This window comes from Micromys minutus (genome assembly GCF_963924665.1).
Source record: "Micromys minutus genome assembly, chromosome: 14".
Lineage (NCBI taxonomy): Eukaryota > Metazoa > Chordata > Mammalia > Rodentia > Muridae > Micromys > Micromys minutus.
In genome coordinates, this window is record NC_137983.1 from 32,752,499 (window position 1) to 32,824,587 (window position 72,089).

Genomic DNA, 72,089 nt, shown 5'->3' on the forward strand with positions numbered 1-72,089 from the left:
AGTTGAGAGAGCCACGAGATTCAGTTTTGTCTTCTGAGTTTCCTAGAATTATAACTTAAAAGCTATTCCAGAAAGTTTCACCTCCAGAAACCAAAATAAGAAGTCTTCTTAATCTTTAAAGGTAGAGTAAGTCTTAAAATTCCAAACTCTCACTTGCCTGTTGAGACTTGTGGTTTTCATAGATTCGGCAAGTCACATTACCTCACTCTGAAGGTCAAAGGGTCCACTTACTCCACCATTGCCTGTGAGTGTCTCCTTGAAGACTCCTAATTGGTCTCTCTCAAACAACTTAAGAATGTCAGATTTCTAAAATTCTATCACCATGGTCATTTTTAGTCATGTCCTGGGCTCTTCCAGCAGTTGAGTGTTAAGCAGTAGATTGTAAATGTCTCTACTAAGTGGGAAAACCTGTGATAGATGTTAGAACACTAAAACTAAAGCGATGAAGAGGAGAACAACACAACCAGGGACCAGTGAGGGAATGAATGCTGAGACAGACATAGCAAAGTGCAAAATCAATTCCCTGTAGCCAGTGTCTACTTGGCATGCAAAATCTGTGTAAAGGAATAATGGGAAAGTTTATGTCTAATGCAAATAGAGGCCAGGACTACACTAAAAGTTTGTAGACAAATAGGATTTTTAAACCAGTCAGGACTATAACATCATTGGCGAGAGCTACTTTTAGATTGTAACCAACACATAAACTTCTATGAATGCTCCAAGTAATGAAAAGAATTATCATGTGCTGTGAATTGCATCGGGCCGCATCAGTTTTTCATCAGTTTCAAAATATAATGAGCAAAATAATTTTAATTCTTTACATTTCACTGTGGTCTGCACAATATTAGTGCATTAAATAATATTGGTTATGGAGAGATTAAGAGTAATGTTATTATTTTCATTCTTTGTTATTTCTCTTTTAAATGGCAGTTATAATTTCATTGCAACAATAATTCAGATAAAATTTTAATATTTTATGTCTTAGTTTTATGTGTAATACAGGAAATCTTCTTAAAAATAAGAAAGTACGTTCTGGCCCAGAGAGAGAGAGAGAGAGAGCCAGGTCACCGCCATCAAGAATCGGGGCCTCTATGCAGATGGGTGAGCACAAGTACTCTCCCAACTGAGCCCACAGTGAGCCTGTCACACTCCACCACCAGATATCGTGAAAGGGATATCTGTGAACTATCAGGAGTGCAGGTAGCTTAGTGTTCTCTAGGAAAGGGTACATTCTGGTCCTAGAGAGAGAACCAGATAAGCGCCATCAGGACTCAGGGTCTGCCAGAACAGTGCTAAGAGGAAAACTCATAGCACTGAGCTCCTTCAAAAAGAAACTGGAGAGAGCATACACTAACAACTGAAAGCTCTAGAACAAAAGGAAGCAGATACACCCAAAAGGAGTAGACAGCAAGAAAGAATAAAACGCAGAACTGAAACCAACCAAATAGAAATTAAAAAAAAAAAATACAAGGAATCAAAAAAAAAAAAAAAAAAACCAAAAGCTGGTTCTTTGAAAAAATCAACAATGTTGATATAAACCCTTAACCAGACTAACCTGAGGGCACAGAGAGAGTATTAAAATTGACAAAATCAGAAATGAAAGGGGAAACATAACAATAGAAACTGAGGAAATTTAACATATCATCAGATCCAACAGAAAAAGTCTATAATCAATAAAACTAGAAAATCTAGAGGGAATGGACAATTTTATAGACAGATACCAGGTACAAAATTTAAATCAGGATCAGATAAACCATCTGAACAGTCTCACAACCCCTAAAGAAATAGATTGTAAACTTATACAACCACTCTGAAAATAAGTCTGGCAGTTCCTCAGAAAATTGGACATACTACCCCCTGGACATATCCAGCTGTACCACTCCAGGGCATATAACCAAAAGTAGCTCCAATATCTAACAAAGACACATGCTCAACAATGTTCATAGCAGCCTTATTTATAATAGCCAAGAGCTGGAAATTACCCAGATGTTCTTCAATAGAGAAATTGATACAGAAATAGTGGTACATATACACAATGAAGTACTACTCAGCTATTAAAAAAACAAGTTCATGAATTTCTTAGTCAAATGGATGGAACTTGAAGCTATCATCCCGAGTGATGTAACCCAGTCACAAAAGACCACTCAAGGTATGAACTCATTTATAAGTGGAATCTAGCCCACCCCACTCCCTCCTTCCAAAAACACAGCTTGGAATACCCAAGAAACCATCCACAAAACTTATAAATTTTACAAAGAAGGAAGACTAGAATGTGAATGCCTCAGTCCTTCTTAGAAGGGAGAACAAATCAGGGGAGGAAATACAAGATCAAATAGAGGAGCAGGTATTGAAGAAAAGATCTACAGAGACTGCCTCACCTAAAGAACAACCCCATATCCAGCCACCAAACCCTAGCACTATTGCTGATGCCAAGAAGTATTTACTGGCAGGAACCAGATATGGATGTCTCCTCAGAAGCTCTCCCAGAGTCATATAGATACAGATGAGGATACTTGCATCTAAACATTAGACTGAACACAGGGACCCCAATGAAAGAGCTAGAGAAAGAACTGAAAGAGCTAAAAGGTTTACACCATCATGGGAAGAAGAACATCAACATCAGCCAAGGCACTGAGGTGGAGAGGGTTATTGGAAGATGAAGCACCTTTATGGAAGCAAGTTGAGGGAGAGGAGGGAGGGGGTGGTAGGGAAGGGTATAACATTTGAAATGTAAATACAGAGATTATCCAATAAAATTGAAAAAAATCCACTAATTATTTCATAAAAGAAATAAAATCAGGCTTCCAACGTGACCCAGTTATTAAGACCTTGCAGTATTTTTACAGAAGTTCCAAGTTTGGTTGCCATTACCCATATTGAAGATCTCACTGTTCCCTATATTTCATGCTCCAGGAAACCCAACTCCTTCTTCTGGTGTCCACGGGCATCTGTACTTCCATGTACTTATCAGCAAACAAATACAAATCTATGTGTAGTTAGAATTTTGGTTCCTTTTAACAACACAGAAATGTTATTGGAATATATTTTTGTTCCAATCTCAGGTGTGAGACATGGGGCTGCTTTAGATTGTCCACAGCTGCTGACTATGTTTTGCCCTGTACCCTGGTAGGGGTGTGATTTTACCAGCTGCTGTTAGTTTCTGCAAGGGTATGGCATTTGGAATTCTGAGACTCTTTAAGTATATATAAATACTAGAGGCCTCAGAGGGGCTCCACTGCCCCTTTTCCTCCTGCTGCTGACTACTGGCTACTGGTTGCTGATTGCTGGTTTCTGTTTCTTCTGTTTATCAAGTGTTTGTGAGAAGAGACATAAAGAACTTGGCTATCGTGACAGCAAAGATCAAACTTGCCCCAAGGAACTTGATGTCCCAATCATCAGGATATAGTCTAATGATAGTGACTCTCCATTTCCCCTCCAGTTTTCTTTCACTCTTTCCTAGTGTTGGGAGATTGGAAGGATAAAATAGGAGTAGGAAGGATGGTAGAAAAAGCATCCTATAAAGTAATCGAAAATCTGGTTACATCTGTACACACAAGTAAAAATAACAAACTTTTATAAAAGAAACTTATTTGTGGCATGCTGGTACAAACCTGCAGTTCAGCACTAAGGAAGGAGAAATAAGCAGGTCAAAAGTTAAGGCTAGCCTGGGCTACATAGAAAATAATACTGTGTCCGAAGAATGTTTGGATAAATACAGTAATGCTATGTGAGATACTTGGCTGAATCCCTCAGCTAGGTAAGAAACTTAATTAAATTACAAAATAGATCTATGAGTCAGATATTGATAGAGTAGTCACAAACATGGGCAAAACAAGTTTTAGAGAGTACCCTGTTTACCCTCTGCTACATCCTGCTGGAACATGGCAAAATCTATACCATGTCAGATACTCAGTATTTCTGGACAACAAATAGTTCTTTATTATCAAACTGGCGACAGATCATGTACATATGATCTTCCTTAGTTTTCTTTCTTTTCTTTCCTTACCCAGTATGTTCATGTTTGAAGAATGAACCATTCTACCTCTTCTGGAAGAATTGAGGAAACTACAAGGCCCATTTATCATCCTTACATTTTTTTTTCTAAAACTGCTTGTGATGCTCCGTAATATCCCCAGATGGAAGTCATTAAGTCTTAATCTGTATGCATATGTGACATCTTGCTTCTCAAAATCTTTTTGACTTTCCTCCTTCCATTACAGAAACTAATTGATAGATATGTGAAATAACTAATTAAAAATGAGTGTAAAGCAGTTTTATCAAATATAAAACACGGTATAAAATGCTAACAAAACTATAAAAGTAAATAGAAAATTCTGTCAGTTGCAAAATTAATTTTAGAGAAGAAGTGAATATAATTTATCCTTCACATCGTTCAAATAAATGGCTTGTGTTAAAGTGTTTTACTTCCATCCTATCAAAATTAAAATAATAGTTGTCCTTCCTTCGCAATGCTAAACAGATCTTGATTTCAAAGATGGTCATTCTAGTTACACATTAAAAATTTTAAACTATAAAATAACGTGATTGTGATTAGATAAACTTAAAGTAAGGGCTTGGAAAGGTGTATGAGAACAGAAGTCTCTATCCTATCGTCCTAAATGACTGATGGCTGGGGACAGAATTTTGAAAAGTCAGGAGAACAAAATAATCTGTCCCAGGAAATGCATATAAAATGAGGTTACCAACTGTATCCAACTGTAAAAAGTCTAAGGAATTAGTCTCCAAGGAAGGTAAGTGTCCATAATTGGGGCAGCTGAGAGGTAACTACAAACCAAAGTTTCCAGAAAATGCCACACATATGCTAAATATTCTCAAAGGCTGACTGACTAATTATAACCTTGTTAGTGTGGTAAGTCGAGATGTTTGCTGCTCCTCGGGAGCCAGCATTATCTTGGGATATCTACAGTAGCCTTTCAAGGGTAATTTCTTCTTTTGATTATTGGGTAAAACTTTCCACATGCAATACACCTACCTGTAGAGGAGTGGTTCTGATGCTTCGGTTTAATCAGAAATCGGTGTTTACAGAAACTGAAGATCCTTGTCCTCAATTGGTTTTTGATCTGTCAATAAGGATGCCAGCAGCCTATGACTGAACAGAAAGAAAGAGGTGGGACTTCCAGGTTCCCTTTGGCTAGGAAAAAGGGCAGGAAGAGGAGAATTGAGACTAGGGTGTGGGGGAGGGAACACAGTAGCGGCAGGAGATAAAGCCAACCAGCCATAGGAATTTTCAGGTAAGTTGCCACAGGCCACTTCCCCATCGGGCCTGGGGAGGTAGGGGAAAGTTACACCAACCAACCCAAAACCTAAGAATGTCATCAGATAACACCATCAACATAAAGCTGATGTTCCCCTACTTGGCTGAAACTTGGTGTTCTCACCAATTCATTTGCTCAATTCTTTAATTCATGACTTTTTGCTTTGTAATTGCTTCTATATTTATCATGTTATTTAGGGCTGAATCCATATTTCTTAGTAATAATCACTCAGAATAAGCCTTTTTCTTCCTTTTGAGCTGGGGGCTTAAGTTCTTATGAGATTCATTTTTAGATAAAGGAGAACAAGAAATTTAGTACTTTGTTGCTTACTTGTCTTATGAGGATAGAGCGCTAATGGCAACCTCTAAATGTATTAGTGAATCAAATTGGATAATTTGTTGAACTTTAAAATCTTGTCTTTGATTTATTATATATTTGAGTTGGCTGTTACATATTTTTACTTCTTTGCTTGTATTTTTCTAAGAAATGTGTTTTGAAAATATATATCTGCACTATTTACTTTTCTATTGCCGTGATAAAACACCCTGATCAGTGCAATTTAACAACAACAACAAAAAAAGGGGGGGGGGATTTATTTGAGCTAATGGTTAAAGTTCATGATGGAGAAGAAGACTAGCAGGGAACTGGCATGGCAGCTTAAGCTAGAACCTGAGAGTTTACATATTGAACCCCAGTTATGAAATAGAGAGAAAGCTCACAATTGGCACAAGTCATTAAACTTTCAAAGCCTATCTCTACTGGCATACTTCCTCCAACAAGGCCATACCTCCTAAGGCTTTTGAAATTGTTCTACCACATGTGCCCTGAAGATCTTAACACTAGAGACTATGAGAAATATAACATTCCAATCACCACAAGGCTACAGATAATATTTTATTATTCTCTCTATCAAACATATGCTTATGGAATTCTTTGTCAAATACAGAGCATTTTATTCATAATTACCAAATAATTTAAATGCAACTTTGATAAGTTGAACAGAATGTTGTCTACTGTATATAGGCAGAAGTGAGTAGTCCAAGAGTTATAATTTAACAAATGCAGGACTCCAAAATAAGGAAAGTATATATGTGCTACAGCATGGGGCACCCAAAGGAGCTTCAGTATCATAAATAATTCAGAAGAAAATATTTTCTGAGAGACTCTGAAGTACATGACAAATTAAAATGGCAACCCTTTTATCCTAGCTTCTTTGTTCTATATCTGATTTCTATTTGAAGAATATAAAATTTAACTTTAAAGTAGTAACAATGTTATCATGTTAAACAAACAGTATTGAACCAACATTGCTTGGGAAGAAGAATATTTTTGCATTATCTTTGAGTCTACTGGTCCCTGGCTTTCCCTGAGAAGGTACTGTGTTTTTCTATTGAATGTCTCTAATTACAATAAGTGTGTTGCAATATCTTAGTCATGCCTGAGATTCAATGGGCTATAGAAGGTGATAAAGAATAAAATTAAAGCATCTGAGTAATTCATGGCCAGTAATGTTACCTCAGTCTCCTCTGTCACCAAGAAAAGGTGAAGCATGGTTGGAGGCATCTTGTATAAACTATCACTGAGCTTCACAATCTGGCACTGGCATTAGGAAGCTGCCACTGGCTTCTGCTTAGAATATCAGTATTGAAAGCTCAAAAGACAAGCTTCTTAAAAATGTAAAAGTGGTTTCATGTTTCTTTGTATAATTTCTATGACCAGGTCCTCTAGACCCAGATAAAATCTGAGATTATAATATAGATATCTGAAATTGCTTCAGCAATTTTTTGTTTTATATGTAAAATCATTCTAAATATAAGGGCAGTCTAAGTAGTATTGAATAATTTTACTCAAATTTCTTTCTTTGAGATAAAATTGGGACCTGATATATAAAGATGTAAGTAAATCAAAGGTAAAATTCAGGACTGTCTTTACTTCCCTGCATTTTTTAAGCATTGTGATTTTGTCATTTACATACTCATTTGCTTTAGATCAGCACTAAAGATTGAGCAAACTTAAACTTAGGGTTATGTGTGGAATCCATCAGAGGATGATTACTTAATAAAAGTCCTTGGTTTTCCATTGTCTTTATTCCTTCAAAGAAGATAGAAGTTTGGAGACTAAAAAGAATATTTCAATATGAAAAATACCAGTTTTCCACTTACCAGTACATGAGAAATTTCATTTGAATATTTTGAGTTCAGACACAAAGACCAAGAAGATGTTGCCAAACTTCCTTTAAAGATTAGATATCCTACCCTCTAAACACTTTGTTCACACCACTGCTCTGATTTGGGAATGGGTTTTGCTGCATCTGGTCTTCTGGTGGAACAGTGACCATCTACTTTGCACTACCATCGCTGACCCATAAGGCATTGGGAGCTTTTCTGCCTTTCAGATTGATTCAAAGAAATATGAAACAAATGAAGGCTCCTCTTGATCTGAGGGATTCTGGGCTCATGTTGTTTATATTTCACAGTGGTGTGCTTTAAAAGAAAATTTTTTATGCATCCCAACTTTTGTAGCACTCCAAATCTGAACTCACAGCAGCCATAAAATGTTTCAACTCAGTCCCACTGCATTTTATTCCTAGAGTCTGCATAGAACTATAAGAGCATGTCATACATCTCATGGGTTAGTATCTTTCTTTTCTACAGGAACTGGACAATAAACTTGGCATGACACCAAAACGTAGAAATGTAGGAGCAGTTTTAGCCATGTGAAGAGAGAAAAATGTTGGTCTTACTTTTCTCTAGCTGACATGCTCTGTAAATTGAGAAATTTCAAATGTTAACCTGATGGGACAAATGAAGTCCCAAGTAGCAACCAAAAGATTAGTTTTACTGTAAAGGTGTTAGTGAATGTCTTTATCATACAAATAGTGCCAGGACATCATCCATTCATAGATATCTAAGTAGAATGAAACTACAAGGAGCAATCTTTAGGGAGCTTAGGCACATACTATACCCTAACAATGGCAGGGCTTATGTAAATCTGTTCTGTAGTTCAGAAGCCTGAAGTGCATTCCCTGAACCTACATGCATTCCAGCTTGTAAATAACCTCATCAATCTCTTCTTAGGGGGAGTTTTACCTACTTATAATAAGTCACTGTTTCTTTTTTCAATATTTACCGAGACTTAGTTTTTACTTCAAAAATTAATCACATCAAGTTTATATCCACATCTATGAGCAAGCATAGCCATATATCAACATGAACTAAATATCAAAACCCAGAGTTCCAAATAATGTCTTTCTTGAGAGAGGTCTTATTTAAAACAAGCATTGAATTAATCCTGGAAAATAGTGTTGGCAGATGTATAAGATTTTAATAGTTGAAGTTTAAAAACAAAAAATTTAAAGCTTAAATAAAACTATGCAAACAAAAAGAAAGGGTCAATGCTGAACCCAATCACAAACCTGACCACTATGTCCTTGAACTGTATTTTACAATTACGGAAGAGAAAGAACCAACTCTGGGATGGAAGAACATAACACGCCATTGAACATAACACTTAGGAATCCATCTTAGAAAACAATAAAGTAAATGGTTGGACATTCTTTCTTGAAATGTCACTCAGCACTCTGATGAATCTCAGACATGTGCTGAGTAGCAGAATATCTTGGACAGTTGCATTATGAATGTGTCCCTGTGTATGACTTTCTAAATATGACTAAACTATAGAGATGAGAAGTCACTCTCCAGGGATTCAAATGTAAGTAGAGTGGAACTATATAGAGGTAGCATAGCATAGCTCTGGACATAATCTTGGTTATGATGGGGCTTACATCAATCTAGATGGTAGGACCTCTTATCCATCATTTTTTCTTCAATGTTTTCTATTTGCCTTGATCAACCATGATATGGAAACAGAAAATGGAAAATTGACGATGTGGTTTTTAAAATATACACCTAACTATTTTAATGTAGGCTTTAAAAATTTCTGTATGAGTATAAAATTAACATAAAGGTGAGAATTAAGGCAGTATCTTTGAAAAGGAAAAAATGGATATTTACTTAATACTAACAATGAATTTATCTGATTAATTTATAGTTCAGCAAAACAAAGAGAGGAAATAATCAAAAAGCAGCCAAAACAAAATTTTGTATAGGCTGACATATGCTTTGTGGTACTAATAACACAGAAAACAGTGAGCTTGGGAGTTTAATTTTGAGGGGTAAAGGAAAACAATGATTCATCTTGGGCATTGTCTCTGCAAAATAAATTAATGATAATAATAATAATAATAATAATAATAATAATAATAATAATAATAATAATAATAATGTGGCACTAATCATGAGCCATTGAAAATATAGATGTGGGGTGGAAAAGAATATTTTTAAAAAGAAAATAATAAGTTGTCTAAGGATTTCTATTACTATGAAGAGACACCATTTACAAGGCAACTCTAATCAAGAAAAACATTTAATTGGGGTTGGTTTACACTTTTAGGAGTTTAATCCATTATCATTGTTGTGGGAAGCATGGGAGCATGCAGGCAAATGTGGTACTGGAAGAACCTAAAGTTCTACATCTTGATGGGACAGCAGGAGTCTTTCTTTTGTCCTGAGCAAAGCCTGAGCATAGGAGACCTCAAAGCCCATCTGCACAGTGAGCTTTCTCCAACAAGGTCACACCACCACCAATAAGGCCACACCTTCTAATAGTGCCCCTCCCTATACCCAAGTACTGAAACACATCAATCTTTGGGGGCCAAACTTATTCAAACCACCACATCAAGTTAAACATGGATCTTTCTTTACTCCACCAGTATAAAGTTATTGATTGTACCTTTAGCCTTGGAGAAAGCCTCCAATCAGGATCCATAAATGAAAAATACTCATAAGTGAATTCATGAATTCATAGGCAGAGAAAAATAAAACTATTCCTGAAGCTGCTCACTGTGAAATCAACATCCAAGCCCAAGTTCCTCTCCAGTCTCTCAGAAAACTTATTCAGCATCAAGTATTTACTGAATACTAGATACACAAGGTAAAAATAACAAACCTATGTATATCTATGTGCATCTTAAGTTATATATCCATATTTGAGAATCCCTTTAATCAGTGTACACTGCACAGCCACAGTGTAGAAGATGGCTCTAATGATGTACATGACTATTTATTCCTGGGAGACAAGGAGACAAGCCTGACTTTTCTATGAAACTCTAGGTGTCAGAATGGAACAAATTATCCAGGTTTTCCAGCTACTTGTTCGTTCTTGCCCTGAACAGAGGTGATAAACTGAAGCATTTGAGGGAAGCTATGAAGGAAGGCGAGTGTAGTGTCTGGTAGATTGGATTTTAGTCAGATGAAACTGGAGACTCCTCACTGTAATGGAATATGTTTTCTTGGTGAATGTCCCCTAAACTTCACCAACATTTCATTAGCCGTGATATAAATAATCTCCAAAGAAACCCCTCTATCCTTGCAACAGGATCCTTTAGCAGAAACCTGCATCTTATTTCCCTGTCTCTCTACTGCTGCACTGCAGTGTAATGAGTCCTGTTGGCTTAGAAGTCGGGAGAAATTACTCACTGAGACTCATTCACCTCCAGGAATAGGTGCCTGGAAGAAACTACTCACCATTTTGGGAGGCTGTGCTTTTCATACTAATGCACTTGTGTGTAGAAACCCTGAGAAAGGATTGAAGAAACCCCTTCTCATGGGGCCATGAATTAAGTTAAGGCTTCAGACTTTGGGGATGAGAAATAACTTTGATCTGTAGGTGGCGATCCATCCAACGAATCTGAGCACTGGCAGAAGCTAAGCAGCAACATTTTCTTTGGAGTTCCTGAGTGGGCTACAATATGTCACACTGTTAAACAAGGTACACTGTAAAGCTATTGGAAACTATTTCAGATAGACCTGGCTGTCTTGTAACAAAAGCTCAATGAACCTAGGAGGGCAGTGGTATCCCCGGTGCTTGGCTCCTTCAAGAGCTGTGGAGTGAGCTCCTGGTCCTGGCTGAGCTTCTATGGCAACATCAGAAAGAGCTGTTTTCCTGGCACCATTGCTCTGGACACACCCAGCACAGTGTCATTCGGAGACTCCTCCTTCATTCATGCCATCTAGTTCAAATACGCCCACTTTTCTCTATTGCATTCATTTTTTTTTTCTATTCAAAGTTCTTAATGAGTACTCTGCTCTTTACCCTGAATTTCTCTGATTAAAAAAAAAAAAGAAATTTGCTAATGATAGGGGAAATTTCTGGAAAGGGATATATTTAATAGTTCACTGTTAAAAAGTTGTCTAAGAAACAAAAAATTAAGCCCTAATAAGTAATAGAATCCCAGAACTATGGGGATGCCCTAGTTTCTGATGTGTCTGCTCCTTTTTCCCTAAGTATAGCATTTTGGAAGACCACAGTATTTTCATATTTCCGACAGCAGATTTTCTTTTAAAGATATCTGTGTAGAGAACATTATTTTAAAAAATCTAAAGAGAGGGCAGAAAGGAAACCATGTGAGAGGCCACCATCTGAGATGAATCATCCCCCTGGCTGAATCTACGTCCTGTGATAAGGACCAACAAAATTACTTGCTGTTTTTCTCATTTTCAGCATATCTTAAGAACATCAAACTAGTGACCTTCCTTCCTGTATTCCTTGTTTGTGTTGTAACAGTGATTCACGAATCAGCCTGGTTATCGTTGGGATCAGTCTGTTTTCTACAGAGTCATTGCCTATTTCCAGAAGCAGTTCCTCCATGTACTCTAGTCAGTCAGTGATGATATCACAGCATCAGAAAATTGCTGCCCTTCGTGGCACAGGAGCACTGCAGGATGCTTTGCAGTCATGGGAAATGCACATGGACACTGCATCTCCAGCTGCTCTAAGCTTTGGATGTAAATTAATGAACCTTAACCTATCACAGTAGACAGGAACCTGAGTTACCTAAAGGCAAAATAAGAACAAGCACCATGCATTTGTGCTCATGCACACATCTCAAAAACAGCTCGTTTCTCACCTATCTTCCTTGTGTTTCACAGAGCAAAGAAGGGATTTTTTTTCTTTCCCCATCAGTGTTTGGGAGAAAAGTGCTAGAGATTGCTGAGTAAGACAGTTAAGTGTTATATGCCTCATTTCAGTTTAGCTCCTTGCATTTCTTGGCACAGCATCAAGGGCATTAATGTGAGGATAACAGCTAATACACATAAGCACAGACAGAATATGGAAAGCTTTGACTTTGTTGAAATTAACAGGAATGCATCTCATTCTGTGACTCAGGCTCAGCCGGTCACACCTGAGATTTTATTCTAATAGATCAAGAGTTCTACTAACTTTTTGCATTTGATATCTTATAGTAATTTCATTACATATTCAAAATGAAGGGGTCCCAGATGCCAGGGACCCAAGAAGTTTCCAGGACCAACAGAGAGGATGATAGCTGAAACACCCAACAAAACAAGGAGAGAACCTATAGAGACCTTATACAGAAGTTATACACAGCCCCAAATTGAGAGATGGGCATCCACCCATCCCAAAATAATAATCCAGAATTGCTCTTGTCAAAAAAAAAAATGAAGGGACAAAGGGTAGAGCAGAGACTGAAGGAAAGACCATCCAGAAACTGCCCCATCTAGGGATTAATGCCATATACAGACACTAAACCCAGACACTACTACTGATGCCAAGAATCACTTGTTGACAGGATCTTGGTGTAGCTGTCCTCTGAGAGGATGTGCCAGAGCCTGACCAATATAGATGTAAATACAGACAGCCAAACATCAGACTAAGCACAGGAATCCAAATGAAGGAGAAAGGGGAAGGACTGAAAGAGCTAAAAGGGTTTGCAACCCCACAGGAAAAACAATATCAATCAACCAGACACACCCAGAGCTCCCAAGGACTAAATCACCAACCAAAGAGCACACATGGAGGGACTCATGGCTCCAGCTGCATATGTAGCAGAGGATGACCTTATCAGGCATCAATGGGAGGGGAGGCTCTATGTCCTGTGTAGGCTCAATGACCCAGCATAGGGGAATCCTAGGGCAGTGAGGTGAGAGGGGGTGGGTGGGTTCAGGAGCTCCATCATAGAAGTAGGACAGATGGAGAAGGAGATAGGGGATTTAACTAGGAACGAGGATAACATTTGAAATGCAAATAAATAAAATAACCAATAAAAACATGAAAACTTAAAGAATAGATGTGCTTATGTCATGGGAAAGAATTCAAAAGTAGGGAATAACATAAGGAAGACAGAAATAATGAACTGATTCTATTTACTCAATAATCCTCTTTTTTTTCCTTCCCAACAGTCAAATATCCTGAGTTGACTTGTTTCTGATTAGTGATACATTCTGTCCTCACCTTTCCTAGTTCCTTACTTCCTCCAGTTTAATTCTATGGCATATGATCACTCCTGGAGAATAAGTTCTATTTTCTCATTACTTGAAGAGAGGGGGAGAGAGGTAAGGTGGCAAGAGTGATATAGATTAAAATAAATGTATACATGCTCTCTCCCTAGATACTGACTACTTCTGTGGGAAAATAACACCCTTTAGTTTATATGAATTTACAAGTTTCAAGCGCATAATTCTACATACCAATACCATTTTATATTTTTATATAAATATCCAAAGTGTATCTATTAAATGTTGTGTGCTAGTTTTCTTCTCTGTAGTTGTGATAAAATCTGATGGAAACCACTTTAAGAATTAAAGAGCTTAATGTGGTTTACCAGTCACAATATTTCACTGATGAAAAGCTGGGCCAGGAGCTCAAAGCAGAAACTTGGAGGAGGAACTGAGCCTGAGACCATGAAGAAACATTGCTTATTTTCTTGACTTCCATATTCAGGTACTTTCTCATAGCATGCAGAAGCACCTACAGAGATGGCACCACCACAGTCTGCTCGACCATCCCATGTGAATCATTAATCAAAAGAGAAAAAAAAATGATATGCCCACAGGCCAATTTTTTTACCTTATGAATAATTTTATTAAATCATAAGCTTATAATGTATAATGAACCTACAAAGATATATAAATTTGCTAAACAACCAATAATAAAACCAGTAGTCAAACTCCCCAAAATTGAATAAAGTATTTACACATACATTCTAAATGGGTCCTATTAACAGGTAATATTATTTTCAATAATGGTTAAAAATATATTATTTTCCAGCTCAAAAGTGTGATCAAGAAGATAGGTATATGGAGATGTATTATAGTAGTAGGATAACAGCCTACCATGTGCAAATCTCATCTTCGGTCCCCAGTACTCCATAAAATCAAGAATAGTAGTGTACACCTGTAATCCCAGCAACCAGGAGGGAAAGGCAAGAGGATCAGAGATTCAAAAAGTCATCCTCACTATGCTAAAATAGGAATATCTCAAGCTCTAGACAAGTCTGAGCTGTATAGGAAATTTAGGACTAGCCTGGGCTACAGAGCAATATCATGCCACCCCCAAAAAAACTATAACAAGAAACTTAAAAGAAATTAAAAGGAGATAAATTAAAATATTTATATATAGTCCCACAGGCCAATTTAATGGAGGTGATAATTCTATTGAAGTTCCTTTTTCCCAGCAGACTCTAGTTTGTGTCAAGATGACCAAGGCTAAACAGCACAGATGATATCCTAACTTTTCCAAGTGTCTCCCAATCCCTTCCAAATCTCTTCTACAAGTCAGCTAATGATGGAACCTATGTTCAAGGAGAAAACAGAATTTTCTGATAAGAACTTCGGTGGCTCTGATAAAAGCCTACTATCCTCCCTACCCTCATTCTCTTTGTGCTGAACTTCACCTTGATCTTGACATACACTGTACTCTTCTATCCTACATCCTTGACAAACTGTGTGTGTTTATGTGCTCTTCCTCTTTTGTCTCTGTCTTTATGTTTCTCTCTTTTTATGTCTCTGTCTCTCTGTCTCTATCTCTTTTATTCTTTATGTGTGTGTGTGTGTGTGTGTGTGTGTGTGTGTGTGTGTGTGTGTGTGTGTGTCTGTGTTTGTGTATAAGCCAGAACTCTACATTGGACGTCTTTCCTTGTCACACTGTAGCTTATTTTGATGTTTGAAAAAGGATTTCTCTCTCAACCTGGAGTACGCCAACTGGGTAGGCTGGTTTGCCAGTGATCTCAGAATCCTCTTGTGCCTCTGTCCTTCTTGGATGAGGTTTAAAGGTTACACTGTCAGATCTGACTTGTAAAGTGGGTGCTGAGGAATGGAATTCAGACAACCAGGCTTGAGTAGCAAGCACCTTACATCTCTGTAGCTTCATCAGTAATTGATTTTGAATGGAGTCGCTCCCTATGGCACAAAAGGGACAGATGAAAGAGGAGTGGCTACAAGTATAAAAAGGGGCTGGGGGTAGAGGAGTACTTAGTGCAAGAACTACAAAGTACTTAGGAGAACCAAAGGAAGTTTTTATTTACATGATGGAAATTTAGTGTTTATTGGTGCCTAAAAGCCTCTGGATGAACAAGCAAAAAGAATTGATTTCCTTTGGGAAAAAAATACAATACCATAAAGATATTCCAGTCATTCCTCTGTATATATTAAATGTAACATCACATGTCATTATTTGTTAGAATTGGTAGGAACTTTTAATTTACATGTTAATTAAGCAATCCATTTATAAAATAACCAATCAATAATCAGGAATAAAAGAGACACATAAAAAATAAATGTTTCCCACAAAACTTAATCTCATAGTGAAAAGTTAAATATTAGTCATTATTATAATATTTTTCCCAAAACATACTTTAGGAAAATAATACCTTAAAAGGTTGTAACAATATCTCTGTAAACCCAAATGACCAAAGAATTTATGAAATTGTGTGAGCAGTAGTTTCCCATGATAATAAGAATCACTCTTTGTACATCAGGGTCCCGAAGAACTACAAAAGAATCCACATTGTGGCAGGAGGAATTCCCTATTTGTAACACAAAAACAAAAATTTTATGTAATACCATTCTCATTCCTCTTATATGTCTGCTTGTTACCTTGTGAAAGTTTCAAAAGTTCTCCGTAACCAATCAGCCCCATATGGCTTACATCCAAACTGTTAGGAATAAGATGAATAGAGTGGAGGGGACATGCTGCATGGGGGTGCGGCAAGGCATGGGGGCAAAGGGAATGCCTTTGGGGATCCATGTTGGGAATCCCTTCCCCCTGAGGGACCATCCCCATGACAGTGTAGTACACAATAGAGTTTACTCAGGTCATGGGATAGGGAGTTAAGGGGGTGTTAGAAGTGGAGAGAAGAGGGGGAGTAGAGAAGCAGAGGCCAGCCATGAGCACGTGGACTGATGGGAGAAAGGGATTGGGGAGAGGATGGGGCAATGGGTGAAGAGCAAGCATGGGAAGGCAAGAGGGCAAGAGAGCAAGGGGGGAGGAAGGGGGAAGTAGCCCCCTTTTATAGTGTCAGGTAACTGGGGCAGAACATACCTGGCATTTGCCAGGTAACTGTGGGTGGGGTCTACCTGGGTGTTGCCAGGTAACTGTGGGGTGGGGTTTACAGAATCCCAACACAAACTCTTCTCATCACATTCCCTACCCTTCCAGAACATTTTTGCCAGTCACCACCCTCCATTTGACAGCTGTAAAGCAATATTGTGCAGCAGTATCCTCTGAGATTGAAACGTTCCATGCTGCTGGGAAGCTTCTTAAGCAGAAAGTAAGGAAATAGCTTCAGGAAGTCCCTGAAACCAATTAGATTCTCTACCCCTTCTTCCTCAATGTGAAAGAAAGCCATGCTGCAAAGAAGACTCTAATATGAGCCAAGCTCAAAAGGACACTGACATCAGACAGTCTGGAAGGCCAGACTGCCTGGAAGAGGTTTAGATCAGAATCACCTGTAAAGAACACTTTCTACCCTGTTGGGCAACATGAAGTCTGTGCCTTGTATTCAAGATTTCTCATTCCTGTGCACTGTTATACATATTGAATGGACTTCAATGATACAGCTGCCTTTGAGTAATTTCTTTTCCTCTAAATAATCACTCACACATATTCCTGTAAGTAACTTCAATGAAACTCATTGGTTTTCCAATTTGGACTTTAGTAGTATCTGTCATGGGCTCTCTATCTTCATAAGTACACGTGTATGTAGCATCTCCCAAGGAAAAGTTTTGCTACACAAGTGAAAGAACCTCAGGGTTAGCACAAGATACCCCAAGACCAAGTTCTCAATACAAATGAGATTTTCCTGCCGTAGAGGAACCGAGGGCAGGAAATAATTGACAAAGACAGGAGATAGAGGACAAGGTAGAAAGGAAGGGAAAGGGAGCAAGGGGAGGGATCAGAAACATCTGTCTGAGAGGGCCAAAGACTGCGTCCAGATAGAAGAGAAACAGATATGATCCATAAGCAAATGGTGTTTCTACAGGAAAGGGGGGACCTGTGTTAGGATGAGGTATTTAGTTTTAATCGGACATTGTTAATTAGATAATCCAAGGGAGACTTTTGGTTTTACAATTTCAATACTTCAACAGCTGAGCCTTGGGTGTTGGCCTCAACAGGAGGAAATGGACAAATAAAGAAAGGGACATGGTACTAGCATTAGGAATGTAAAGTAAATTTTCCAAGACAGAGAATTGAGAGAAGGGTAAAACATTTGGCGTGTTCGGGCTGTTAAAACGCTTCTGTGTTCCTCAGAAGAAAGTATTAACCATGGGCCTTTAGTCAATGATGACCCTTAGGGAGGGTCAGTCTGGAGCTAAGTCAGCTCCTGGGACACCTAGAAGAGTTAACAAGGTCAGAACAGAGCTGGTTTCTGAAATTTTCCAAGGTCTCATCCACTATGATAGAACTAACATAGCAACCAATCAAAATTGAACTGTCATTGTATTGTCTATACCAATAATATTAGAAGTTCTCTAAACCTTCTGGAAGATTCCCCAAGTTCTGTATAAAAATAGGGGCCTGTGAGCCCCTTTGGTCATTGCCATTTTGATTAATGGTTGACTCCTGCATGCTGGTAATTTCTGCAGAATGGGACCTCTTTGCCTTTGCATAGAACATAAGTCTGGGACCTTCCTTCAGGTGATTCTTGGGCCCTAACAGCTTGAGCTTCTGAGAACTTGGAGTTAAAATCACCTACCTCCAGTGACACACTTCCTCCAACAAGGCCACACCTCCTAATAATGCCACTCCCTACAAGCCAAGCATTCGAACACATGAGTTTATGGTGGCCAAACCTATTCACACCACCACACTTATCATTAGTCAATTATTTTTTCTGTCCTTCTTCCCAGGTTCTAGTCACTGGTTCTCTAAGTATTATGGCTCTGGGGGAAAAAAAATCTTCTCCAGTAAAAATGTTACAGGTTGAAGGGGAAGGTTTCCCCAGTGGAAGTATTATAGATGTGCTGCAAGGCTGAGGGATGGGTGAGGGACTCCCCTTGTAAGCATTAAATATCTAAAGGGAAAGGTGTCCTTACAGCTGGGAGCCAAAGAATATCACAGTCATCCTGGATAACAAACCACACATGAGATTTATAAGGAAACACACTGGAGACTGGTGTCCTTAGCCATATCAAGAAGCAGCAGAAAACCGAGATTGACTTCCATCGGATTTTTCCTGGGAGGAATTAGTAAGTGTAGAGATTTTCAGGGTAGGATTCCAAACCCAACCCAGAGATTTGTGGATTTGAATAGGTTTTTAAACCCAGAAGTAGGCTCAGTCCTTTTACCCTACAGAATTTTTTCAAGGATCTTCTGTGGGATAGGCTGGCCCAGATTTTTGGCTATGATAGAGTTGCTAAGACACCAAGATGGATGATGGCCTGTGCGAGTTCTAGCCCCTTTGGGGACATGCAGACTGAACTTTCTGTTTTTCTCAGTCTTCAGGGCCCTTATCTCAACAGAGCAAGTTGACCATAGTGTGTTTCAGTCCTCACAGCTAGAGGCCTGCTCATAAACTTAGCCCAGATTAGATCCTTTGTCTACTACTGTTTCTTCTTCTTTGATATTCTCCAACCACTCTCCCATCCAAATTAAACCAGTAAAAACACTAAATTTCATTGTGAGTTTTTGTGTGTATGTGGGGGGGGAGTTTTGTTGAATCTAGCCCAGCTGTTGATACTTTAAACAAAGCTTTATCTTTGGTCCTCAAAACAGGAGGACCTGTTTCTGCTGCTTTTGCTCTCTCATTAAGCCTTACCTCCTACCCTGTTCCTTTTTCTCATATAACAAGATTTTCTCCCTTGATGATTGCCTTCCATTGCTTTGACCATGAATAACTATAGGATAGATATGGGATGCACATTAAAAGTGCCAAGGGCTTCTGAATATACCAAGACTAAGCTTTCCCATGTCATAACAACTAAGAGGAAAGATCTGGGGGTTGTGTCTGTTTCATGCATCAGCATGTTAAGGGGATAGTGATGGAGGGAGGAGGCTACCCTTACATTTTAAATTTTATTCTTAACATCCATGCTTACTCATAGCTTTTTGAATACTATCAGGCATCAGAAGCAGGAAACCTGCTGTAACATGGCAGATTTCTACAGTATGTATACTTCAAACCCATCTGCACCAGATACCCTTCCTCCCAAACTTTCATACTTTATAGCCAATACACTGACAATGTTAACTCTCCCAACATGTATTTGGTGTTTCCATATCTCCCCGACTACTGGGTAACAGTAGTCTATCTTGTTCTAAATATCAGAACGGTTCTTCTCCTGTTCTTGATTTATGTCTCCTTGGCCTTCACCCAGATACTCTTCTGAAACTTTAGGTCAGGTCATGTCATTCCCTTTTTTGGACCTCTCAGTGGGGCACCAAATATACAGAATAAAATATAAACTTCTTTTCATGTCTATCCTTTCCTGAATCCCTAAACTCATTTTATGCCACTTTATGCCCAGCTCATATTTCAGCTACCCAGCAGTAAACAGTTTTCTGGCAAATGTTGTTGTGCTGCTGGAAATCCTAATGAGACTTGAGTGAGAAAATTACAAGAAAGAAGTAAAGTGATTATGACCTTGAAGAGGAAAGAAATGCTAAGGCCTAGAATAGATAGGAAAGAATCACACCTGCAGACACAGGGGCACGTCAATTACAAGGTAAAGGAGTCTGGAAAAAGACATATAGACACAGCCACAGCTAGCTGTACTGATGCCACACTGCCCAAATGATTGCATTTGCTTCCTGATTCTTTAGCAAAAGCAGCAGTGAGAGACAATATCTGTGATACACAAGGGGGACATACATCTATGGATCTTGAGCTACTCAGGGAAGATGTTTCGAATCAAATCCTAAAATCTATCAAGACTGTTCTCACCAATGAAAGAGAGGTCTAGCTTTTCCTAAGTAAGACTAAGTAAATCTTTTCTTACCCTGAAGATCTAAACCTTTGCTTGTTAGGGGTGTTCATTATTCCAGCAACACAGAAGCTGAAAAAGAAAATCCATTCAGTGTATTTCTCTCCTGAATCCTAGATTTTATGTTCTCTTCCAGTGATGGTGATAATTCTTTTTGCCAGGTAAATTAACTTCTGTCCATGGATTCTAAAGATGGGGTTCGGAGACCAACTTGCACACTCAAAATCAGTGAGTTTTAAAACACAATTGTAGCTAGCTCCCACAACCCAATTATTTCATGCTATTGAACTGTGGAAGGCCAATGAGTCCTAAAAATACTCCCAGAAAACCCACAGTACATCTGATGTGAAGAAACAATCAAAGTACCATATTTCACTCCAAAGTCTCTTATTCTTTGTGCTTTAAGTAGATGTGTCTGTGTTTATTACCATCTATTGCAATAAGAAATTTCTTTGTTGAAGGTTGAGAAGTGCATTAATCTCTGGGCAAACAATATTGCCACCCTGCAAGGCTCATAGGTCATTGACAAAGATACAAGAAGATTGTAAGCAACAAGAGGTAATGAAATATTGCTGCAAAGCCGTGCTGCGCACAGGTCCTCTGGCTGTAAAACCAGCCAAATTCCTGAGGTGAATAGAGGAGGGGATCAGGAAATCCCAAAGGTAGCCATCGATCTATTGGCAATTGATAGCCATGACATGAGAGGAAGACATTTATTTTTACAGTGTCGCTAGTGATCATGATATGCTTTCCATGTTAAACAGGTTGTTAGTGAACCTGTGCATATACTGGCAGCACTAATGAAACTCAGTGAGTTTCAAAATGAATATGTGAAGTCATGACAGAAAAGAGGTAGGGGTCATACAATGAAGTAGAGGGAAGATAGATGAGATGGATTTGATTGATATACATTATACTAATGTATGAAATTTTTAACAAAATGTAATAAATATATATTTATCAGATTAAAAGTTATACTGTATATTAGTATATGCTATGTATGTGACCATCCATCTACAAATTTTCCTAAGAAATAGTCAGACTGCCATTTGAATGGATATGTGTGTGTGTGTGTGTGTGTGTGTGTGTGTGTGATGTGTGTGGGGTATATGTGTGTATTCTTTATTGAGAAAACAATGAAAATACCAGAAAGTTTTGATAACCAAACTGAAATCAATCGGTACTGATTATTGACCAACAGCGTTCATTCTACAACAACAGTTTTAAGATATTGAAGTGAAGTCTATAATTTAGCAGTAAAGAACCTTGTAATTCTCTCCCATATAATTATACATAGTGAAAAATCAGTCACACAGCTATCGATTTTTAAGCTGCTTTTACTAGGCATTTTGTGTCAGCAATGAGAAAGTAATTAATGCAGAGTGTAAGGTTGAACTTATGTGCATGTAAGTGCAACTAAACCCATTCTAATAGTATTTAAGATGAATAGGATATTTTCATCCACATATTTCAAATATTCCACTGTTGCCAGAAAAGCGAGCTTCACAAGTAGAATGAGCAAATGTCTCTGTGGCCAGTCTGAAAATGAATAAAATTGTTAATGATTGCTTGACAGTAAGAACTCTAGGCTGTGTTTTTCTTTGCTCACTACAGAGATAAAGTTTTATGGACTATCTTAAAAAAATGAGAAAATGGCCACAGATATTTTTCAGCACATGCTATTCCCCTAGGTCTTGTCATAATTGACAATCATAAAATTGTTTTCCCAGACACTTGATATTGTCAACTAAAGTGCTTTTAGGTTTTTATGCCTCTTAGTGATTGCTTCTTCCAACTCTCTCACTTACTGACATCTTTCAGCCCTTCACCTTTCTCTCTGCTTTCTTTCCTTTCTAGCTGCATGTGAGACAACTGTTACTACATAAATAAAATTGGGGAAGATACCCTACAATTTTAATTTGGCCTAAAAGAGCAAATCTCACCAAGAGCAAAAAGATTTGATGCACTATTTCTATTAACTGAGGAATAAAATATTTTGAGATGATATTTAAATATGAGAAATAGTCTTGCTATTATATATTTAATATATAATGTAAAGTATAATTTTATTTTATTTATATATTTTTATTATCCTAAATTATATGTTATTGATTTATGTTTTGTACTTTTTTTGATGTTGAACATTTCTTTTTTTTTAACAACTTTATTTTACAAAACAAAGATAAATGTACAGATTTTAAGCATTTTTTGCATAAAATTATACAATACATTTTTGTCAGTACTTTTTTTCAGATTTTAAAATAATTTTTACATAAAACTATATGAATATATTTTTTAGTCAGTACTTGATATTTTTAAAGGTTTGATAGTATGCATTGAAAACATAATAGTGAGAGCCTGGCCCAACCACCAGCCGGAAAGGCAGCTCGTACAGGCTGAGCTACTGCGACCTGGAACAGATCTTAGGAACTTCTGTTCCCACCCGGAGAGGACTTCAGGACACAGAGCAGAGCCTGGCCCAACCACCAGCCGGAAAGACGGCTTGTACAGGCTGAGCAACTGTGACTGGGAACAGATCTTAGGAACTTCTGTTCCCACCCGGAGACGACTTCAGGACGCAGAGCAGAGCCTGGCCCAACCACCAGCCGGAAAGGCAGCTCGTACAGGCTGAGCAACTGTGACTGGGAACAGATCTTAGGAACTTCTGTTCCCACCCGGAGAGGACTTCAGGACGCAGAGCAGAGCCTGGCCCAACCACCAGCCGGAAAAGCGGCTCTTACAGGCTGAGCAACTGGTGAGTGGGAGACCTAGGCTGCGGGGGAGCAGAGGGATCTCTGCGGAGTGCACACGGAAAGGGCACCCCCTGCCCTGACCTGCCCTGTCCTCCCCGATCCAGTGACCGGAAACAGATCTTAGGAACTTCTGTTCCCACCCAGAGACGACTTCAGGACACAGAGCAGGGCCTGGCCCAACAGCCAGCCGGAAAGGTGGCTCAGAGAGGCTGAGCATCTGTGACCAGGAACAGATCTTAGGAACGTCTGTTCCCACCCGGGGGCGACTTCAGGACGCAGAGCAGAGCCTGTCCCAGCTGCCACCCGGAAACTGGGCTGCTGGGGAATAGAGAGATCTCTGAAGAGTGCACACGGAAAGTGTACCAGGGACACAGACCAGATACAAGGGAAAGGCAAGAACATATCACTGACAACAAAATGGCAAGAGGAAAGAGAAAGAGTATATCCCAAGGAAACCAAGACAATCTAGCAACACCAGAACCCAGCTCTCCGATAGTAGCAAACATAGGAATTCCAAACACTCCAGAGAAAGAAGACACAGACCTGAAAACATGCCTCAAGACGCTGATAGAGTTACTTAAACAAGAAAGGGAGGAAAAGCAAAAAGATTCAGAAGCTTTTAAAGAAGAAACAAGAAAAACACTCAAAGAACTCAAAGAACGAGACGAAAACAGAACCAAAGAAATAAAGGAATGGAAGAGGGAAATTAAAACAGAAATTGACACAATAAAGAAAGCGCTAAAAGAGATAACCCTAGAGTCAGAACACCAAAAAAAGAAATCAGGAGTCACAGAAGCAAGCATTTCCAACAGATTACAAGAGATCGAGGAGAGAATCTCGGGGGCAGAAGACAACATTGCAAACATAGACAAAACAGCCAGAGAAGATGCAAAAAACAAAAAGCTCCTAACCCAAAATGTCCAGGAAATACAAGACACAATGAGAAGACCGAACCTAAGGATAATAGGAATAGAAGAGGGAGAAGAGTATCAACTAAGAAGCACAGTAAATATCTTCAACAAAATCATAGAAGAAAACTTCCCTACCCTCAAGAATGAGATGACCACGAGCATAAAAGAAGCCTTCAGAACTCCAAATAGGTTGGACCAGAAAAGAAATACCTCCCGACACATAATAGTAAAAACATCAAGTGCCCAAAGTAAAGAAAGAATACTAAAAGCAGTAAGGGAAAAAGGTCAGGTAACATATAAAGGCAGACCAATCAGACTCACACCCGATTTCTCAACAGAGACTATGAAAGCTAGAAGAACCTGGACAGACATCATGCACTCCTTAAGAGAGCACAAGTGCCAGCCCAAGCTGCTATACCCAGCAAAACTATCAATCACCATCGATGGAGAGACAAAGATATTTCAAGACAAATCAAAATTCACACAATATCTGACCACAAACCCAGCACTACAACGAATTATAGGTGGAAAACCCAATACAAGGAGGGAAAATACAGCCTAGTAAAAACAAGAAAACTCCTAAACAAGAAAACTAAAGAAAAAAAAAAAAAAAAACAAAGACAGAACTCAACCCAAAAAAGCAAAAATGGCAGGAAACAGAAACAATTATTCCTTGATATCTATTAACATAAATGGTCTCAACTCCCCAATAAAGAGACATAGACTATCAGACTGGATACATAAACAAAATCCAGCCTTTTGCTGCATACAGGAAACTCATCTCAGAGACAGAGACAGACACTATCTCAGAGTAAAAGGGTGGCAAAAAAACTTCCAAGCAAACAGCTCCAAGAAGCAAGCTGGAGTGGCTATTCTAATATCGAATAAAGTAAATTTCCAACCAAAAGTTATCAAAAAAGATAAAGAAGGACACTTTTTACTCATTACCGGGGAAATCTGTCAGGAGGAACTCTCAATCCTTAACATATATGCTCCAAATAAAAAATCACCCACATTCATAAAAGAAACTCTACTAAAGCTCAAAAAATACATTTCACCCCACACAATAATAGTGGGAGACTTTAATACCCCACTCTCACCAATGGACAGATCAGGGAAACAGAAACTGAACAAGGACACTGCAAGACTAGCAGAGACTTTGAACCAACTAGAATTAATAGATATATACAGAACATACTATCCTAAAGTAAAAGAATATACCTTCTTCTCACCACCCCATGGCACCTTCTCGAAAATTGACCACATAATTGGACACAGAACGAGCCTTCATCGATATAAGAAGATTGAAATACTCCCATGCATCCTCTCAGATCACCATGGTCTACGGCTGGTCTTTAACAACAACAAAGACAACAAAATGCCCACATATACATGGAAACTAAACAACACTCTGTTAAAGGATAGCAGGGTCAAAGAAGAAATAAAGAAAGAAATTAACGATTTTCTAGAATCCAACGAAAACGAAAACACAACATACCCAAACCTATGGGATGCAATGAAAGCAGTATTGAGAGGAAAACTCATTGCCCTAAGTGCTTCCAAGAAGAAACTGGAGAGAGCTCACATCAGCAACCTGACAGCACAGCTAAAAGCACTAGAACAAAAGGAAGCAGATATACCCAAAAAGAGTAGACGGCAAGAAATAATCAAAATTAGGGCAGAAATAGACCAAATAGAAACAAAAAAAAACCATTGAAAAAATCAACAAAACAAAGAGTTGGTTCTTTGAGAAAATCAACAAGATTGATAAACCCCTAGCCAGACTAACTAAAGGGCAAAGAGAGAGTATCCAAATTAACAAAATCAGAAAGGAAAGTGGTGACATATTTCTGAAACTAAGGAAATTCAAGAAATCATCAGATCCTACTACAAAAACTTATACTCCACAAAATTGGAAAATCTGGAGGAAATGGACGAATTCCTAGACAGATACAAGGTCCCAAAGTTGAACCAGGACCAAGTAAACCATCTGAATAACCCTATAACACCTAAAGAAATAGAAGAAGTCATCAAAAGCCTCCCAACCAAAAAAAGCCCAGGTCCAGACGGGTTCAGTGCGGAATTTTATCAGACATTTATTGGGGATATAACACCAATATTCGCCAAGCTATTCCAAAAGATAGAATCAAATGGAATATTACCCAACTCATTTTTTGAGGCTACAATAACCCTCGTACCTAAGCCACACAAAGACCCTACAAGGAAAGAGAACTTCAGAACAATCTCACTTATGAACATTGATGCAAAAATACTCAACAAAATCCTTGCAAACCGAATCCAAGAACACATCAAAACCATCATTCATCATGACCAAGTAGGCTTCATCCCTGGGATGCAGGGATGGTTTAACATAAGGAAATCCATCAATGTAATCCACCATATAAACAAACTTAAAGACCAAAATCACATGGTCATCTCACTAGATGCTGAGAAAGCATTCGACAAAATCCAACACCCCTTCATGTTAAAAGTCCTGGAAAGAACAGGAATCCAAGGCCCATATTTAAACATAATAAAAGCAATATACAGCAAACCAACAGCCAACATCAAACTTAATGGCGAGAAACTTGAAGCAATCCCACTAAAATCAGGGACTCGACAAGGCTGCCCACTCTCTCCCTACCCATTCAACATAGTACTGGAAGTCCTGGCTGGAGCAATTAGACAGCAAAAGGAGATCAAGGGGATACAAATCGGAAAGGAAGAGATAAAAACATCACTCTTTGCCGATGACATGATAGTGTACTTGAGTGACCCCAAAAATTCCACCAGAGAACTCCTACAGCTGATAAACAAGTTCAGCAAAGTGGCCGGATACAAAATTAACTCAAACAAATCAGTAGCCTTCCTATACTCAAAGGACAAACATGTGGAGAAAGAAATTAGGGAAAAGGTACCCTTCACAATAGTTACAAAAACTATGAAATATCTTGGTGTGACTCTAACTAAGGAAGTAAAGGACCTGTATGACAAGAACCTCAAACCTCTAAAAAAAGAAATTGAGGAGGATCTCAGAAAATGGAAAGATCTCCCATGCTCATGGATTGGAAAGATCAACATCTTAAAAATGGCCATCCTACCAAAAGCAATCTACAGATTCAATGCAATCCCCATCAAAATTCCAACCCAGTTCTTCATGGAATTGGAAAGATCAATGTGCAATTTCATATGGAATAACAAAAGACCTAGAATAGCTAAATCCATCCTCAACAACAAAAAAACATCTGCGGGAATCACTATCACTGACCTCAAGCTATATTACAAGGCAATTGTGCTGAAAACTGCATGGTACTGGTACAGAAATAGGCAAGTGGATCAACGGAATAGAATAGAAGATCCAGAAATGAGCCCTCATGTATATGGTCACCTGATTTTTGACAAAGGAGCAGTAAACATTCAATGGAAAAAGGACAGCCTATTCAACAAATGGTGCTGGTCCAACTGGCACTCAACATGCAAAAGAATGAAAATAGACCCGTTCTTATCTCCTTGTACAAAGCTCAAGTGTAAGTGGATTAAAGATCTCCACATTAAACCAGATACACTGGAACTATTAGATGAGAAAGTAGGGAAAACCTTAGAACACATAGGCACAGGAGAAAATTTCCTGAACAAAACACCAATGGCTCAAGCTCTAAGGTCAAAGATTAACAAATGGGACTTAATGAGATTGCAAAGTTTCTGTAAGGCTAAGGACATCGTCAAGAAAACAAAACGGCAACCAACAGAATGGGAAAAGATCTTTACCAACACCACATCCGATAGAGGCCTAATATCCAAGGTGTACAAGGAACTCAAAAAGCTAGACACCAGAGAATCAAATAACCCTATTAAAAAATGGGGTACAGAGCTAAACAAATCATTTTCAGTTGAGGAACACCGAATGGCCGAGAAACATCTGAGGAAGTGCTGGACATCCTTAGCCATCAGGGAAATGCAAATCAAAACAACCCTAGGATTCCACCTCACACCAGTCAGATTGGCCAAGATCCAAAACTCAGATGACAGCAGATGCTGGCGAGGCTGCGGAGAAATAGAAACACTTCTTCACTGTTGGTGGGGTTGCAAGCTAATACAACCACTCTGGAAATCTGTCTGGCGATACCTCAGAAAATTGGATATAGTACTACCTGAAGACCCAGCTATTCCACTTCTGGGCATATACCCCAGAGACACTTTAATACACAACAAAGATATATGCACCACAATGTTCATAGCGGCTCTATTTATAATAGCCAGAAGCTGGAAGGAACCCAGATGTCCTTCAGAAGACGAATGGATACAAAAATTTTGGTACATATACACAATGGAATACTACTCAGCCACCAGAAACAATGACTTAACCAAATTCTTAAGAAAATGGCTGCATCTAGAGAAGATCATCCTGAGTGAGATAACCCAGTCACAAAAGAACAGACATAATATGCAGTCACTGATAGTGGGATGCTAACCCCAGAGGCTTGCACTCCCCCAGAAACAACTCTCAGACTGTATGAAGTCCAAGAAATAAAGAAAACAAAAACTATACATATATTCACAAAACAAGAAGACTTTGACTATTTCCATGTTGCGTTTTGTTTTGCATGTACTTTAAGCTTATTGCAACTAGTACGTTTTCAATGCATACTGTGAAGCCCTTGAAAAAAATCAAGTACTGACTAAAAAACATATTCACATGGTTTTATGTAAAATTTATTTTAATGTCTGAAAAAACAGTACTGACAAAAATGTATAATTTTAAGCAAAAAATGTTTAAAATCTTTAAAAAAAATAATAAGCTGTTAGTCTTTTGTGTAAATGGAAATATCTCAAGAAACACTTCTTGTTATGATTAATAATTTGAGTCTTATTTGTAACAGATAAGAGACCAATGTATTTTCCATGTATTTTCATGTTAAAAAAAAATAAATCTTGTTTTGAAGACAAAAAAAAAAAAAAAAAAAAAAAAGAAAACATAATAGTTACAATGAGCATAAAGTACATGTAAAACAAAATGTAACATGGAAATAGTCAAAGTTTTCTTGTTGTATAGACATTTTTTTTGTTTTGTTTTGTTTTGTTTTCTTTATTTCTTGGACTTCATACAGTCTGTGAGTTGTTTCTGGGGTAGTGCGAGCCTCTGGGGTTAGCATCCCATTATCAGTGACTGCATATTATGTCTGTTCTTTTGTGACTGGGTTATCTCACTCAGAATGATATTCTCTAGATGCAGCCATTTTCTTAAGAATTTGGTCAAATCATTGTTTCTGGTGGCTGAGTAGTAAGTATTCCATTGTGTAAATGTACTACAATTTTTGTATCCATTCATCTTCTGAAGGACATTTTGTACTTTTTAAGTCACTTTATTACCTGCTTCTTTGCTGTTTCAAAAGAACTAGTCTTGTATAATATATCTACTAATGGATTGTCCTAAGTATTCTTTTAAATTAGTTCAGAAAAATGGAACAAATGGCTGCATCTTGCATATTTGAGTTCCTTATGATGAGTGAAAGACCTATATTTGGGTGAATTTACCTGTGTGGGAGACAAGGTCACTGATACCAAGGTCTTGCTCTTTCTTTCATCTGCAAATAACAATGGAGATTCCATGTTGACAGAACTGCAAGTGTAACCCTAAGTTAGACTGAATGGAACAAGTACGATTGAATTGAATTTACAAATGTTACTGCAACTGTGTAAATCCTATCATGACAACACACACAACGGTATGACACTGTTGCAAGAATTAGGAAAACTGATTACAATCGGACTGTTGCTGCATTTGCATGCTCACCGCTTTTTGGCTAGTTATTTCACTCATTTCTTTTATTAGTGTACGTACACTGAATAGAGCAATGGAGTTTAAAATATTTTATTTTTCAAAAATATTCTTTTCTTAACATACAAACATTTTCTTTGTTATATTCTCTCTTTTTTTTTAATTTATATTCTCTGTATTTACATTTCTGGTGTCATCCACTTTCCACCAATCCCATCCCCCACACCCTTTTCCATTGCCTCTAGGAATGTGCTCCCTTTCTCAACTTCCCTCTCCCAACTCAGTGCCTTGGCATTCCCCTACACTGGAAAAACAAACCTTCACTAGATAAAAGATCTCTCCTCTCATTGATGACAGAGAATAATATCCTGACCATCCTGATCATTATGATTAGTGAACACTGGGATCCCCATGTTCAATCGGATGCTTAGCTGCAAGCATCCTCCTCTGTATCAGTAGGGCTCTGGCAGAGCCTCTGAGGGGGCATCCATACCAGGTTCTTGCCAGTAAGCACTCCTTGGCATCAGCAATAGTGCATGAGTTTAGTGGCTGCATATGGAATGGATTCCCAGGTGAGGCAGTCTTTGGATGATCTTTTGTCCAATCCCTGCTTCTCTATTTATTCCATTATTTCCTCCTCTGAGTGTTTTGTTCTCCCTTCTAAGAAGGACTGAGGTATCCGCCTTTTGGTCTTCCTTCTCTTTGAATTTCAGAAGTTCTGTGAATTATTTCTTGGGTATTCTGGACTTTTTAAGGCTAGTATCCACTTATCAGTGAGTACATACTATGACTGTTGTTTTTGTGACTAGGTTTCCTCACCCAGGATGATAGCTTTAAGTTCTATCCATTTGCCTCTGAATTTCATGAAGTTGATGATTTTAGTAGCTGAGTAGTACTCAGTTGAGTAAATGTACCACAATTTCTGTATCTATTCCTCTGCTGAAGGATATCTGGATTTTTTCCATCTTCTGGCTATAATAAAAAAGGCTGCTATGAACATTTGTCACTCCTCAGTTATGAATTCTTTAGTTATAATATTGGTAAAGTTCTTTTCCCAGTATGTTGGTTGTCTTATTGTCCTTTTGACAGTGTCCTTTGCCTTACAGAGGCTTTGCAATTTCATAAGGTCCCATTTGTTGATTCTTGATCTTGGAGCATAAGCCATTGGTGTTCTGTTCAGGAAATTTTTTCCCTGTGCCTATGTGTTTTAAGCTCTTTCCCACTTTCTGTTCTATTGGTGTCCCTTTTTTTTTTTTTTTTTTTGAGGTCTTTGATCCACTTGGACGTGTGCTTTGTACAAGAGGATAAAAAAGGATCAATTTATATTCTTCTGCATGGCACCTTCTCCAAAATTGACCATATAGTTGATCACAAAACAGGCCTCAACTGAGACCAGAACATTGAAATAATCCCATGCATACTATCAGATCACCACGGACTAAGGCTGGTCTTCAATACCAACAAAAACTACAAAAAGCCCACATACATATAAAAGTAGAACAATTCTCTACTTAACAATAGCTTGGTCAAGGAAGAAATAAAGAAAGAAAACAAAGACTTTTTTATAATTTAACCAAAATGAAGGCACAATATACCCAATCTATAGAACACAATAGTAGCAGTGCTAAGAAGAAAAATCAGAGCTCTGAGAGCCTCCAAAAAAAAAAAAATGGAGAGAGCATACACTAACATGTTGACAGCACACATGAATGCTCTAGAACAAAAAGAAGCAGATACACCCAAGAGGAGTAGTCTGCAGGGAAAAAAAAATCAAACTCAGAGCTGAAATCAACCAAATAGAAATAGAAAGAACTATATAAAGAATCAAAATACCAGAAATATATAAGAAACCAGGAGCTGGTTCTTTGAGAAAATTAACAAGATAGATAAACCCTTAGCCAGACTAACTAGAGGGCACAGAGAGAGTATCCAAATTAACAAAATCAGAAATAAAAGGGGAGGCATAACAAAAGAAACTGAGGAAATTCAAGAAGTCATGACATCCTACTACAAAAGTCTATACTCAAAAAAACTGGGAATCTAGAGAAAATGGACAATTTTTCTAGACAGATACCAGATACCAAAGTTAAATCAGGATCACATAAACCATCTAGACAGTCCCATAAAATCTAAACAAATAGAAGCAGTCATCAAAAGCCTCCCAAGCAGAAAAAAAAAAAAACACAAACCCAGGACCAGATGAGTTCAGTGCAGAATTTTATAAGACTTTCATAGAATACCTAATACCAATAGTCTCCAAACTATTCCCAAAAAATAGAAACAGAGGGAACAACTACCCAACTACAACAATTCTTCAAAGCCACAATTACACTCATACCTAAACCACACCAAGACCCTACAAAGAAAGAGAACTTTATATGTATACTTAAATGACCTCAAAAATTGCTCCAGAGAACTCCTACAGCTGATAAGCAATGCTAGTAAAGTAGCTGTATATAAAATTAACTCAAACAAATCAGTATGTGTTCTTTACTCAAAGGATTAACAGGCTGAGAAAGAAATTAGAGAATCAACACCCTTCATTTCAGAATACTCACAAAGAATATAAAATATCTTGGTGTGACCCTAACCATGCAAGTGAAGAATCTGTATGACAAGAACTTCAAGTCTCTGAAGAATAAAATTGAAGAAGACCTCATAAGTTAGAAAGATCTCCCACACTCAAGGATTAGAAGAATCAACATAGTAAAAATGGCCATCTTGCTTAAAGAAATCTACAGGTTCAATACATTCCCCATCAACATTCTAACTCAAATCTTTATAGAGTTAGAAAAAGCACTTCGCAAATTTATTTGGAATAATAAAAAAAAAAAAAACTGGGATAGCAAAAATTATTCTCCACAATAAAAAATAAATAAATAAATAAACTTCTGGGGTAATCACCATCCTTGACCTCAAGTTGTAGCACAGATTAATTATGATAAAAACTGCATGGTATTGGTACAGAGACAGGAAGGTAGATCAATGGAATAGAATTGAAGACCCAAAAATGAATCGACACACCTATGGCCACTTGATCTTTGGTAACAGAACTAAAAACATTCAATGGAAAAAGGACAGCCTTTTCAGAAATAGTGCTGGCTCTCCTGGCAGTCAGCATGCAGAAGAATGCATGATCCCTTACTGCTGTTCTTTGGGCCTTCTTCCCTACCTTTGTCCCTTGCAGTTGAATTGCTTAATAGGATCAGTTACAGTCACAAAGCTCCTGGCCAGTGCAGTGTTACTCCTTCTGTAGTCACTACTGAACATGTCATTTCTTCCATCTTCCACTGCAAATGCTAGAACTCTTTAAATTTCTTGAGCCCTTTCCTGAAACTGAATTTTTCACAGTGTCTCCAGGGGTGGCGTGTTGTCTTACTGTTGTTTGGTACCTCCCAACAGTCCTGGTCCCTTCCAAAAGACTGTGTTATCTAGATCACAAACCCTTTCCCTCCTAAACCTTTGTTCAGGCCAGAGGATGGCATCATAGTCACAGAAAAGTTTGTAAACTCTCAGTTCAGATTTCTAAATTTCTTTTGAATAGTAATTCTCTTTACCTTACTCAGTTGGCTGTGGCAATAGTCACATGACAACCCAGTGAAGATCATTCAGCCTCCCCTGTATGATTAGGATCTCCTTAGATTTGCATAGATAAACTTAGTATTCTTGTGCCCCTTTTTATCACAAGTACTGAAGACAGCTTAGATCCTTGCATTTAGTAGGAACATTCTTTTCTATTAGGCTGCATCTCCAGCTTGGCCTCTATTCTTGTGAACATTCCTTCAGGTTTATATTACACTCTGGCACTCCTTTACCCTTTGTTCTCTTGCTTTCTTGGTGCCTACACTAATGCCCGATCATCCAATTAGCAGATCCTTGTATCTAACAAGATTTCTAAAATCCCTCACATCCATTTTATTTTCAAAAAATGCAGGCCTCCTCTACTTAAATAGGTGCCTGGGTTTTTGTTCATTGTGCGCACGAATATTGGCACCATTGATGCCAATATGAATTCATTCTACCCGTAGAGTCTTTTTCTACAAAATCAGTTTCTGCCTTTATTTGTTTCCAGTCTTCCACGAATCCTTGAGGGTCTACTTCAGACATTTTTACCTACTTAGTCTGTCCCTCTGAGCTAAAATGCTAGCTAATTGTGAAAAACAGGCACATTTATTTTAATTCCAAAATTAATGGTGTTAAAGCTAAACAGTGGTTAGCAAATCTCAAGATAAAACTGTCTCCCTGCCTCTCTCTAATTAATTATGCCCTACAGTAGCCTAAGGAGAAAAAGGGAAGCACCTTTTTAAAAATCTGTTCACGCAACCACTTTAAAGCCATCATCAGATACTCTTGAGCATTTAAAATTTTTAATATATTGGTAATATTTTTTGTAACCATGGGTTTTTATTGTTTTAAGCTTTGACTCTCCTTCATTAAGTAATTAAGTTTCAACCTAAATCTTCCCTTTGAAATCATTTCTTATGGTGTTTATAAGATAGCTGGAAATTTTATGTGAGGAAATGACGGATTACACTATGATGGGCACAGAACAGATGCACCAAGAAGTGCTTGTGCACTGTAGATATTAAAGGAGAGTTGCTGTGGCTTTGTTTATTTTTCGCTTTCGCGCTTTGGTTGTGTTTGTGGCTAGCTGGTGTTTTATTTTGGTTTGGAATTTGTTGCTGTTGCTGTTTTCTGGTTGTTGGTTTTTGCAGGGCCTGTTGTTGTTCCTTCTGTTTTGTGCGGATCTTGAAAGGTATCCTGATTCCTGGTTGAGAGAGGCACGAGACCTCGGTAACCCTAAGGGAAGAGAGGAGTCTCACTTTACTCCTGAAACAAAGTGCCCATTACCAGGCACAGCTCTCCATAGACTCATGGCCATCTGTCACTTAGGGCACTGCAACAAGCCCCTCCACAGTTGAGGACTTGACCACAGGCTATGTAGGTAGGCTCTAGACAGATCTTCATTATACTGAGGTACCTAAAGGCCTGGAGGCTTAGCCAATTAGTCTTTCTTCTCAGACATTCTTCCCTGCAAAAGGTATTTAATGTCAAACCCACCCTGAGAAGTCGGGGTACTGTTTTACTCATCCACTTTCTGCCATGACAATAAATGCCTTAAAACCATGGACTATCTCCTTCCCACCGGGTCTCACCATTAGGAGCTATAAAGAAGGCCTTCGTACAGACTAATCTCCGGCAGAAGGCTACTTTGTGTTCCCAGCTGTGGCTGCCACCTTTCCCCACAAGACCAGCCTGAGTGCTCCTCCACTTCCTCTCTGCCCTGGGCTAGATCCTGCCCCATTCTCAGCTCTTTTGAAGCATCCAGTGGCACCTGGTTGTCCAGGAGCCTAGGAACTCACAGGCTGGGGACTCCCTAGGGAGCTCCGGCTGATCATTTCTGCCTGTCAGACTGTGCTTCTCCACCCCTGGAGCAGTGTCCTGCGAATGCCCCACATCCCAACAACTCGGTCTACCTTCTCACCTCCTGTCTCTGCCAGTGGTCCAAGCCCTGTGGCAAAGCAGACATGGAGACCCCCACCATTAACCCTATACCCTGCACCAAGTAATAACCCAAAAGTTTTGTTTGTTTGTTATGCTTTAGCCAATTTGGCCAAGACCTCACCTTTGAAATCCAGGCTGCTGTCTAACTTGTAATTCACATTTCTACATGTCAATAATTGCTATGATCACACACTGGGAAGCTTTTATGTTCAAAGTATTATTCAGGATTCTGGCTTAAATCAAGTTCTTGGAATATTACAGCAAAATCATTTCTGTTGATGAAAAAAATCAATTCATTAAATATAGGCTGTGTAAGTCTTCTTATCTTTACATTTGTGATGGTTAAAAGCAAATAAAAAAAGAATGTACAAAAGGTTGCCAAGTTATGAATAAATTTATAGTAAAAGAATCAATTAGGCAACAAGAATAACAAAAGAATAAAATAGATAACAATAATAACAATAATAAATTAAAATAATAAATTAGAAATACAAACCAAGCCATGTTATAATAACCTAAATATCAATTATCTAGATCATACAATTAAATTATTTAAACAACCTAATTTCAAGTAACAAATTATCAGAATAGATTCAAAATTTTCTTTGGAATATGGTTTTCTCTCCTTTTACTAAAGATGGTGTCTATCATTTATGATGAGATGTTTCTAGGAAAGAGCAAAACCATGGATCTTATTTTCTGGTCCAGTCTGTTAGTTTGTGTCTTTTTACTGGGGAGCTGAACCGATTATTAGAGATTATTTTTATTAGATATTTTATGTATTTACATTTCAGATATTATCCCCTCTCCCCGCTTTCCTCCCTTTCCCTCTTTTCCTGGGTTTGCCTCTTGTCTGCTCTGCCACAGGGCTTGGGCTTCTCTGGGGAGCACGACACCACACCACCTCCAGGCAGGTGTCGAGCTGTAGGGAAGCCATGGGACATTGCTCCAGGGATGGAGAAGCGCAGTTTAAGGTGCTGGACAGACAGCCGGAGCTCATTCATGGGTCCCTAAGACTGTGGCGAGACCCGAGGTTGTCTGGTTTCCTGGCTTTTGGACACCCAGGTGCTGATGGATACCATGGAAGAGCTGAGAATGGATTGGGATCCCGAGAGCAGGAACTAGTCCGGAGCCCAGGGTGTAAGGGAGTGGGGAGCTCCGGCTGATTCCAAAGGGGTCCTTGGCATGTTGGCAGTAGTTGGTTGCAGGCTTGGTTTGGTGGGGCTGCAGCTAGGAGTGCAGGGAGGCCTTTTCAGCGTCACCGTGGTCTCAAGCCTCATCTCAATTGGGAACCAGGATACCTTTCCCAGCCTACTGCTCTACAAATGGATGTCAAAAGAAACTTTGGCAATATGTGGCATCCTTTCATGATAAAACTGCAGATAGAACTAGGAACTGAATTGAAACATAATTAAAAAAAATAGAAGTAAGCATTACTTTAGCAAACAAAGGTATTAGGACTAGTTTATATCATGGGGATGATGAGAATTTTAGGTATAAATTAGCTAAAATAAGGCTAAAAGCGACTGACACACCATGTTAATAAATAAAGTACATTTTATTTACCTATAATTCCTTGAATTGGCTACAACCTCCTGATCTCATGTGACCTTCCCCCTCTCCCAGCTTTGGAATAAAGGTATCATATTTTATATTAGAATATTTTTGCCAAGGACCAGCCTCAGCTTGGAGAGGGGTTCTGAGCGAAGCTGTATCTGGGAGCAGTGAAAACAAATGACTCGAATTCAATCGTGGGTCCGAGCTGATGACCTGTGTTCTATTCAAGACAGCTTTCTACATTGCTTTTTCTCTGTTCTGCTTTTTCTGGAGATCTTTAGACAGCTTTCTATTTTCTGCTAATGAGAGTTCTCCATGCAGTTCTTTCTTGCTATTTCAAAATTTCTCTGGATAGCTCATCTCTTGCAGATCATAAGCCCCATCTTGATTTTTACATGTCAATTCAGTCATTTATTCCAGGTTCCCTTTTGATTATCCTGTCAATCAGCATCCTGTGACCCCAGCTCTTTAAGTTTTAGGAGATGGCAATGACCCATTTTCATTTAACATTGCATAAGAATTCAGAGATCTGTCTTCCTCTTTTAAGCACAGGCAATAAAATAGGTTTGTGAAACCCTGTCCTGAAATTAGCATTTCAGGCATGCTTGGGACTAGCATTGTCCCATGCCAACCCTGATCCCAGAAATCAAAAGAAAACATGATTGTTAATTGAATATTTTTATTTACATTTCAATGATATTCTATTTCCTTGTTTTCCCTCCAGAAAACCCCTATCATATCCCATCTCCCTGATTCTATTAGGGTGATCCCCCACCCACCTACTCACCCACCTACTCCCTCCTGCCTTCCTGCTCTGGTATGCCCCTACACTGGGACATCAAGCCCTCACAGGACCAAAAGCCTCTCCTCCCATCAATGCCCAGCAAGATCATCCTTTGCTACATATGCAGTTGGAGCCATGTGTGCTCTTTGGTTGTTTTGTTGTTTTTATTTTTTAAAATATTTTTATATGAGTGATCTATCTTCACACACACCCAGAAGAGGGTATTGGATTCCATTAATAAATGGTTGTTAGCCACCATTTGGTTGCTGGGAATTGAACTTAGGACTTTTGTAAGAGCAACCAGTGCTCTTAACCACTGAGCCATCTCTCCAGCCCTTGTCTGCCTTTGTATCTGCCAGTCATTGTATCTTTCTGACAAGGCAGCTCATAGTGTAGCTGCTTTTGTTCCTTTAGATTTATGAAGCCCTTCATATAGTTGCATATAGATGCATATATTGCATCTATATTTTGAATAGTTGAAGAATTTTTGAACTCATATTTTTAGAGTTCTTTTCTACAGCTTCGGTGGCTGTTCTGAAGGTTCCAGCATTTACCATTTTGCTGAAACACTAGCTGTTGGCATTAGGACAGCTCCTAGATCCAGTGATGGCATCATCTAATGGTGACAGAGACCTGGCACATCCATTGCTATGGAAAAAGCTAAGCATTTCCAGTTCAGAAGCTAAGTATACACCAGTTCGGAAGCCCACCTCCACCTGGTCACTACCCCCATAAAAGACCAAATCCCACTCCCTTATCTCTCTTCTCCTCTTCTCTTGACCCTGAACCCTGTCCATTCATTCTATTAAACCTCTCCATGCAGAATCATGTGGGTTCGGTGTGCTATATCTGGGCACGAGCAGAAAAATCTAATTAACAACACTAGTATCATTTCTTAATTCCTGATGATACATATCAGCTATATGTTTCAACTCTTAGAACTTAGTTATTTGTTCTTTTAAAATTGCCAGAACTTGTGTGTCTCATTGGATGTTAACATTGAAAAGACCAATTACACTGCTTTACATATCTCTATCCTAAATTTCAGCTTTCTACATGCTCTGTGTTAGATAAGTAGCATTGGAGAAGTTGTTGGAGTTGAAGATTAAATCTTTTCTACAGTTGTGAATAAAATCCTTACCCAGATATAAAATCAACCCCTGTATATGATACTGAGGCTTTATAGTCTCTTACTACATAAGGTTAGATATTTTTTATATAGTCATGGATTTACAATTACAATTGGCTTTAAATCTGTGATTACTCATGTTCATCTTACAGTTATCCCTCTTCAATACTTCAGTGACAGTCATTTGTTGACTTAGTCCTCAAAATTGTGTCTTTCTCCATTACACTCCAAATAAGTGATAGCAACTATGTTCCATTTTAAAGATGCTACTGAATCAATGCCCAGAGCTAGATCAGGCTCACCATCATCAGGACTCATGGCCTTCCCACAGAAAACTGAGGAGAGTTCTTCCTCCTGATACCACTGGCCCACAGGCACACCAGACCGCAGGACCATAGGAGAGACAAACTTCCGTCAGAGACAGCAAGATTAACTAGCAAGTGCAAGAACCTAAGCAACAGAAACCAAGACAACCAGGCAACATTAAAACCCAGTTCTCTCACCACAGCAAGTAGTGGATATACCAAAACTCCAGAAAAAACAAGATTTGGACTTAAAAATAATACCTCATGCTGATGATGGAGGAACACAAAAAAGCGCATGAATAACTCTCTTAAAGAAATATAGGACAAAACAAGAATACAAGTGGAAGCCCTTAGAGAAGTACAGGAAAACATAAGCAAACAGGAGAAGGAATTGAACAAAACCATCCAACATCTAAAATTGGAAATAAAAGCAATAAAGTAATCACAGAGTGAGACAACCCTGGAGATAGAAAACCTGTGATACAGATTAGGAGTCATAGACACAAGAATCAGCAACTAAATTTAAGAGATTGCAGAGAAAAATTTCAGGGGAAGAGATGCCATAGAAAACACTGTCACAACAGGCAGCGAAAATGCAAAAAATTACAAGCTCCTAACCCAAAACATCCAGGAAATCCAGGACACAATGAAAAGACCAAACCTAAGGATAATAAGTGTGGAAGAGAGCAAAAACTCCCAACTAAATGGCCCACTAAATACCTTCAACAAAATTATAGAAGAATACTTCTCTAACCTAAAGAAAGAAATGCCCTTGAACACACAAGAAGCCTATAGAACTCCAAATAGATTGGACCAGAAAAGAAATTCTTCCAGACACATTATAGTCAAAACAAGAAATGTTCAAAACAAAGAAAGTATATTAAAAACAGTAAAGGGAAAAGGTCAAGTAACATATAAAGGCAAAACAACCAGAATTACAACAGACTTCTCAACAGAGACTATGAAAGCTAAAAGATCCTGGACAGATGTCATACAGACTCAAAGGGAACACAGATGCCAGTCCTGGCAACTACATCTAGAAAAACTCTCAATTACTATAGATGGAGGAACCAAAGTGTTCCAGGAAAAAAAAGCAAATTTATACAATATCTGTTAATAAATCAGACCTACAAAAGATAAAAGATGGAAAACTGCACCACAAGGAGTAAAATACACCCTAGATAAACCAAGAAATTTATCTTCTTGCTACAAACCAAAAAGAAGAAAAGCACAAAAACACAATTCTATCTCAACAACAACAAAAAAAAAAATACAAGGAAAAACAATTACTATTCCTTAATATTTCTTAACATCAAATGGACACAATTCCCCAATAAACAGATACACTATCAAACTGGATACATAAACAGGACCCAGCATTTTGCTGCATACAGGAAACTCATCTAAGTGACAAAAACAAACACTACCTCAGTAAATTTTCCAAGTAAATGATTTCAAAAACCCAGCTGGAGTAGCCATTCTAATATGGAATAAAATAGATTTTCAACCAAAAGTTATCAGAAAAGTTAAAGAATGATAATTTTTACTCATCAAAGAAAAAAATATATCATGATAAACTCTCCATCCTGAACATCTATGCTCCCAATATAAGGGTATCCAAATACATAAAAAACTCTCCTAAATTTCAAAGCATATATTGTACCACACAAAATAATAGTGGAAAATTGCAAAATGCCACTGTCATTGATGGATGTATCATGGAAGCAGAAACTAAACAGAGATACGCTGAAACTAACAGAAGTTATTACTAAATGGATTTAACAGACAACTATAGAAAATTTCATCCTAAACCAAAATAATATACCTTCTTCTCAGTACCTCGTGGTACTTTCTTCATAATTAGCCATATAGTGGGTCACAAAACAGGACTCAACGGATACAAGAAGATCAGAATAATCCCATGTATCCTATCAGATCACCATGGACTAAGGCTAATCTTAAATAACAAAATAGCAACAACAAAAAATCACACATACACATGGAAGCTGAACAATGCTTTACTCAACAATAGCTTGGTCAAGGGGAAAAAAAATCAAAGACTTTTTAGAATTTAACCATAATGAGGAAACAACATACCCAAAACTTATGGAACACAGTAATAGCAGTGCTAAGAGGAAAACTCATAGCTCAGAGAGCATCCAAAAAGAAACTGGAGAGAGCATACACTAACAGCTTGACAGCACACATGAAAGCTCTACAAGAAAAAGAAGCAAACATACCCAAGAGAAGTAGACTTCAGGAAAAAATCAAACTCAGAGCTGAAATCAACCAAATAGAAATAAAAAGAACTATAGAAAGAATCAACAAAACCAGGAATTGGTTCTTTGAGAAAATCAACAACATAGATAAACCCTTAGTCAGACTAACTAGAGGGCCAGAGAGAGTATCCAAATTAACAAAATCAGAAATGAAAGGGGAGACATAACAACAGAAACTGAGGAAATTCAAGAAATTATCACATCCTACTACAAAAGCCTATACTCAACTAAACAGCAAAATTTAGAGGAAATGGACAATTTATTAAACAAATACGACCAGGTACCAAAGTTAAATCAGGATCAGAAAATCATCCAAACTATTTCATCATCAAAAGTCACCCCCCCAAAAAAAACTTATGAAATGATGGGTTTAGTGCAGAATTCTAAGAGACCTTTATATAAGACCTAATTTAAAAACTCTCTAAGATACTGTACAAAATATAAACAGAAGGAACACTACCCAACTCATTCTTCAAAGGCACAATCATGCTCATACCTAAACCACACAAAGACCTTGTATAGAAAACAAACTTCAAACCAATTTCCCTCCTGAACAATAAAAATAAAAATAAAAAAATAAAACTACTCAATAAAAATTCCTCCAAAGTGATATATACTTAAGTGACCCCAAAAATTGCACCAGAAAACGCTCTACAACTGAAAACGACTTCAGCAAAGTAACTGGATATAAAATTAACTCAAATAAGTCAATAGCCTTCCTCTAATCAAAAGATAAACAGGCTAGGAAAAAATTAGAGAAGACCCCCTTCACAATAGCCACAAAAAATATAAAAATATAAAATATAAATACATTAAATCATATGCATCGCATAATAAGAAAGAGAAAGTAATAATTCATGCATTTTAAAGCTAAATACATTAAAACAATAGAAGGACTGCAGGATAAATTTTCCAGAGTTGATGTAGACATTAATTGCCAGCAGACTGGGTGAGGTTTTTATTATACTAAAAGAACTTTTCAAAGTTTTATCTTGTTTTTATCTATGCTTTTACAATAACCACTTGTATATTCTTTCACATTATAAGTACATTCATAAAACTCAAAATAGGTATTAGCAATTCCACTCCTAAAATTGAGAACTTTTTAAATTTCCTTAGTGCTCAATGTTTTTAATGCCACAAACGTAGTGCGTTCTACAGCGTTTCTTTGGGTCTTACTGCTGTCATCATGCAATAAAATTAATACTTTCTGTTTTCCCATTATGACAAAATTGTTATACAAAAAATTGCATGTTATTTATTTACTGTATGTGATTTGTGATATATTCAGTGAGAAAGAATGGATGTAGGGAGGGACTTGGAGGAGTTTGGGAGGGAAAACTGTGGTTGGGAATATTCTATACATGAGAAGAATCCATTTTTAATAAAAAGTAGAAAGACTGAATTATCCAACATAATCCTCGCTGCTTTTCTTTACTGGGATCCTACATATAGCTTGTTTTCAGTGGAAACTATTAAGACTCCACTTCCTGTCTTGCATTTCCCTTTTTCATTGTGTTTGGATGAGTAACCTATGAGGCCATATATGCCCAGAAGAAGAGGGGAATAAAAACAAAACATCCAACCTGCAAATCCTGTTTTTCCCCTTTCATAAAGACCCAAAGATCTGGTTAAAAAAAAAGCATTTTATTGCCCTTATTGCCAATTAGAAAATGTGTTTCCATTTGTATGTTGCTTCTGGGCAAACAATACAATAAAACTACCTTACTTTCTATTTGTCCCTGATCCAGCTGCTGTAGTTTTTATGGATCCTGTTTGCTGCTAACTATTTTACAGTTATGAGTTTATATCTTCTTTTATTCTGTCTCATCTCACCATGATAGCAAATTTTTATTTGTGTTACTTATTTATTTCATATTAAAGCTTCCATGAAGCTTATCCTGTGCAGCCACATAAGAAGTCCTTTAATCTTTGAAAAGAAATTGTTACACATATGTATCCTTTGCATCTTGAGCTGTCTGTAATTATCTTTAACAAATTAGATAATCTTGCATTATCCTTTAAAAGAGGCTTTAAATAAAATTCTTTTTTTTAAACTTTAACTCCAAAGAATAAAAATGATATAGTGTTTGGTTTTTATCTCATTTTTTTTTTTTGATGACTGAAAATATGCTTTGTCTTTAAAGTAAAGTTACAAACCAACAGAAGTTTCAAAATGTACATCACCCCAGGCATGGGACATGATTGCCCTTGACAGATCCTTTGGTATGCATCATTTGATAAGTCCATTTGACTTAAAATGGTATGGTCACTTCAGAATAATCTTGGGCATAAGAAGATGAAGCTATCTTTTCCATAGTAAGATTAGACTGCATGCTGAGAGTTTCTCCGAGCCATAACAGGACTCCTCTGTGACAAATTATTTTTGGACTCTTCAAATGACTATGTGAGGTCATCTAGGGATACCTTTTTTCTTTTAAATCATAAAAGCCAGTAACTGACGCACAAGTACAAAGACAGGCGATGGAAATAGTGAGATTAATCTACTGTATTTCTGGTTTTCCATTCCGTGGGACAGTGCTGCTGACCCAGCTAGCATGGAGGCTAGAAAGGTTGACTTGCACCATGACATCACTCTGCACTGTAAATCTTTTCTTCAACATACAATTTAATCCCATCTAGAAATAGAAAGACTGTTGTTATTATAAATAAGGTTGCTATGAACACGGTAGAACTTATGTCCTTGTTATATATTAGAGCATCTTTTGGGTATATGCCCAGGAGTGGTATAGCTGGGTCTTCAGGTAGTACAATGTCCAATTTTCAGAGAAACTTCCAGACTGATTTCAAAAGTGGTTGTGCCAGTTTGCAGTCATACCAACAATGGAGGAGTGTTCCTCTTTTTCCAAATCCTCCCCAGCATCTGCTGTCACCTGGGATTTTTATCTTAGTCATTCTGACTGGTGTGAGGTGGAATCTCAGATTTGTTTTCATTTTCATTTTCCTGATAACTAAGGATGTTGAACATTTCTTTAGGTGCTTCTCAGCCATTCAGTATTCCTCAGAAGAGAATTCATTGTTTAGCAATGTACCCCATTATTAATAGGATTATTTGATTCCCTGAAGTCTAACTTCTTGACTTCTTTGTATATATTGGATATTAGCCCTCGATCAGATGTAGGAACGATATAAAAATTTCCCCAATCTCTTGGTTGTTTTTTGTCCTATTGACAGTATCCTTTGCCTTACAAAAGCTTTGTAATTTTATGAGGTCCCATTTGTCAATTCTTGATCTTAGATCATGAGCCATTGGTGTTCTGTTCAGGAAAAGTTCCCTTGTGCCTATGTGTTCTAATCTCTTCCCCACTTTCTCTTGTAATAGTTTCAGTGTACTTGGTTTAATGTGGAGGTCTTCGATCCACTTGGACATGAGCTTTTTACAAGATGATAAGAATGGATAGATTTGCATTTTTCTGCATTCTGACTGCCAGTTGAACCAGTACCATTTGTTAAAGATGATGTCCTTTTTCCACTGAACATGTTTAGCTCTTTTGTCAAAGATCAAGTGACCATAGGTGTGTGGGTTCCTTTAAGGTTCTTCAATTTTGTTCCATTGATCTACCTGCCTGTTTCTGTACCAATAACATGTTGCTTTTATCACAATTGACCTGTAATACAGCTTGAGGTCAAGGATTGTGATTTCCCCAGAAAATCTTTTATTGTTGCAATAGTTTTACCTATCCTAAGTTTTTTGTTCTTCCAAATGAATTGAATTTGTAAATTTCTCTTTCTAAATCTATTAATTGAGTTGGAATTTTGATGGGGGGTTACAATAAATCTGTAGATTGCTTTTAGCAAGATGGACATGTTTTTTTTACTATGTTAATCCTTCCAATCCGTGAGCATGGAAGATCTTTCCATCTTCTGAGATTTTCAATTTCTCTTTTTCACAGACTTGAAATTCTTGTCATATAGATCTTTTATTGGCTTGGTTAGGGTAACACCAAGGTTTCCTGCTAACAGATATGGATAGAAGATATGGACGTTCTTGGTCATGGATGTTCTTGATTTGTAAAGTGTGAATGGTATAGCAAATGGACACTGGTGCCTAATAATTACTAATTTAGTGACTTGATAGATGACTGGAATCGCAGAGCTGTGAATGGAGAGACAGGAAGGTCCATTAAAAGATTCTATCTCAAAAAATAAACTAGACAGCAGCAAGCGAATATCTGGTGCGCTCTCTCTCTCTCTCTCTCTCCCTCTCTCTGTCTCTTTCTCTGTCTGTCTATTTCTTTCTCTCTGTCTCTCTCTCTGTCTGTGTGTCTCTCTCTGTCTCTCTCTGTCTCTCTCTGTCTCTCTATCTCTCTGTCTCTGTCTCTCTGTCTCTCTGTCTCTGTATCTCTCTGTCTATCTCTCTGTCTGCCTCTCTCTGTCTCTTTCTGTCTCTCTGTCTCTCTGTCTCTTTCTATCTCTCTGTCTCTGTCTCTGTCTCTATCTGTCTCTCTGTCTCTCTCTGTCTGTCTCTCCCTCTGTCTCTCTCTCTCGGTCTATCTCTCTGTCTCTCTCTCTGTCTGTCTGTCTCTCTCTCTCTGTCTCTCTAAATGCCATATTATTTTTAGTTCTGACCTTGCTTTATCCTTGCCTCATAGTAAAACACTTTTTTTTTTATTTTATCATCATTACTTAGTTGAATGGGTTATCTCAGGCTATTTTCATCCTTTAGCCTCTGTTAAGCCTCTGACCTAAATGGTCTGTGATAAGGTCAGTGGTGTCTAATTCTCTTCTGAGATTGTTGAGATATTAACTGTGAGACTGAAATAAGCTAAAACAGTCTCTGTGTCTTAATAATATATCTTAAGCTCAAGGATCTTAGAAACAGGTTTACGAATATCTTATTTCTCCAGAAAAATATACACCCAAGGACAACTGTGCATTTCAGTGGTGGATGCCTTTGGCTGAATTTTGTAGGACCCTGAAATCAGGACTGAGTGTTTAAAGAACAAAGTTCAGTTCCACATTTCTTATTTAGGGGTGAGAAAGCTAATGTAGTGTGGACAAGGCACACTCCAGAGGGCATGAATAAGGCAAGCAGAGTTATTTTTACAAAATAGATCATGCTTTTCAAATGAAGGTTTTAAACATTTAAGCAAGATTATTCCACTTCCTGTGAGTATTGATTTAATACTGAGATGGACATGTGAATTAGTTGTTACAAGGATTTTTGGAAGGAAGAACAATAACAGTAGTGTTGGTTAGAGATTCTGACTGTGCATTTTTCTCACAGAGTCTGTGGACTCTTGCTCACTATCTGGATAGACATCACTGAGCTTTCTCTGAAGAGAACCATTGATCCTCAACAATTTAATTCCCCTAAATCTGTCATGGATTTTGAGCTTCTAAGTTCTAATACTAAACAAAATGTTACATATGTTTGAGTAACCAAAGCTTTGTTCCCAAGAAACTTACAACTGTTATTACCATAGTGTACCCATGTAAAAATATGCAAAGATAATTATAAATGACCCAGGTTACAGCTAGGAGACATTTTCCATCTCTCAGCATAAACCAACATGCAAAATAAAATCAGTGGCCACAAACATACATTTGTATTGAGAAAATTCACACATGGAAACAATTACTTACATTTTGATAACAAGTACTGAGATAAACTAAATCTATACTGCTGTTCAGATGTCTTAATAATAGTTCAGAAAATAAACTTAAATAATGAAGAAAATGTGTGGATTGTTAGGCATTTGATATCCTACTTAAAGTTAAAATTGAAGTCTTAAAGACCTAGACAAATAGTCTTAATGAAAAGGCAATCAGTTAAAATTATGCTATTCCAGACAATGGTGTTCTCTTTTTATGAAAAAATCGTTTTTATTAGTGCTTGAAGTGTAAGAAGTGGTGTTGATTATCCATACTGTTTCATGTTTTGGTTCTAGGCAAGAGGAGGGCAGGCCTAAAGGCTGTCCTCAAACAGAAACAATAAACCTTGTTTACAAAGAACACAACATCTCTCAGATATCAATGTGACAAAGATTTTGGTATATTTACGATGTTTTTTTCTTTTAAAAAAAAAAGTTTAAAGCGAACCATAAAGACCTTTCTAAAGTCTTCGCTGTGCATTTAAATGGCAGGGGTTTAAGCTGAAAGATCTCTGGGAACAAGTTCAGGTTTGGTGATCATCTGATGACTCAAAATATTTTATATTACCAAATACTTATTCATAAAAGTTAAACAGGGGGTTGAGGATTTGAGGGCTTGTTTTAATTGTTTCTTTTCTTTTTGAGATTAAAATATGATTACATAATTTGCTCCTTCTCTTTGCTCTCTCTAAGTATGTCTAGTTAGTCTGGCTAAGGGTTTATCAATCTTGCTAATTTTCTCAAAGAACCAGCCCTTGGTTTTGTTGCTTCTTTCAATGGTTCTTTTTGTTTTTATTTGGTCAGTTTCTGCTCTGTGTTTGATTATATCTTGCTGTCTACTCCTCTTGGGTGTATCTGCTTCCTTTTGTTCTAGAGCTTTTAAATGTGCTGTCAAGTTGCTAGTGTATGCTCTCTCCAGTTTCTTTTTAGAAGCACTCAGAGCTATGAGTTTTCCTCTCAGTGCTGCTTTCATTGCATCCCATAGGTTTGGGTATGTTGTGTTTTTATTTTTATTAAGTTCTAGGAAATCCTTAATTTCTTACTTTATTTCTTCTTTGACCATGATATCACTTAATAGAGCATTGTTTAGTTTCCATGTGTATATGGGCTTTTTGTTGTCTTTGTTGTTATTAAAGACCAGCCTTAGTCCATGGTGATCTGATAGGATACATGGGAGAATTTAAATTTTCTTATATATACTGAGACTTGTTTTGTGACCGATTATGTGGTCAATTTTGGAGAATGTGCCATGAGGTGCTGTGAAGAGGTATCCTCTTGTTTTAGGATGAAATGTTCTGTAGATATTATTTAATTCCAAGTGGTTCATAACCTCTGCTAGTTTCACTGTGTCCTTGTTCAGTTTCTGATTCTAGGATCTATCTGTTGATGAGAATGGGGTTTTGAGGATACCCACTATTATTGTGTTGGGTAAAATGTATTTTTTGAGCTTTAGTACGATTTCTTTTATGAATATGGGTACTCTTGTATTTGGAGCATATATGTAAATGATTGAGAGTTGCTCCTGACAAATTTTCCCTGTAATGAGTAAAAAGTGTCCTTCCTTATCTGTTTTGATAACTTTTGGTTGAAAATCTACTTTATTCAATATTAGAATGGCCACTCCAGGTTGTTTCTTGGGGCTGTTTGCTTGGAAGGTTTTTTTCCCAACTGTTTACTCTGAGATAGTGTCTGTCTTTGTCTCTGAGATGAGTTTCCTGTATGCAGCAAAATGCTGGATTCTGTTTATGTATCCAGTCTGATAGCCTATAGTCTATTTATGGGTGAATTGAGTCCATTTATATTAACAGATATTAAGGAATAGATGTTGCTATTTCCTGCCATTTTTGCTTTTAGGGGTAGAATTGTTCCTGTGTGTCTTTATTCTGTTAGTTTTCTTGCTTAGTTATTTTCTTGTTTTTACTAAGATGTAGTTTCTCTCCTTGTATTGGGTTTTCCACCTATAATTCGTTGTAGTGCTGGGTTTGTGGTCAGATATTGTGTAAATTTAGTTTTGTCCTGAAATATCTTGGTCTCTCCATCTATTGTGATTATAGTAGCGTGGGCTGACATTTGTGTTCTCTTCGGGTCTGTATGATGTCTGTCCAGGATCTTCTAGCTTTCAAAGTCTCTGTTGAGAAGTCGTGTATCACACACGACTGATTGGTCTGCCTTTATATGTTACATGACCTTTTTCCCTTACTGCTTTTCATATTCTTTCTTTGCTTTGGTCACTTGATGTTTTGACTATTATGTGACAGGAAGAATTTGTTTTCTGGTCCACTCTATCTGGAGTTCTGTAGGCTTCTGTTATGCTCATGGTCATATCATTCTTAAGGGTAGGGAAGTTTCCTTCAACGATTTTGTTGAAATTTTTACTGCGCCTCTTAGTTGATATTCTTTTCCCTCTTCTATTCCTATTATCCTTAGATTTGGTCTTCTCATTGTGTCCTGAATCTCCTGGACATTTTGTGTTAGAAGCTTTTTGGCTTTTGCATCTTCTCTGACTGTTTTATCTATTTTTTCCATGTTGTCTTCGTCCCCTGAAATTCTTCCATCTCTTGTAGTGTGTTGGAGATGCTTGCATCTGTGACTACTGATTTCTTTTTTAGGTTTTTCTACCTCTAGGGTTGTCTCTTTTAGTGTTTTCTTTATTGTTTTCATTTTCATTTTAAATTCCTTCTTCAATTCCTTCATCTCTTTGGTTCTCTTTCCCTCTAGTTCTTTGATTTCTTTGAGTGTTTTTCATGTTTCCTCTTTATAAGCTTCTATTTCTTTATTCCTTTCCTCCTGTTCTTGTTTGAGATTTTTAATGCTCTTCTCAAAGATCTCCATCATCATCTTGAGATATGATTTCATGTCTAACTCTTCTTTTTCTGGAGTGTTTGGCATTCTGCTGCTTGCTGTGATGTGAGAGCTGGGTTCTGATGTTGCCAGGTTGTCTTGGTTTCCATTGCGTAAGTTCTTTCGCTTTCCTCTTGCCATCGTTTTGTCTGTGATTATACGTGGTCTTGTTGTCAGTGATTGGTTCCCATCTCTCCCATGTAGCTGGCCTCTGTCCCTGGATCTCCACTGTTTTATGTGGCAAATGGCTTAAGCATTTGGTCTGCATACAATGGCTTTCTGGGCAGATAACAAGTTTCTATTCCAGGGTTCCTGCTCCTCTGAACCAATTGTGGCAGGGGGACATGCTTTCTGTGCGCTCGGCCCAGACTTCTCTATGCCCTGGCCACTCGCAGTGCAGTCTCACCAGACCTGCATCCCTGGATCTCTGCTGTTCCAGGTGGCAAATGGCTTGAGCGTTTGGTCCACACGCAATGGCCTTCAGAGTGGACTCTGAGTCCCTAAGGCAGACTTCCTGCTCCCCTGGACCAACCAGAGGGCCACACCTACTGCGCACCAGGCCTAACCCTCTTTTGACCCAGGTTACTCACAGTGCAGTCTTGCCAGGCCTGTGTCCCTGGATCTTTGCTGTTCCAGGTGGCAAATGGCCTGAGGATTTTGTCCACACTGAGAGTTATCTCTTAAGCCCTCTCTGCTCCCATCACAGCTCCCCTTCCATTTGCCTTCACAAAGGTGTACTCTCTCCTAATCACCATCTCCAACCCATTGCCTTGTCATTCCCCTACATTGGGAAAACATGCCATTCCTGGAACAAAAACCTCCTCTTACATTGATGCCAGACACTGCTATCTTAAGCTACATGTGCAACTGGATCAATAGGTTTATAATTTTGTTCTTCTTATGATGTTGCAACCCCTTTCAGCTCCTTAGGTTCTTTCTTTAGCAACCTCATTGTGGTCCCATAGTTGAGACCAATGATTAGCTACAAGCATGCTCAGCTGTATCTATATAATTCTAGCATAGTCCCTGAGGGGGCATCTCTATCTGCTTCCTGCCAGTCAGTACTTCTTGAGATCAGCTATAGTGCTTAGATTTGGTGACTGAATATGTGATGGATCCCTAGGTAAGGTGGCTTCTGAGTGATCTTTTCTTCAATCCCTGTTCCTCCATTTCACCTTGCATTTGCTCCCAGGAGAGTTTTTTGTTCTCCCTTCTAAGAAGGACTGAAGCATCTTTATTTTGGCCTTCCTTCTTTATGAGTTTCATAATGTCTGTGTATTGTTCATGGGTATTGGGTATTCAGAGCTTTCTCGGCCTAGTATCTGCTTATCAGTGAGTACCTACCATGTGTATTTATGGGACTGGGTTACCTCACTCAGGATGATAGTCTCTAGTTCCATCCATTTGCCTACGAATTTCATGAAGTCATTGTTTCTAATAGCAGAGTAATACTCCATTTTGTAAATGTATACTTTCTGTATCTATTCATCTGTTGATGGACATCTGGGTTCTTTCCAGCTTCTGGCTATTGTAAGTAAGGCTGCTATGAGCATGCATCCTTATTGTATGTTGTAGCATGTTAGGGGTATATGCCCAGGAGTGGAATAGCTGAATCTTCAGGCAGTACTATGTCCAATTTTCTGAGGAACTGCCAGACTGATATCTAGAGTGGTGTTACCAGCTTAGAACCCTACCAACAGTGGAGGGGTGTTCCTCTTTCTCCACATCCTCACCAGCAGCTGCTGTACTTGAGTTTTTTATCTTAGCCATTCTAACTGGTGTGAGGTAGTTTATGTATAGTCCAGAACAAATGTAAAGAATGTTTATAGGAAAAAAAAAACATCTATTACCCAATCAGTTAAAATCAATAGTACTTGATATCCAATAGAAACACAAACAAAACAATACATAAATATTAATCTAAAAAGTGAGGAAACCAATCAATTAAGATTAAGTGAAACAAAATGAGACAAAATGTGCCAAAAGAAGGCAAAGCAACAGAAACAGAATACTTTTATGAATGAACAGCACATCTTCATACTGCTGTACATGGGCTTCCCCAGTAACTGAGTGTGTGTGTGAGTGTGTGTGTGTGTGTGTGTGTGTGTGTGTGTGTGTGTGTGTGTCTGTGTTCACAGAGAACACATATGAAGAAATGGCTGAGATTTTCCTGAATTTATAGGCAAACACATACCACTACAGGTTCAACAAAATATAACCATCAGAAATAGTGCCACTACTCAGATTGTCCCAAGTCAATAAGAAGAATATTGCCAAAAAACAAGTAAAGTGGAGCATTTTGTCCAGAAGAGCAGACATAAGAACTGTCAGGCATTGTTAAAAAATCAGTGACAATGTGATGAGAAATTGAACAATTTGCCATTCCTGAAGCCAAAGAGGAAATCTTTCAGCTGATTATTCTATATTAAAAGAAATCTTAAACATGAAGCAGTCTTTTTGTGTTTTTTTTTGGGGGGGGGGTTGCAGCTATATCAATAATTAATTGACAATTCTTACTTTTTATTTTGGAGATTTCTCTCTTCTCTCAAAATCCTATTATATATTTTTCATTGCTCTTTCAAACTTATACCTGATTGTCTATAAATTAATGACAACATATATGTATATAATCCATGTATTCCTAGTACATATAGCCTGTTCACTGTGCATAGTGTGAACGTTTGAGCTTGTGTAACTAATTGGTGTGCTCTTACTTGGGGACAACATCGTCTCCTGCTCTCATCATTCTCTAGTTGCTACTGTAGTCTATTTTTCATGAATGTTGCAGATTAGCAGAGTGACGTTAAGATAAGTGTCATTCTGTAGGTGAGGGGAGGCGATACTAGATCGATATGGGAAACTTCCCTAAAGTTTAAAGGTCTTGGAGAGTAGCAGTTATATCAGCACACACATTTATTAACTTGGTAAGAAGATGGTGATAAAGTATCACAAACTAAGTGGTTCATAGCACAGAAACTCCTGTTTCCACAGTTCTGAAAGTTGGAAGTCCTAAGCCACCTAGTCATTAGGTCTGGTTTCCTCTAAAACTTTCAAGAAAAATATTCTGCCCCAGACCCATTGTTTCTCATGCTTTTCTGTAAGTCCTTGGCATGTTGATATGACACTGCATTTTCAGAGTTTATATTCTGAGAAGTTTTCCTGGTGTGTCTCTCTTGTGTTTTTATATTTCTGTCTCTTCTCATAGCTTTAAAAGAACATCGTTTGTAGAGGATACAGCTTAGGTTCCCAGCATCCATAATTCCAGGATATCTGGTGCTATTTTCTTGTCTCCTGCATGCACCTGCATACTTGTGATATACATAAATTCATTCAGGCACACATATAAACACACAAACATATATATATTACATTATATTAAATGTATATTTTATATAATATATAAAATAAATTGTATATCTAATATTATATTATACATGTATAGTATATTAAAGATATATTATATGATTGTATATATATGTATACTTGTATATATTAAGTATATATTTTACATAATATATTAAATATATTATATAACATTATATCATATATGTATATTATATTAAAGGTACATTATATATTTTATTATTGTATATGTATATATATGTGTGTGCATATATTAAATGTATATATAATAAATATATTTTATTAAATATATTACATTAAATGTATATATTTAAATGTGTATCTTTTAGTCTTCAAGCTTCCCTTTGCACCAGATAAAGCTATTATTGAAACCTACAATCAATAAAACTATGGATTGTGGAAATCAACCACAGATGGTATATATATAGCACCATACACTCAGCATCACTCTCAAACCTATCTAAGACTCATTAATCATCATGGAGGAGGGTATGGAAAGATTCTAAGAGCCAGAGAAACAGGGAATTTGCATTTGATTGTATCTCCTAAGACCACTCCTCCACTGTTGGTGGGGTTGTAAACTGCTACAACTACCCTGGAAATCAATCTCATGGTTCCTCAGAAAATTGGACATAGTACTACCTGAATATCCACTTATTCCACTTCTGAGCATATACCCCAGAGACGCTTCAACAAACAATAAAGATGCATGTGCCACGATGTTTATAGCAGCCCTATTTATAATAGCCAGAAGCTGGACAGAACCCAGATGTCCTTCAGTAAATGAATGGATACAAAAATTGTGGTATATTTACACAATGGAGTACTGCTCAGCTATCAGAAACAATGACTTTATGAAATTCCTAAGAAAATGGATGCATCTAGAGAATATTATCCTGAGTGAGGTAACCCAGTCACAAAAAAACAGACATAATATGGAGTTACTGATAAGTGGATACTAACCCCAGAAAGCTCTAAACACCCCAGAAACAACTCACAGGCTATATGAAGCTCAAGAAAAACAAAGGCCAAAAAAAAATTAAAGCCTCTGTCCTTCTTAGGAAAAAAATAAGTGTATAGCACCCTCTCAGATTGTGGAACTTAAATCATTAATAATCCAAAAACTAAGATAATAGCCTTATGGCAATTTTTGGTATTCACAGATCATTATGCTTAATCTATACTCAACAAGAAATCTGTTTCCATGTTACCTTCTGACCTATATGTACTTTATGCTTACGGTAACTTGTGGGATTTCAATGCATGCTATCAAACCTTTAAAAGAATTAAGTACTGACAAAATTATTCATGTAATGTTAGGCCAAAATGTCCTTTAAAATCTGTAAATGTATCCCTCTTTTTTTCTTTTTTAAATAAAGTGGTAAGGAAATAAAAAGAGAGATTAACATCTCAAAAGTAAATACAGAGTAACTAATAAAAAAATTTAAAAGCTAATCATGATGTTTCACTGTTAGTATATGGACACGTTTCTCTTCACAGCCCTCCTCCTTTGACAGTCAGGCATTGACACTTCTAGTCTTCTCAGCTGATGACTTCTCAGTTTCGTAGCTTCCTTAGATATACACACAGGATGACACTAAGGTTAACTCAAATCTGAAGGTCTCTCTAGTCTTCTCTGTGGGTCTACTTTCCTGTCTTCTGACATTTTGTGATAAGCATTAAGTTCCTGGTCCTCTTCGTGAAGTCAGCACCATTTCCTAAACTCAGTGCACAGATTCTGTCAGTGTTCACTCCCTGGCTTTAAGGTTTGCACACTCTGTCAATACACCATGCTGGACAATGTTAGAATGTTATTTTATTTTACATAAAATTATGTCCCAATTGCTGATTATAAACAATACTTCAGACATGAGACTTGGAGAAATTGAGCTCTAACTGACCTAAAAGCCTCCTCCATGAGGACTTTCTCTCAGGGTATTAGAAGGTGTTATGAGAGTTGGCAAAGAGGAAAAGCAACCAATAGTCCTTCCAAGCTGGAAAGACACAAGAGTGATTAACCTAACCAAATATCTCCTGTGGTACAATAGTGACATATCTCGGGGCTAACCAGCAACTGTCTGATCCAACTTAAAGCCCATTCCATTGGACAGGATTCAAGCCTGGTTCTGTAAACCTGGAAAATTACTAATGGCTGAGGAAACAATAACCTACAGGAGAAACCACTACTGCTATTTTAAAAGCCAATAGAATTTGAAGTCATAACTATTTATCTTTATACCTACAAATAAATGTATCTCTCACCTTTTATCAAAGAAATTTCTTTCTGCTATTAATGAAGATTATTACAGAAATATCAAATGAGCAAAACACAGAAAATAAGTAATCATAGGATACTCAATCCCAACTAGTACATCTCCACCACCACCTTCGCAAGGTTCATGGAAAAGCCCAGGAGAGGGAGTAGAAAGGTTGTAAAATCCAGAAAACATCTCCTCTATGGTTTTATTTTCCAGATATGTTAGGGAAGCTGTGTTTATGAAATCCCAAAAATATTAATTCTAAATAAAACAATATGATAACAAGAGGATTAGACAAGCCTACTTGTCTCAACTGAATATGTGAGAAATTTCACAATGTCCTACCACTAGATAAATATATGCAGGCAGCCATTGACTGTAGTAGAGAGAGGTATTCAGTTACCCCCAGGGACAAGCCTCCTCATAGACATCCCAATCCTAAATGGTCAGCATGACTATACATATAAACAATACATAAAATGACTAGGTGTGTGTGTGTGTGTGTGTGTGTGTGCGTGTGTGTGTGCATGCATATGTGCCTATGTACATGTACATGTGTGTATTTAAAAATAATGAATAAAAAGTTATAAATTTGAGGAGGTTGAGAGCACTTGGGAAGAGTAGGAGGAAAAAGAAGGTCAAGAATAATGCAAGTACTCATGTATGAAATTATCAAATAATATCAGTTTAATTAAAAAGAAGAAAATAGGGAATAGAAGCAGACATTGAGAGAGCCAGATGTTAAAAATAATAGGTAATTCAGAGAATTCCCAAGCTAGTGCACCACAAAGACACTCGAGACATCCATGTTTATTACAGCACTTTTCGCAACAGCAAAAGAATGGAATCAGTCTACACACCTATCAACCGGTAAAGTGGGGTGGTATTCCTATTCAGGGTTACCTTGACTGAATCTGGGATTACCTAGGAAATAACAGACACTTTTCTGTGGGAGTGGGCATATTTAGGGAGGATTAAGTGGAAGAAAATGATAGATAAATGCTGTGTGCCTTAGCAGAATAAAATGTGAGTGACAAGAAAGCTAAGGGGACATCCTTTTGAAGATGGGGACCCAGGAGGAGGAGCAGGTATGGGATGAGGAACAAAGGGTGGTCCGAGATGGGGATAAAGACTTGACTGTAAAAAAAAAAAAAAATTAAAGGGGGAAAGGGAGCACCGATATACCTGTTTCTCACTCTTAGGCCCTCTATAGTGTGAACTGTTCTGACCATACCTACACAGTGACACACACACACACACACACACACACACACACACACACACACACACTCCTGCTATAATGGACTGAACCTTCAACTGTGAGAAAAATATGTGATTCCCACTCCAACTTGTTACTGTCATGTGTTTAAGTCACAAAAACAAAAACATGCAAGCACAGCGGACTTTTCTTTATAAAGAACAAACTGTTTTTAAGAAAGTGGTTGGAACAGGAAACCAGTACATGAAGTGAAAAAAGCTGATAGCAGAAAGACTACCATGTATTGTTTCTCATACATGGAATCAAAATAAAAAGTGAACTGTTTAGGAAAAGGCATGAAAGTAGCAAGAAATATGGAAGAATAATGAAGGTAAATGTGAGCAACATAAATTATATTCTGTATAACATGTCATAAGGAAGCTTACTATGTTGGATATTAACTAGAGTTAATAAGTTAAGAAAAATTAAATATTTCAGAATTTTATAACACCTATTACAAAAGTATCCAAAAAATTAGAAGCCTGGTCATATGAATGACAGAAAATCTCAGAAAATGAACCCAATATGTATGTTAGCTTCTACAGAATACAACAATATGCACATTAACTTCTACAAGTTAAATAGTGAAAAAAATATAAGTATTTCTTTTGAAATTATCAAATGGAGAAAGCAGAATTAAAAACAATCTAGAGGTGACTGAAAGGATGGACAGACAGCATTGCAGAACCAAATGAAAGCCTCAGAGGGAGCTGGAGCTTGCATGGGCTGAGCTTCACAGCAGGAAGAGGAATAGAACGAGGTGAAGTGTACATGCAAATGTCCAAAGTGTCCAGATGTCCTCCAAAATAACTGAAAGAGAACAACATATGGCATGAGGAAGTCCAGTGAATAGTCAGGCGACACATACATAAACCACACAGAGGCACCGAATAGACACTTTGTAGAAACAAAACTCAAGGGAAGACAAGATTGCAATGTCTTAAGTAGAAGGACACATGCCACTGTGAAGAGTGACAACACAACTCTGGGCTGGTGTCTAAGCAGAAGTGGAAGAGCAGGCACAGGCCATCTGTGAACTGCTGAGGAGAAAGGAGATGCTGGCTCTTGTACCAGTTCTTCACCATTCTACATCTGTAAAGTTTACCAAGTTGGTAAGAAAGTGAACATATCAAAGCTCTTCCACATTCTGGGGAGGACATAAAGGTTGACAATCCAGACCGAATATTCAATGTCTGCTATATCTAAATCTGTGCGTTATCTCATAAGTTGGGAATTCTACTTCCTATTACATACTCTTGGTACTTTCTCATTCATGTGTATAGGAGTGATGGACATGTGTTTTCACTGAAACAGGTACTTTGGACATGTACGGAGCAACTATGGATGTACCTAGATGGGATGGTATAAACTTGTTGAATGCAGTGGCAGTTTTCACGGTTGCATGTGGTTTCTTTGTTTGCAGAGCCAGGCCTACACACAAGCAACTATGTCTTAGGGTTCTTGGTTCCATATACTCTGTTATGGTTATTTTACAACATGGAAAAGTGAAAAGAACTGCAGATGTGTGAAAGCAAAAGAACCTTGGGATAACAACCTGCTTGGGATATTTGAACTCCTGCTCCTAAGTTGCTCCTCAGAAGTAACTTTTGACACTGATACCAATAATATCCTGAAAGTTTCTCATATAGATACAGGTATAGGAAAGGAGATCAAGATTGCCATAATGAATGGCAAGCACTGCTTAAGCAAGAAGGCTACTGAATATGTGATGCAAGTAACTGAGAAGTACAAATTTAAGATGAGAAGCAGAGAGACAAAATATAAGCCAAGAATGCACTGGAGTCCTATGACTTCTACATGAGTGCAAAGGATGAAGAGGAAAATGTCAAGGCAAGTTGATGATGAAGACCAACAAGGCTGCTGACAAGTGTGAAGAGATCATCAGTTAGGCACATAGGAATCTAGCTGAGAGAAGGAAGAACTTGGCCAAATGTAGGAAGAGCTGGAGAAAGCCTACAGATGCATCATTACCAGATTGTACCAGAATGCCAGTAGCATGTCAGGAGAGAATACCTGTGGCGTTCCTTGTCAGGGACCACCTCCCTCTGGTGTTATGATGCCAGGGCACATTGAAGAAGTTGTTTAAGTCAATCCAAGTAGAGATGTGGAATTTTTCTACAGGAAAACAACTAAAAGAAGCCTGTTTCACAAATTTTAAGTTAATCTGTTACAGTAGGTCTTTGGGTCATTCTCAATACTTGAATGTAGATCATGTGCACAGGAATAGAAAATAACATTGCCCCGTTTAAATGACGGTAAAATGACAGGTTAATAGATTTTTAATGGATCAGTTTGGTGTTTCCTTTACATCAAATATGTGATATTTTAGGTTATTTCCTTAAAGTCTATAGTAATTTATAAAATAAATAGTAAAAATGTGAATGAGAAAATCAGTGGCAATGTATATAATTGTCTTGTTAATTTGCTCCAAAATACATCAAAGTATGTATTTATGTGGCAAAGTGATGTTGGTGGAGAAAACATCATATCTACAGAACCAGAATAATGAGATTTTTCTTAAAGGTTTCCAAAAGTGATCATTGTAAGAGGTAAATCCACAGTCTCAATTACAGAGATTCCTTTGGGCTTAGAAGGGAACCGTGAATACTTATGAGGTACAAGCATTGTTAGAAAGCTAATGCAATATGATACTGTATACCATTGTATAGTGTGGCTATTTTTTTCAAGTTGTTATAATGCCAATAAACCTATTCTTATATATAATTATCTTCAAATAAACAATTAATCTCTTAAGAATTTTTTATGAATGGAATTACAAATGCTATAATAAACGTGCCCATAAAGGGGCAAGTTAACCCTGAGCACTGGAATTATCTTAAATGCATGGACGTGTTATCAGGCCTGTTAGCAAAGTGTTCACTCTTTTTGATAGGATGATTGGTTCCTGGTCTCATCTGTCTCTGAAATTCATGTCCCTCATTCCACTTTTATTAGATCTGTCCTAAAGACACACTTTCTCTATCACACTAAGGGTTCTATTTTGCTTTTTCTCACATACTACGTTCATGTTATCAATTTATCCTGACATTCAGACAATATACACATGAATATAACACAGCAATATTTTATAGTTATTAAAACGTCAAGTGTCACATTATTTGATATTGGGATTGATCATCATGTTTCTTTCGTTATGACAAACCATTCTTATATAGGTATACAGCCAAGCTTCATTTGCTTTATAAAAATTTTACAGGTTTATAAAAATGGCATCCTTGTAGAGCATTGGTATTTTGTGATATTTATGGCCTCAGTTGATTCATTAATTGAATCCACATTTAATTATCAAAAAGCTCTTACATTGAAAAACTGGCTTCTGCACCAGGATTTTGAAGTAAAGAATTTAATTTTGTGGGGCTATGGAGGTGATTCAGGAGATAAAGTGCTTTTACCCAAGTGTGAGGACCCAAGTTTTATTTCCAGCATCAATATAAAAGCCAAATGTAGCTTTATTTATAGATAATACTCATGCTGGGTAGGGAAAGGCAAGAGGATCCCTGGGACAAGTTAGCCAGACAAACCAATGAGCTCAGATTGAAAGACTGTCTCAAATCTAAGGAAGAAAGTTATGTGAAAGAAAGATATTGGAGGTTGATCTCTTATTTATACACACACACACACACACACACACACACACACACACACACACACCGATGCTCATACATTCCTCTCTGAAAAAAAATGCACCTAATAATTTGTTCACTGTCAAAGACGCCCACCTGCATTCAGCTGCACCTGCAAACCTTCTCTCCACCACACTTAACTACCAAACTTAGACTCTATTCTGTCATAGTCTGTTTATATCTGAATTGTAGAGTAAAAAGGTTTATCCAGCCTGAACACGTTTCAGATGCATATGTAACAGGACCAAATGTTTCTTCAAAGTGAACTTTTGGTAGAACTTCCCTATTTTCCATCTTATGCCTATGAATAATTTGATATGATTGAAATCAGATGCATCGCAGAAAGAGATGTAAAAAAGTTTATATAACATATAGCTGTTAATAAAAATAGAAAACAGCCAAACCATTTTCTGGTAATAAGAATCCTTGGCTTTAACTGTATAAAAATAAAATGAGGCAGCCAGTAGGGTTCTTGAATACTGCCAGCTGTAGTACTGTAAATCCTTGTTTTTAATACTCCTATATACACTGCCCCTCTGCCAGAAGCCTCTGGGCAAGGAGCAGGTTGTAAGAAGGCACAGAGTAGGGTTCTGGTGTGGCTTTAAAGACTGAGGCTCTCCAGACATTCTAGATCTCTAACTATACTGAATGCTAATGTTAACTTTTTTCACAAAATGCTCTTTTTTTTTTTCATTTCAACTTTGTATTATTTTTGAGAAGTTCATACATAGGTAGTATATTTACATCATTTTTCTCTAAACTTCCACAAAGTCCTAAACTGGTATCTAGCTCACTCTGAGGGTTAAAAGCCGCTGGCTTAGTGATTACACCTGTAGCCTAACAGCAGGGGATTAAGGAGAGCCTTTTCCCTTTTGTCCAGATGCTTCTTCCTTGTCAAGCTAGGGGAATGTTTGGAGCAATAAACTTCTTTTGAACCAGGAGAAGAGAATCATTTTCAGAAAACTTTTACATAAACAAATATGCATAAACAAATTTATGTACAGATTCGCTCATGTGCATTAATACATTTCCATTCATAACTAGTTGGGCCCAGCTTGCATGCATTCTCATAATTACATACTTACACATCCATACTTCATATCCATTTGGAGCAAAAGACCAATCACCGGTACAAAGAGAACTTGCTCATTCTAGATGAAAAAATGAGCTCCAATCTTTATTATGTAGAGAAAGAAAACGTTTCTACCCCTTTACTGCTAAGTGAATTAAATCCAAGTCTGTAAGAAGAAAAGCTTTGTTCTCTTTAGTAAGACTAAGCCTGACTTGTCACTAAGAAAAGGCCTCTTCTGTCCCATGGTAAAGGGAAGCCTGCCTGCAACTTCTTAGGCATTCTCCTATTCTTGCTCTCTCCTTCTGTTCTGATGTCATAATAAGGCCTCACTCCCAACACCTGTTCTCCCAATGCGAAACCTTTACTGCTAAGTTCTTCCTGAGTTCACTTCTGTCTAAAACATTCTCCTCAGCTCACTTCTGTCTCTTCCTTGTCTTCAACACTTACACATCTTTCAGAATATGTAATTACATGGCAAAAAGTTCATCACATGTTTATGCATCAATTCAAACCATAAATTGATACAGTAGTACAGAAAATGTTTACATGAATATCCATTAGGAGTAATTATCTGGCTAAATATTCATCACCTGTCACAGATCTACAGGTTCATGCAGTTTTAAAAAACATAATTAGGTTATTAGTGATGTTTTGTATTGATAAACCCAGTTAACCTTTTATCTCTGTCCTAGCACCAGTAATAAATTGTAATTCCCTTTTTATAACCTTTGGTTAATGGTTTTACAACCTTTTGGAATGTGCTTTGAGTAGTAGAAGCAATTAAGTGGTGATAGACTAGCAGAGTTTTCATTGCAGTCTTCATTATCAGAAAGGACCTAATAGTCCCACTATAAAACAGCTTAATAAATACTGATATAATTTCAGAAATTATTTTAGGATCATCATTAAGAATTAAGAAATCATAAGTTTGTCAATATTTCCTCACTACAAGACAGTTCATCTTCATAGATCTGCAGAGATCTGCTCAAATGTTTTGTCTAATACCTAGCAATTATTATATAGGTTTAATAATAACAGGAAAAGCATATTAATAGCAGAAATCTTTCTCCTGAGCCTTGCCTCTGGGAGTAATTCTGTCATGGATTATTTTAATCCATAGCAGACTGTCTCAGGAAGATCACCTGGTAGTAATTAACTTGTCTTATAATGGTTCCTGACATCCATCTCCCATCCATCCCATATCAATTAAGTAATATTTCTTAAAAGTATACATGGGTTAAATAATAAAAGGAAAAGGCAAATTTGCTGCCTATCTTTTTCAGTCACTAGAGTTATAAATAGTATCTGTAGTGTCTCCTAGGTTAAGTTGATGATCTGTTCAAAATTGGCTTTGATGCATTAAGTCTATGCCCAATAATGCAGGTCACTAGGCTGCACGTGAAGTTGCCAAAGTTCCTGTTGTAACTGGCATTTCCAGCCAATGTTGATGACAAAGATAAAATACAGAAAATCAGATATCCTTCTAAACAAATAAATAACTGCAAGTTGTATACATCATATTTTATTGACAAAGTAAATTCATATGACCTTAACAGTGACTGAAAAGGTAGCCCTTGGCCATGCAGGTGGGTTCAATTGATGAAACCTTATTGTTTGTTGCTAGAGCAGTTAAGTTATGTTGTGACAATAATCTGTGCTTTACCAAGGGACTTCAAAGCACAGATTGTTATTTCTTACCCACACTACAGGTTCAATGGAATCAGCTGTGAGCCCTCATTTCTTTCTTGGATCTTATTTCAAAATCCTGGATGCTAACTAGATTTATGCCAGACACATGACTGTAGAGCATTCATATATTTATATACACTGATATAGACTCATATCCATTCACATACATCAAATAATACCCAAAGTGATATGGTAGCTACCAGTAGTGATACTTCACACTTCCATAACTTTTCATTGGTAAATATTTTTTAAAATGTATTTATCTGACAATATTATGAGAAACCGGTAATATTCCATGAAGTACAGGTTTCACTTATAGTCAGAATACAGAAAGCTGCTAGTATTCAGTGATAAGCAATGACCTTGATACCCCTTGAAGATAGCTGAAGGTTGTATTGATCATTAATCGTCACTGCCAGCTGGACTTGAATTATGATCACCAAGGAGACACAACTTTGAAAAGTTCTGTGAGGATTTTTCTAGAGAGGTTATAGAAGGAAGAATCACCATGAGTATTGGTGACTGTAAAGAGAATAAGAAGACGCTCAGCACTATCATGTATCAACCTCTGTTTTCTTGCTGTGGATTCAATGTAATCGGCCACCTATCTTCCTACTATGCCTTCCCAGTCAAGATGGACACTATCACCATAAAATGTGAGCCAGTATATCGCTTTGTTTAAATTTCTTTTGTCAGATATTTGGTCACAACCATGAGAAAATAAATGAATGCAATTAGATTGAGATATACCAATGTGACAGAAGCCTTGACCTACCAGTTGGAAAATGTTTACAGTTGGGAAGAAATTTCCCAACAGGAAATTAACTTGATGTCCAAATATATAATGACCATATATTGGAGGAGCATAAATGTATATACCTGCTCACAGTGTATGATTCATAAGTGAGCAAATAACAAAACTAGTCTAATCAGCAGAACATTTGAAATTTTACTTTTAAAAATGAAGAAAAGAAAATAAATTCTGAGTGGTTGTTAAACAGTTAAAATGCAAGGCTGACTTAATTTAGCAACTCAGGTGGAAACTAATTCTTACCACACCTATATTATTCTTGTCTACTCAGAAAGTTTGTCATTTCTTTATCCACTTTGGTTATTGTTTGATGTAAATGTGAATTTATATGAACCTATATCAATGTACATGTACATATGAATATTCTACAGTCAAGCATCTAGCATATATGTAAATACTATCCAGGATTTTGAGGTAAAAATCAGAGGAAAAAAAATAACATAGCCTTGACAAATATCAGTTCCTACCTGAGTTGTGATATTAAATTAGATCTGCATTTTAACTATTTGACATGATGGATGTAGTCATAATATTTTAATACTGACACCATGAATTCCTAAGTTGATTACTATTAAGTAAGCTTATTAAGGTTTCAGAAAGCTTGCCTTCTTATAACTATAGTAAAACAAAGATTTATAAGCCTGAGTGCAGAAATTATACTCACAAAGTGTATAGTACAGGAATTTATCTGGAAAGTGGGCTTAAAATTACATGCCAGAATAAGCCAGTACCCTAGGCTTACCCTGTGGCTCAAGGCTGCTCTTTGCAAATATTGCCTATAAAGTAAACAACAACAACAACACATCTTTGGAATTCTTGGGGACCTGAACAAAAATAACAAAGACAAAAAGCAAACCAAACAGAAATTGGCAAAATTGCAGACTGCTTCAAGCTGTGCAATCAACTCTGTACTAAAAATAGTCCAGTCACAGACAAAGAATCGAGCAAACAACGGACACCTCCACTAACGTCTACATGCTGATGTGTGCTGGGCATCAAAGTCTTACTTTTGTCACTCAATTTCAAACAGGGAGCCGTGCAGAAGCAAAGCATCTGAAGATGAAGGAGAATGCAACTCTAGGCAAGATTAAGAATTCGGGAGCCATGGCCTTGTGGCATGATGCAATTTGCAAGGGAGGAGGATTTCATAGTCCAAAATTTGTAACTTGATCTTCAAAATAAGTCAAGATGACCTTGGAATTAAAACGGAGATGAGTAGTGTGGTTTTATATACTTCCTTTTGAGAATCAGCACACAATGGCAGATACTTTTCTTTCATGTGCCAAGGAAATTTCAAATTCAGCAGTCATTATTAACAAAGTCATATACATCTGCAGTGCACAGATGAAAAGGATGTTTTAAACAAGCCAGATCAGTAGTCAAATCAGAAAATTTGCTACAATTTTGCAATTAATTATCTCATTGAAGAATAAAGTACAGGACTGCCATTAGTTCTGTGCAGCTATGAAGGGCAATGACCAACTGGATGCCTTATCAATCCTTCAACATCTCTCTTACACCTAATGTCTCTTTTCAGCTACTCACAAATCTGACTCAATACATTGTGAGTTATATGTAACACTCAAACTTGTAAATTCTTCTCTCATATGCATTCTATCTAAAAGTCTTGAGCAATAGGATTGAAAGTTAATACCTTATCACTAGTGAGAGAATGAGGAAATAAAATTTAGGGCAAACTAAATATTACACTATGAATGAAACACTGGAAAAAATCCTAGTTAGTATCTGATTCTGTTCGTATTGTAACTAAAGATATGTAAACAGTGCACCAATCTATGTATCTGTTTCTTTCAAAGATAGATACAAATAAATATATAAATGCTTTTTATTGTCACAGAGAGAATAAGGGATGGTAGAAGATACAAGTCCAAGAACCAAAAGGGAATCGTCCTGGAAAAGCAAATAAAGTTTAAGAGGAAGGCAGGTTTATTCAGATAGAGCATCTTGCAGCACACCTGTTGTTTTTAGGAAGGCAATTCACAGTCTGACTAGAGCAACCCAGAGCTATAAATTACAATGACTAAACTTCAGAGACTCTTAAAAAATACGTTACCAACTAAAGGTTGAGCCACAAGGGTCACAAATTCTGTTTGCAACATGGGAGATGTAGTCCAGAGACAATTGACTGAGAGACAGGAGACACTTGAAGGTGAAGAACATGGACAAAAGCAGTGTCCAGAGAATCAAGGCAATCTGGTCCACTATTTATTTCCCCAATGCTGGAAACAAAAGGAGATAAAAATGAATTTTAAAATTAGAAAAGAAAAAAACAGAAGAAGTTAGAAGAACACACACAACTGAATTCAGAATAACTGGGGAAACTGAAATCTGGGGAAACTGTCTACCAAGAATACAACTCTGACTTAGCAAGTAAACATGAAGAAATAGGACAAGAGAAGAAATTACGTGGACATCAAGGCAGAGCAATGGTGACCAGCTTCAGTATGTTGAAGAACTTCAAGCTTCTGAGAGAGTGTTGTATGATACTGCACACCTCAAGCTCTGGTTGCTACCTGAGACCAGCAAGCTACTGATCAATCTAGCCTCTGAACACTGACTAATTGCAGAAAACAGCATGATCCTGCACAATCCAAGCTGTGGACATTCGGGTGCTGACCCCTGATGAGTCAATGAATCTCCTCTAGTCATTTTTCCCCATTTCTTTTTCCCCGTTTCCTAGTCTGAATGGTAGCTCCTCTGTACTTGGGCTGCTCTTTGGCACTCTTATTTATCTACCTACCCACCTACCCAGCCATCTCCTCACCCTTCTCATCCTTCCTCCCCCTCATTTGTTCCTATAACCCATGCACATCAACTCCTGGGAGAGGCTGCTAACCCTTAGACCCAGAACGTATATTGTCACTACTGAATCCAGGCTATGGACACTGAGAGCAGTATGCTACTGCTCAAACCAGGATCTACACTCTACCTAAGAGCTGCATTCTACTGCATCTTACAGGCTCTCGACCCAGACCGTGGCTTAATATGACTCAATATACCTCCAGACACTTGGAGGAACAGCTTACTAATTAAGTAGGGCTCTGCTTAATTAAGGAGATAAGGAGATCCAGTAATTCATCTCTAGGATATATAAGTGAAGTCTCTTGGTTTTCTAACTCCTTTCTTATGCAGTAAGTTTCTTATTCCATTTGCCTGGTTTTCACTTCTTTTCTCCTTGCTATTTAAAAGTGAAACACATTTACTTTAGTTCATGGGGGTAGAGGCTTGAACCCATTGTTGGGATCTCTGGGCAGGTGGTGAAACAGAAGTTCATGAAAGCAAGGAGTGGGGCGTGCAGAACAGAACAAACTTATTTACTTTGGAATAGCCAGTAAATAGAGGTAAACACACACACAAGATGGGATTAAGGACAAGATATCCTAAAAGTCAACCCCCCAGTGACCTGCATCTTTCTGACAGGCTCAACTGCTAATTTTTCTACTAGTTTCTGAAATAGTGTCAGTTGCTGGGGACCAGTCTTTCATTATAAGAGCCAGCATGTCGAGCACATTTCATGTTGGAACCATAGCTCAAGGGTATTTTCATTTACCCCAACTGTCTATAATGTAAATGTTACATGGCTGCACCTCTTAACTATAATGAATACTATTTATATACTTGTATTTGATAAAGGGAAATAACAGCTCAACATGAATTAGAAATGTTAAGCTTAATAGCTACCCTAGGATTTTTACAGCTTCCAATTTTCCATACAATGTGTAGTGGGAGTCATTATTACTACTCTGGTCCATGCTCTGTACCAAAAATGAAAACAAAACAAAATAAAACAAAAAAACCTTGCATCATGTCTCCTGCAAGGGCAGTGAGCCATCTCACGGATGATTTGAGAACCCACAGGAATCTGAAATGACTAAGAGAGCAGAATATCTGATTTACTCAATACAGTGGAAGCCTCCGAGGAGGTGGCTCATTGGATGAGACAATGACAAAGGTAGAAGCACTTTGGAGCCACTGTGGGAGATTGAGCTGATAGAGCCTGTGCAGTTTATCTGAAAACCTCAGCAAAGGGATGGCTTAGCCAACGATTCTTCTGGTTTTCACTCTCGCCTATTCCTGCCCATGCTTTCGATAATCCATCTACTGATCCTCCATCTGGCCAGATGTTGGAACTCTAACACAAAGAAAAAAAATACAAATATTAAGTCAACTTAGCCAAATAAAGCATGTCCCTTCTCTGCATTCACCTATGCTCAATGCAGGCACGCACTGCAATCTAACATGTCTAAACGTGGACAGTTTTTCCCCTGAGAAAACCAGTGAACATGGACTTCATGTGTTGTTTGGTTTTTATAACTTTGAATTCAATTATATTTTATTTTGAAATGTATTGAAGACAGAAAATGTTTCTGTTTATGACATGTAGCTCTTAAGCCTGATCATTTGTTTCCTGGAAATGTTCTAGTTTATAATATATAATCCCATCCATTCCAAGAATAATGTGTTAAGAGGACAATTTTAGTTTTAATAGATTTTTATTGTGGTCATTGTGGAGCCTCTTGTTCAACAGACTATTTCTAAGAAATGAAGTTAATTCAAGGGATTTGTTTAAAGAATGATGTGTGGCCTACAATCATCTATACCACTAGCCATTTGAAATCATTTTTATTTCCACAAAATTGTGTTGTAAGATTAGCATTAGAATGTTTTAGTAAAATTGCAATCCTACCAAAGTCATTCAAAAGATATTTTAAATGCATTTAACATTTTAAAATATTCTAGCCATTGTAAGTTTAGCTTACAGTCAAGTAAAAGAAGATTAAAATATATAATACTCATTTTGTCTTAGAGTTTCTGTGGCTGTGGAAAAAGCAACATGACGAAAGATATATAAAGAGGATAGGATAGGGTTTATTCCAGCATGCAACTCTCACTCCATACTCCATGACTGGAGGAAATAAGGGCAAGAACCAAGGCCGAGGAATCCCAAGGGAGGAGTTGGTGTAAAAGCCTTGGAGGAGTACTGCTTCTTCTTTTTCTCCTTATGGCTTGTTCACTTTGCCATCTTATCTCATGCACTAGCACTTTTCCAATGGTGGCATGGTCCCCAGTGAGTGGGCACACCTACCACTATCACCAATAAAGAAAAAGCAACCATCGGCTTGCCCAATTTACTGGGGCCATATTCTTATTTGAGCTTTCCTATTTTCAAATTACTCTACCTTGTGTCAAGTTGACATAAAACTAGGCAGGTTCACAATGATATAGTCATTGCCCATTGATAACCAAGTAAAGATAAAACACTAAAGCGATGCCATTAGTCAAGAAGTTTGGACACTGAAGAAACATAATTTATACAATTATAATGTAAAAGATTTACAGAGAACATTTTAGGTCTTATTTGGAGTGACTTGTTTCTGAGTCTGAAATATTGTTCCATTAATCAGTGAATGAATTAAGAATAACTCTGAAGGACTACTGTTTGTTTTTTTGACTTATTACTTAGGCCCTGTTCATTCATTTTCTACATGCCTCATAAATCAGATGGATATACTCAGGCATAAAATGTTTGTTCTTCTGTTACTGAAGCATCTCTTTAAAGGGTTGAACATAAAATTAAGCAAGTGTTTTTTATGAATAAAAACCTACCACACCAAGCGGATTGTTGAGAGCAGTGGTTCTCAATCTTCCTCCTTCTGTCACCCCTTAACACAGTTCCTCGTGTCGTGCTGACCCCTACCATAAGATTATTTCATTGCTACTCCATAACTGCAATAATTGGCGCTGCCACAAACTGCAATGTAAATATCTGATATACAGGATATCTGATATCCATTCCCCAAAAGGGTCACCACTCAGAGGTTGAGAACCTGTTGGTCTAAGTGACTGTCATACACTAATATTAGCACAGAAGCATTGCCTGAATACAATGTTGCAGTCTGTGTTAGTTATATGTTATATTATATAAATATAGACAAATAAAATGCCTATAACAATAGGTAATTGTGTATTGGACTCTATATTATTTTTAGTTTCTTTGCTGTGACCACCACCTAACAAATGGCAAATTCTAGTAGGAAAAGTTAATTTTGTCTGGAAAGCCATGGCAATAAGGTCACAAAGCAGTTGGTCACATTACATCCACATTCAGGTCAGAAAACAGAGAGAAATGGGTGCTGATGCTCAGCTGGCTTTCACAGTGTCATTTCTTACAGTATCCCAGACCATGGAATGGGGCCACCACAGATGGTTTGTTCTTCCCAATTTTAATTAGCCCAAATTAGAAATTTCCTCACAGACACATTCAGAGAGTCATCTCCTGGGAGATTCTCTATCTTATCAAGTTGACCATATTAAATATCAGAGTCTGAAAAAATAATTTATACAAAGAATACTATATTTTATAATCCAAAACTACAATGAAAATACCCTACTTCAATCACAGCATGAGCATAATTTTCCTAACTACTGTCCTGTGAACATATCAATGTTTCGGAAGGTGGGAGTGAGATCAGTAGATTTCTCCCAATGCCATTTTCTTCCCTTCCATTGGAAATTATTTGTATTTGACTGTACAATCATGAAGAATAAATGCTTTTCTCCAAAATGATTTTACAGCATAGTGTGAATATATTGTTGACGCCTGCACAATGCTGTGCTGCTCTAAGTAGTTTGTGCAAAGTTTGAGCCTTGCCATTAAAGAAACTTTTCTCTTTCACATATCCTATTAAAGATAAAGATAAGAGAAATCTTTAAGGGAAAAAGAATGTACCCTAGAGAGTTCTATGGAAAAGATACAAAATAAAATGGAATCCAAAGTACAATGCCATACTTATGTTACCCTGGATTTACTTATGGTCAGACCAAATATTATATATATATTCAGGCCAGTATAGCATTAAAGTATCTAGTATAGAACATGACCATCCTAATGATCATAGTAAACTTGTTTCTAACAAGACTAAGAATAAGTAATAATCCTTCAGGTGCAACAACATGGAAATGTCGAATAGAGAAATGAATGCCTCTTCTATTGTGGAAAGCCATATTGGACAACCACCTGAGAAGTTTTGGGAAATCAGAATACACATTTCTTAGTTTGAGGGACTAGAAGAAACTGTGAGGAAGATAGAGAAGGGTGAATCAAAATGCTGACACGTATTGGTTGGTTCTTAACATGTTGAACAAAATTTATAAGAGCTATTAAGACTAATGCTTGCAAATGTGCATAATCAAATTCAAAAGAAGTTAATTTGATTGTTTTTTCCTCAGCCTCAGCTTGAAATTCAAGGATATGTTTAGTTGGGACCTTGAAGAATTGGGAAAGCCAACTGAAGTAACTACAAAAAAGTAATCATTGAAAGGTAGTTTTATACCAGACACCAGGCCACTTCTGCCCCTCAACAAGATGGTATTGATATCTGAGGCCCATGTAACCATGGAGGACGACATGGATGCCTGTGCTCTGTTCGGATGCTGGAGGCCATATTTATCTGAGCAGTTTATGCTGCCAACTGCGGCCATGTTTATATCTGGGGTACAGGCTTCCTCAGAGACCCTATTGGGGGTCTGTGGTTCTACTTCCGGTGGACAAGCAGCCCTGTTTGTGCTGTTGCCAGAAACTGTGTGGTGGCCCATGATCTGTGAAAAGCTCAAAAGCTACTTTTGGGGGGATCTGGATGACTGTAGATGCACACTTGAGAGGGAGGGACATAGAGAGTTTCTGTGACAACCTCTACCAAAACCTGAAATCCCCCATACCTCCAAAAAGTAACAGCCTAGACAAGGAAGCCACAGAAGAGAAGTCTTAAGATGTGTTATGGGAATGCTGAAGTGTATCTCTCTATAACTGATGTCTTCTGGCAAGGGTACAGGAAGAGAAGGACTCAATTCTATTTCATTGTCAGGCCACTGAGAGTTTGACCATGCTCCAGTGAATGTATATATAACACAAATTGGCCTTTGCTATTCTTAACCAC